Source organism: Quercus lobata, chromosome 5 (genome assembly GCF_001633185.2).
Source record: "Quercus lobata isolate SW786 chromosome 5, ValleyOak3.0 Primary Assembly, whole genome shotgun sequence".
Taxonomy (NCBI): domain Eukaryota; kingdom Viridiplantae; phylum Streptophyta; class Magnoliopsida; order Fagales; family Fagaceae; genus Quercus; species Quercus lobata.
The window spans coordinates 57,896,409-57,968,497 of NC_044908.1; the positions used below are offsets into that span (position 1 = coordinate 57,896,409).

The following is a 72,089-nucleotide window of genomic DNA, read 5'->3' on the forward strand; positions in this document are numbered from 1 at the left end:
CACATTGGTAACAGGTTTACCCGTCAAGGATTTCCTCAAGTCGTGATCAGCTGGGAGGCCGGCTTTGAAAGTAGTTATGGCCACAGCGTCATTCTTCCCTCCTATTTCGTTGAACATCTCCCAGTACCTATCCGAATAACTCTTGAGAGTCTCGCCCTCTCGCATAGACAAGGTCAACAAGGACCCCAGCGGCAAAGGAGTCCTGCTGCATGTAATAAAACGAGCACCAAAAGCCTGGGTCAGTGCTTTGAAAGATCCAATAGAGTTGGCCCTTAAGCCATTGAACCACCTCATCGCCGTCGGACCCAAGCTCGACGGAAAAATCTTGCACATCAGGGCATCATCCCTGGAATGAATAGCCATCTTCTGGCTGTAATAGCTTACATGTTCCACCGGATCCGAATGGCCATCATACAGAGAGAACGTAGGTTGATTGAATCGCCGAGGATGGGTAGCATCATCTATGCTTCTTGTAAAGGGTGACCTGGAAATTTGACTCAAGGCTTTGTTCATGGCATCGTTTCCCACGCCCCTACTGGTTGGACTTTTACGCCTACGCCTATGGCGACGCTCCTCTTCGTAGGAGAAAGTCTCACTTCGCGGAGTTCTCGATCTCCGCCTGTAACTAGTTCCATCCGACTCCCCGGATGATAGTTCGGAGCGAGGTGGGGAACGCTCCCGCCGTGCATGACGTAACTCTCTCTTCAAGTCCGCAATTTCTCGTTGCAGATCCCCATCATGCTTCACGTGAGAAACGTGACTCTTCCCGCGTGTACGGGTTCTCGTGGTGTGAGTAGTATGTATGCTCCCCTCTTGGACCTCCCTCCGTTCGGGACTTTTTCGAGGACCATCATGCTAAGAGCCCCTTGACTCCGCCTGATGCGGGCTGATATCACCCTGATGCAGCCCCGCTGCGGGGTGAGGCAATTCCACTCCTTCCATCGAAAACGTTGTGTCGAAGGTTGTACAAGCTAACACAAGCTCTTCCCACAGACGGCGCCAATTGTAAGGACACGATTTGGTGACGAACCTAAACAGTATTGGGTTCGTACGTAAAAGGCCCAGACAATATGATTTGTAGAGCGTGGGTGTAAAGAGCTAGATTAACGGTGGTATCTACCTCCAAAATTTTCTTTCAAGCCCATACCATGTTTTCCTTCTCTTTTGTTGGTATAATCAACGTCTTTTCTTAAATCCCTAGTGTTACTCTCTCTCCCTCTCTTCTTCCTTCTTTCTCTTCAGTTTTATGTGAGTTCTCCTTTTTTTCTCGATCCCCTTCTTCATGTTCCTCTTTTAGTTTATATACTCTCCTTCGCGATCCATCTTCACCGAACACGTGTAGATTGTGCCTGGGGGATTTCTTTCTATCCCATCTGGCGCCTCCTGGAACTTCCTATGGGCAGCTGTAAGGCTGCTTTCCTGCTGCTCAGGTATCACCTCCACATTAATGCGGCCAGAGAGTTGGTTGAGAGGTCATTAATGCGGAGGCAGCTATAGTTTCAGATATTTGTTGGCCTTATCTCTTTCATCTTTAGTCGGCTACTCTACCCCTTGAGATGACCTACTTCTGAGGTCTGATTGTGGTGATACCACGTCCTGATCGTCTTCGGACGCGATCGTCCTCGGACGCATACTGCCGAGGAGGATGGCGTCCTCAGACGGGTGCACGACCTCGGATGGGCCACTGGCCCAACAATCCTCAACCAATTCTGAATCCTATGGGCCTATCGACCGAATGATCCCCACAGCTAGTAAGGTATTATTTATGACGGCTGATGAAAAACTGTTGGATTTATTAACACTTGTGACGGTTTTGGTACATCGAAAATACAAAATATATATATATTTTTATGGTGTTAGTATTTGTAACAAACAATCTTCCATCGTAAATATATAAGAGGGTATTATTTATGACGACAAAAGAAACACTATCGGCAATATTAACACTTGTGATGGCCTTTGTGCATCGAAAATACAAAAAATATATTTTTTATAGTGTTATTATTTGTGACAAGCATGATTCCATTGTAAATAAAAAATAGGGTATTAGTGATAGAAATGATGCCATCGAAAATGGTAAAATATTTTGGAGGGAAAATTCCCCCCTTACTTTTCACATTTGTGACAACATTCATCCATCGCAATTTTTTTTTTTTTTTTTTTCTAATTGAGTTTGTATTTACGACAAACATGCTAACTGTCGTAAATAGTTAATTTGCTTTTAAAAGAAAGAATGTGTACTTTAAAAGTTTAAAATTTGGCAACAAAATTTTTCGTTCTTTACCGCCACCCCCTCCCTCCTACCCCAACCCCTCTCAAAATTTAAAATTTGGTAGCAAAAAATTTAAAATTCAAATCATCCAAAAAAAAAATTAATTTATACTTTAAAATTTTATAATTGACCCTTATAAATTTGTCGAAAAAAATTCAAAAAATAAAATAAAGTTGGTACAACAATGTGAACAAACCCATCTTCTCAAAAAAAATTAAAAAATTAAAAAACCCAAAAATATAGGAAATTCCTTTTAGGTAAACATATCCCTAATTACAAAACAAAACAAAACAAAACAAAAAAACATCCCAAATCTGTCTTCCTCAACAAATCCCTAGTTCCCAGTACAAAAACCAAAAAACAGAAAAATAAAAAAAATAAAAAACACAACATTGTCTTACAATTACTCTCTTGCGCCGTTAGTATCTTTACTTATCTCTACACCATCGTTCTCCATACTTGCCAGAATCCAATTGCCTTGCTAAGCCACTGGTATCATTTACTCTCTCTCACTCTCTTTGTCTGCACTTTAGTTTTTTGTACAGTTTTAAGTTATACTGCACGTTTTGGTTAAATGAATTCCCTCATGAATAGAGGTAAAGTGATAGTGGATGGTTGAGTGTTGAGCCAAAAAGCTAATGAATGAATGGCTGAAATTTTTTTTTTATTAAAAAAATATATTTGAATGAATGGTTGGTGTTTGTTGTGGATATATAATAATATAAATTGATTAGTGTACCGTTGAATATTTCTTTGTCTGTAAAACTACAAGGAGACTAGAATCTTATTGACTTTTCAATAATATAAGTATTTGTTGAAGCTGTGACAATAGTATAATAATAGTATTATAATAATAGTATTTGTCTTGTAGATATATATATATATATATATATATATATAAATAATATAAGTGTACTAAACACGAAATGCAAATCTGAGTAAGCCAAGAAAACCCAGCAGAAAGAAGGAGAAAAATGAAAGAAAAATGCAAAAGGTAACCGGTGAACACTCCGGTTTTTTAAACTTACAAAACAGGAAATTCCACTTTTGGGAGAGAGAAAGAGGTAGAGTGAATGAAAGGCCGAACCTGTAAAAGAGAGACTTTGTTGTTATAGATTTTTTGAGGAACTGGGGAAGACACAGGCATAGAAGTGGGGAGAGGAAGAGTCAAAAATTGTGAAGTGGGTTGGGAAGACAAAGTAAAGGACTAGAAAGTAGGTTATTAGATTGCTTGGAAACTGTATCAGATTGCTTGGAAACCGTAATTTTAGTGGGAAATGAGTTGGCTTCTTTCATTATTTATTTAAATTACCTTTAATTTAAAAAATCCAATGCTGAGACTTGAACTAGATGACGTGACAGTGAGTAGACATTTGATTGTAATGAGTTGAGAATTTTATATTTTTATTTTTGTTGATTCAAATTTTAGAGTAGATACTTTTCTATATAATTTCTTGAAGAGTATTCTCTATTTACTTTTTTTTCTCAAAAAAAAAAAAAAAACTCTCTTTATTTACTCTAAAGTATTATATAAAACATTAAACATACCTATAAAATAATCATTATAACTAAATGTTTATAAATAAATAAAAAATTTAAAAAAAAAAACATTATAACTGTGTATATTGTATAAAATTGTAAAAAATAGTGGTAAACCTGAAACGGTACATCGGTATTGACCGGTACTCGAAATATATTGTACTGCTGGTTAAACCGGTACAGCCTTTTTGAAGGGGTGTTTGGTATATGCACTTAAAAACATGTGTTTTGTTATTTGAAAACATGTGTAAAAATACGTGTGAGTGAAAAAGTGTATAAAAATACATATAATGTTGTTTAAAAACTGAAAATTATTGTTTAAAATAGTGTACCAAACACCCCCTAAATACTGAGCTGATAGGCCAAGAATGTATTGGCCCCATGTGATAAATTAACTAATTGATTTAGCCAAGTTAATTAATTAACTCAATTAACATGCGAGATGCATGGTAGCACAAACAAATCACCAATTAAACTAAATATGCAGCGGAAAATAAATTGACATGGTGATTTGTTTATGAATGGGGAAAACCTACACGGCAAAAACCCCACCGAATGATTTTAAGGTCACCACTCTTGAGAATCCACTATTATCAAATCAAGTAGTTACAAGTAAAGGAATCTCAGTACTTATATCAACCTACAGTTGAACGCTTACCCCAATACCCAATTGGACTTGTTCTGTAGTGACAATCTCTCATTTTTAATGCACGGCTCTCAATACATGATTAACCAATTGCATGGATCCAGTACACAACTTAATCACCAACTTGAGAAGGATGTTGGCTGCAAAGTTCTTTAATTCATTACATGATGAAGATCAAGAAACTTCTTGGTCACAAAACCCTACGGTGTACAAAACGCAGCAACTTCTTCAAGAAAAAGATGAACTAGGACTAATTCTGTCTCTGGTCATAATTTGCAAGAACAAGACTTTGCTACACACTTGTGCAATTGTGCAATCTTTGACGGCCCTTAAAATAATCCTTATATATATTTAGGATTGTGAGAAAAGAAAGCCTAAACACATACTCACGGATTGGATGGAAAACAATTCTGAAAAACTGAGTTTCATAAACCTCAATAAATAGCCATCTATCGAGCTAGCTGTCGAGCCACGGGTTTCAGCAGCTTTTAAATCTCGATAGATGCTAGCTATTGAACTTTAAAATCCTGTACTTTCTCACTTGATTCTTGGACAGACTTGCATGGTTTTAACACTTGAACTTGAAACCTTATTTCTTGAAACATTAAACACATCCTAGATCTACCCAATTACAAGTAAAGTGTGTTTTGTCAAATGATTAGCCAATTACATAAAATTTGACATATGTTCCTAACATTGAATCACATATGTCCTAACATTATCTTATGAATTGCTAATCAACTTCTTTTTCCTGTGGATTTGACTTCAGACTCACCGAGTTATTACTTCATGACAATCCTAAACTTGAAACCAATATTAAAGTTGCAGCAAAGCAACTAGGATAAAGTTGGATAATCTAAAAGTTCTACGAATATATTAATTAAGAATCATTATTTTTAATATAACACTTACACAAAAGCATATATCATAAACATAAACATAGACATAAATAAATTTTTTTATTTGAACCCATAAACATATGTATTTTTTAATTCAAATAGAAGTATAAGAAAATATGGAAATTTTGGTACCAACATTTGAATTTTTTAGGCTATTGTTACACTATTTTCTTCGTTTTTAATATAGAAATAAATTTTTTACTATTTATGTAAGAGAAACTTAGGTTTTAGATTTTCAAAACTCTAAATAAGGTTCAGGATTTAAAGAAAATATAACCTTGTTTTTGTGTGACATTTCTCATTTTACTAAATTCATTGAATATGATTTCAAAGTAATCGTATTTATTAAAATACTTTTCAGTTTTAGGTGCTAAACAAGAAGTTTTATTCTAAATTCTAACTATATGCTACTCAGTTGGCATGATAATTGGTCCCTACTATTCATATGTACCAACAACAATGAAGGGTAATGAGCCAAATCAGTCCAACCAGCCTCCACACTGTGCCATTTGGAAACCACCTCCCATGGCCGATCCTGAAGGTGAACTCTGTTGATGCGATTTTCAGGGAACAAAATTTTGTGGATGTTGTTTTGGATATGGGAGGTGGATTAGTGTTGTTTTGGAGATCAACTTTGATGTAATTGTGGAGGGTTCGGGCACAAATTATATCGATACAATGTTTCAAGAAGAAGATAGGGCAGGGATTGGAGTGATCATCCTAGAATGCCAAGGAAAAGGCTTGGCACACATGGTTGGAATCATCCCTCTCCCCCAAACTGTCATAAAGTTTGAAACTTTGGCTATATCAAAGGCTTTACAGTTTGATGCTTATCTGAGTTTGGAAGATGTCACCCTAGAGGGAGTTTCAGAGATTGCAATGAACGCTTTGGATGTAGATTCGCAGTCTTTGGAATTCTTTGGTTTACTTAGTCGTGATGTTAAATGTTTTGCAAGTTTATTTCATTGTATTAGGTTTTCACATGTTCGTAGAGAAGGATTGTTGTATTCTCACATTAAGAGAAATGACAATGGGGTTGCTTATAGTCTGGCTAAAAATGCATTATGTATACCAGATTTTTAAGTATGAATGGAAGATGTCCTATCTCATATTGGTTCGATTTTACAATTGGATGTAGTTGAATTTTATTAATAAAATCCATCAGTTTCTTTTTCAAAAAAAAAATAATAATAAAAATAAAACTTCTACATCAAGAAATCAACCTAACCTATTCATTATGTGTGATGAAACGTTATTTTTCTAACATTTAAAGTTTCTTTTATTATTTTATTTTTATTAATAGGTTGGTAAATTCAAATTTATTATTTATATGTCATATATATAATTAAAAATTTATTAAAGAGCTACAGATACTTCAAAATAATAATAATAATAATGTTTAGATAAAACACTTTTAACAAAAGCATAGTAAACATTAATATAAACACAAACATTAACATGATCATGCACGTTATTTTTTATTATTCAAATTTAAAAATTAAAATACATGAGAAATTTGTACTTCAATTATTGAATTCATAAGAGAGTTTACACCTCTTCCTCATTTATTTTTTAATATACAAATTATTGATGGCCACTTTTGAATACCCTACATATTAGAATTAGTGTTATAAACTCCAATTCTATGACTCCATCTTATTAATAAAATTGTATTTTTTCCCTGAAATTATATTTGTGTGAATATTTAGAAACAATGTTTTGTAGTCCATGAGATGCATTTTATACATGTTATTTAGGTATGAAAATGAGATTTACATATAGATGATCTACATTGAAAATTAATCCTTATAAAATCAAAATTTTAGTTTGTAGTATGTAATAAGATTGGACATCTTGTTTGATAAGATTATAATATATTAATTATGATTTGATCATGGAATTAGAGATTTCAAATTGATATGTTGGTGTATTTAGAATATATCAAATAGGACTGTTGTGAAATGTTCTACAAACTACTGTCACTTGAACAAACAATCTCAAAATTGCAATGTGCATCACTCTTTTCTATTCATCTGCCGGAAGAGATGGAAAAGAGTGGGTTAAATTTGTCTTTCTTTTTTACAATTTTGTTTTTGGTTTATCTCTCTTTCATTTTCGTTTTTGAATTTGTTTCAATCAAGTGGCACTCTCCCTGAATGCTAACTAAATAATTTTATCCTATTATCATCCAAAACTCAATCAATAAAAACTCAATTTAAGTGAATAATTTATAATAAAAAAAAAGAAGAAGAAAAGAAAAGAAAAAGAAAAGAAGAAGCTAAAGTTCATGATGCAACAAAAAGTGGTCATAGGGTTCAATCTGTAAATTTTTACAAAAGCAAGACCGAAGGCAGAAGTGACCTACGTCGTGGCACCCCAAAGCCCTTAAATTTCACATCTCTAAAACCAATAATCATTCGTGCTTTTCACTTCTTTCAATTAGCTTATCTTATCATATACATGTCCATTATCGCAAAGCGAGATTGGGCATTCTTTTTTGCCCATAGCCCTCTTACATTCGTAGAAGGTAGAAACATGTAATGGTTTCCAACATGGCTTACCCTTAAAAATGGGTTGTGACATTTTCTAACTCACCCAAGGCATGGAATCCATGGAAAGAAGATTGTTTTTGAGCAAAAACACACATGTGCTGCTGTTTGCTAAACCTTCATGCAATGCACGTCACATACTTTCCACTTTTTTTCTTCCATGATATACTTCTTTTTACACCAAATGTCTTTAACAAAAGCATGTCCTTTACAAATTACTTTAAGATATCTCTTGTATATACACCTAATAGAGAAGTCTCTTTTATTGGATGGGAAAAAAGGGAGGATATGCATTGACTAGCTAACAAGTCCTATGGTAGGTATGAGTACTTCTTTCCTTCGAGCAAAGAGATGTGTATGAGTTGGATTTTAAGACCAACAGAAATGAGATCTGCTATAGATCTTACCATTTTCCTTAGCGTTGATGACATTTAGAGATTGCTTTTTAATTTTTAAAGACATTTTGTAATGTAAGGCTAGCTTTCTTTTTATCTCTTTTACTAGAGAGATCACATGTATGACCCGGGTGATGCCACACAAGGCTAACTAAAGTTAAGCTTTGCTGCAACTTGTGTCTTGCAGATCAGAAGAAAGAAGGAAAAAGTACCAGCTTTAGTTAGGTCCACAACACCCTCTCCATTGATTCAATGCTTGTTACGTACTGCTCTTATCCGGAGATATGTCGGCATTGAGAAATAGACTTGGACCCGTAAAAGTGGAAAGAACTGAACGGCTTGTGGAAAATCAGTTTACTTATCAGACAATTTTCAATTTCAACAAACACAGGCGTGATTTGATACAATATCTTATACATTTATTTAGATATTTTTTAATGGTTTATTTGGAAAGAGGAAGAAAAGAGGTGGAGTTGAGAAAGTAGAGTAAAATTAATTAAAAATAAATTAATTTTATACTAAATTTACTTTACTATACTGGATGAATGTTTTTTCCTTATGTCACATAGATGTTTTTTTTTTTTTTTTTTTTTTTCATTTTGTTATGTAATTACCCCTCTCGAAGAAAAGTATTATTTTAATAAACCTCGAGAGAGATGAATGAATGTCTTTTTCTTATGTCACGTAGATAGTCTTTTTTTAATTCGTTACGAAAGTAACAGTTTCAAAAAAAAAGTATCATTTTAATAAACCTCGAGAAAAATTGATGTAATTTATCTCTCTTCTTTTATAATATTTTTTTAGTGGCCACCATAACTCTAGAGAGATGGATGTATTTAATTTGCCCTTTTTCTATTTTAAAATATTTTTGTAGTGGCCACTCACTGTAGGTCCATTTTCTGCATGTGTGATAAGAGTATACTACATTATATCACACAGATTGCAGAAACTAGAAAAGGTTGGACATGCATGGAAGTGGGCCTATTAGAATGACCTTCTTGTTTATACCAAAATTGTCAATGTTTCTAACATACTTGGGACTTTGGATTTATGATGGTTAAACATTCGACCAAAATTTGAGGAAACACAGAATCTAAAAAATAAAAGTCCATAAATTTTTTGGCCTAACAAAACAACAATATTCTGGCATGCAGAGAATGTTGTTATCAGACAGATGGAAGGAGATGAAAAATATGGATTAAGATAACGACATGCATCTCATCATTCCCACGTATTTCATTCTTACCGACCACTAAACTTTTTTCAATTGGGAATATATTTGGTCGAATTACGTAAGTTATTAGCTTTGAATTCTCCCACTAAATACCCGATGTTTCCACACCTGGTTTGTCTCCTTGTCAAAAGTGTTCTTACAACTTTATTCTACTTGACTAATATGACTTCTTTTTCTTCAATGTTCTTTTTTTATTATGGTCTTACATGTGACGCCTCCATTTCTGCTTAATCACATTCCTTTTTCTTTTTTCTTTTTTTTTCTTTTTTTGAGATGATGCTTAATCACAATTCCACCGTGCTTTTGCTTCCTTCTTAATTTTTTGTTTTATCTTATTTAATTCTCCACCCACCCCAAAAAAAGCATCTATATTATTTTATTCTCAACGTCTAAGCATACAGTTAGATTTTTTTTTTTTTTTAATTTATTGAAAACTTATTTATTAAAAGTTGATAAAAATAGAGTTATATTTTAGATTAATGTTTTTACGGAAAAACTTGTGTAGCTTATTCAGTGAGAGTCTGAAGCAACCCTTCAAATTATAGATTCCAATTAACTTAATTGATATATATATATATATATATATATATATATATATATATTTCTTTTGATCTAACATAAAATATGAATTAGAATACCCATATAAAAAAATTAATTAATTTCTTGACTTAATAATAAAAGGCAATTATCTTGAAGTGAACGTCATAAATAAAAATTTTATATTATTTTTAATTAAAAAAAAAAAAAATCCCTAAACTACACTCTTTAAACTTAAAGATCAGGCAATAAAAAAAATCAGTGGAATTGTATGAACCGCGGTTGGACTGTCCAACCTGTAGAACCGTTCACAACTAATTGACCTTTTTCCTTTTTCCTCAACTCCGACAATCATAAAATCAAATTAAATCTTGTAATGAGGCCATAAATCTTGTAGACATGTGACTATGAATGATTAAGAACAAAGAGAAATACAAGCCAAGAACAATAATTATTTAGTTGATTCGAGAAGTTAATTGGTTAGAGAAACAATCTTGAGCTTTTGTTGATATTTGCTCTGTAAAATCCTAGTATAACTGGGCTACCGTAAACATTTCTCATGAGTATAAACATTGATGCAAATTCCTCTACTTTCTCTATAGGCTCTCTTTTCCTAATCCACTTTCTTTTTTGTTAGAGGGTGACAACCTCAAACTAAGTTAGATTTCCTTAAATTGCCACACACTTTCCTTAACCAAAACCAACAATTCCCATTCCTGGCCTTAATACCCAAGCTAGTTCATTATAATTGGATAAGAATACTTAGGTCCAAGAGGTAAAAGGTACGAGATTCATTCAGCCAAAAAAAAAGGTACGAGATTCACATAATTGGATATGAAAGACAATGAGTAGATTCATCTAGAACCTTATTGTATACGGTTTTTCTATGTTGTAATACATATCATCATGGCCCAAATATAGGTTGCTCATGGTGGTGCTTGAAACTAGAGCAAGTCACACAAAATCCACTGCCTAAGAACCTTGCTAAAGAGAACCCAAAGAGCTTGATGTTGGAGATGAAGAGTTCCTTCATCCTTTTGCACTTGTTACATAAATGTATTACTTATACGGAGATTTAAAACATAAATTTTTCTATTGAAAATATCAAAAGATTTCAATTAATTAAATTACAAGGTTCTTGGTTGATATTTTGATTTCTTGATTAAGGACCATTTGACTTAATAAATTTTGGATCAAATTTTAAGGGGGGTCTGACCATGTCGATTTGTCATATTGATTTTACTATCCCATTACAGAATTTGTTCATTTGAATTTTCAAACCTATAATTTAAAATCAGAATCAATATTAAATGGAAAATTGATTCCTAATTTAAAAAATTCCAATCAAAACTCATTGAAAACGTTGAACATATCACACGTGAAGATAAAAATCTCAAAAGAAAAAAAAAATTGGTTATTTGAAATTGCATCTTATATTTATATATTAACATTCGTTCTTTCCAAATATACGTGTTCCGCTTGAGAAATGAAGTTTGCCTCCTTATTATAGAATTTAGTGTGTCCAGAAATGGGGTCAATGAGAAGACAATAAAAAGTAGGATGAATGCGAAAGAGAGAAAAGAAAAAAAAAAGGTGTTCGAGGTGGCCTAGCTATGTGTCAACTTGTAAAGCTCCTAACACTATGCCACTTTGAAGTAGACGTACACGGTACACCACTTGTTCAAACGAAATTCCAGAAAAGCTAAAGCATTCATCAGTAAGCAATTCAAAGATCACCAAAAAGAATGCACCTGACGTATGCCGTTGAATTCTAGGCCGGTGTCCAGACTTAACGTATGCCTATCGAGGTAGGCATATGCTAATATAAATTACTCCCTATTTTGCAACCTCAATTTAGCATCACAACAAGGATAAAGTAGCCATTTTGCAACACAAAGGGAAAAATCGTAATTTTGAATTCTTAATCTTTCAAGGCATCATTGAAAAGAAATCTAGGAGTTCTAACTATCAAAATGGTGTATTGTATGCTTCAAATATGGGACCATTGGATCAAGTGCTTCAAATATGGTGGGATTATTGGATCAAAAGTCATAGTTGGAAGAAGTTTTAATGGGTAACATAAACCGCAAATCACAATAATTAACTATGATTGTATTGTAAAAAGATTTTATACAAGATAGAAATTCTACTCTACCTTAATATAAGTGTATATGTGTATGAAGTTTTCTATTGGAGATTTAAGTCCCGACTCTTACCCTCCACATTCTACAAGCATTTATACTTGTGGAGTGACCATCACGCAAAGGATGTGTAGTGGTTTTGTAAAAAGATTGAAACTAATCAATTAGGTTTGGTTTCCATGACAATAATTGTAGAGATGTATGTATGCAATAAATTCCAAAATATTGAGCTAATAAGAAAGTGCATAGGTTTTAAATAATTGATTAATTATCTTAATTAATTAAGTGTTAAAAAGTGATGAATATTCTAAAAAATGAATATGGACTTCTAAGGGGATAAATTCATAATTTTAAGTTAAAAAAAAAAAATAAAAAAAAAAAAATAAATAAATAAAAAAAAACCCACAAGTTATAAAAAATGATCCAAAAGAGTCGCAAATCATCAAAACTCGAAATACGATATAAGGGATGGATTGGGTCCAAGTATCGAATTAGCACTTAGATGAGAGCCTTGAGTGCCAATCAGCATTAAAAGGCCTGGTTCAAGTGTCGATTGGCACTTGTGTTAAGTTCCCTCCAAAAGTCGCTTGATTATTTTATTTGTTTTCAACTCCAACTCCTAATTGAACAGTCTATCTGCGCATGTGCATGAAAATTAAGCCATGAAGAGTTTGAAACTCATCCAAATAAGGTTTTACTTCTTCTAAAAATAGAGAGGAGACCTCCTCATTTGCAATAGACAGTGAAATTCTTTGAAAGCTTTTAGGAAAGAGCCACTAAAGTGATTCCTGATCTTTTTCGTCAATCACAGCATTCTACCCTTAAACCATTTTCACTCCCAAATAAATGAAGACATATATAGTTATTTTGCCAAAAACTTCAGAGAACGGTAAAGAATACACCCACAAAAAAAAAATAATAATAATAAATTCTTAACAACACTTTGAATGAAGGAGATGCTGCCTGAATTGTCCCGACCCGATAAAGCCCTAAAAGTTGCATCTTTACTATATGCTTAAGTGTTGTATACAATGGAACCTAGTAAGTTATATATAGCCTATATGAGTTAGAGTTAGCAGTTAGGGTTAGGTCTACATGGATTTACAATATAATTGGACCGTTTTAAGTATGATGGATTAAAAAAATTAAAAGATAAAAAAAAATGTATTATATAATGAACGATAGAATATAATAAAAATGATTATTTCGCTTAAAGTGGAATCTCTTATCATTAGTGTTAAACAAAGTTTCTCCTCACCCCAAAATTTGGGATCCCCCATTTGCTTCGTCCTAATGGCTAATATTCAAACCAATTAGTGGGACTTCCCTTTGCTTTAGTAAGAAGAAAGTGGGGCTGGGGCAATATGGTCAGTTGGCGATGGGAAATAGAAAATCCATTTAAAAAGGCTTCTAAGGTGAAGAAGAAGGGAAACCAACAATTCATTTAAAACCATTTAAGAGGTAACAGCCAAAGCCAATTTTGCCAAGGCAAGCTAAAACTCTCAGACTCTCTAAAAGGACTTCAAACAAGAAAAGAAAGGAATTCATTGCACCACTATATCTCTCCCTCTCTCTCTCTCTTTCTTCCTCTCCCTCCCTCCCTCTCTCTCTCTCTCTCTCTCTCTCTCCAAATGGCAAATTTCAATAGCAGAATTTCCATCATCCATACTTTTCTTGTGTGTTCTCTCTATTTCTCAGGTAACCCTCTTTGTTTAGCGTTGTTCTGTTTTTGCCTTCTCGTTTTTTCACAATTAGTTCCTTAGTCTTGTTCTATGTATAAGGGCATGAACCCATTTTCATTTGACTTTTTTTTCTTTTTTTCTTTTTTTAACCTTTTGTGATCATTAATTATGAAGCACTCATTTTCCTCCCTAATAATGATTGCTTGTGTACTTCTACAGATTTTGGCTTTCTACAAGGAGTTACATCATTTGGAATCAACTATGGTCAACTGGGCAATAATTTGCCACCACCCGACGAGGTCCTCGAATTGTTAAGCTCTCTCAGGCTGACAAAAGCAAGAATTTACGACACCAATCCTCAAATTTTGTCAGCATTCGCCAACTCCAGCGTAGAGCTCATTGTCACAGTCGAAAATGAAGTGCTAGCTCAGCTAATGAACCCTCAACAAGCCCTTCAATGGGTAACCACCCACATCAAGCCCTACTTTCCAGCCACAAAAATCACAGGCATAGCCGTAGGAAATGAGATCTTTACTGATAATGATAAAACGCTAATGTCATATCTTGTTCCAGCCATGGTGAGCATTCACGGTGCTCTTGTTCAATTAGGCCTAGACTCACATATTCAAGTCTCGACCCCTACTTCTCTAGCGATTCTTGCTGAGTCGTATCCACCTTCGGCCGGTAGTTTCAAAAACGAGTACTATGGTACCATGTCACAAGTGTTACAGTTCTTGTCAAGCACCAAATCACCATTTTGGGTTAATGCCTATCCATATTTTGCTTATAATGGTGATCCAACTCGCATTTCTTTAGACTATGCGCTTTCCAATCCTAACGCAGGAATGATTGACCCTTATACCAAGCTACATTATGATAATATGCTCTATGCCCAAGTAGATGCAGCCATTTTTGCTGTTGCTAGAATGGGTTTCAATGGAATAGAGGTCAGGGTTTCAGAGACTGGGTGGCCATCAAAAGGGGACGCTAATGAAGTTGGTGCAACCCTAGAGAATGCTGCAGTTTATAATAGAAATTTGTTGAGAAGGCAATTGAAAAATGAAGGTACTCCATTGAGGCCTAACATGAGGTTGGAAGTTTATGTGTTCGCTTTGTTCAATGAGGATTTGAAGCCTGGACCAACTTCAGAAAGGAATTATGGTCTCTATCAACCTGATGGAACCATGTGTTACAATGTAGGCCTCTCTGCCTTATCAACTCCTTCCACAACTTCCTCAACTTCAACTGCTACCGTTTCTTTTACTTCTTCTTCCACTAAGGTAAAGCCATAGGTTCTTCTTCTTTTCTTTTCTTTTCTTTTTTTCTTTTTTTCCTTTTTTTTTTTAAATGAAAGTTCTTTAGCTTTAAAAAGAATCTATAAGGAAATAAGAAAGTGTACAGGAAAATAAGGAAAAGTGTATATCATTGCAACGAAGAGTTGTATATATTGTAATTATATATTTATGAAAAATTAATGCTATGGGAATGATTTATTGTTTATAAATTGTTTTATATATCGATGAAGTAATCTAATTCTTTTCTTTTCACCTTCTCTTTTTCCTCTTTAAATGTCATTTACTTTGAAACAGGCAGCAACAATGGAATATCAAAGCTTGGTGTACTGGATGTTTGTGTATTTGCTGACCATCCAAGTTTTTATGAGAAGATTATTTTAAGGAAATGGAAGTCATGTAAATATCACTTTTGGTAAGAAAAAAATGGGGTTTTTGTTCGGGTCTTCTTGCACTTCCCGTTGCAAAACATAGACCTCGTAAGTCTTAATGACTTTCGAGTACGAACATTAAACATGTTTTAAGTATTAAGCATGTCCCATTTTTCTCAAGTTAACACTACCAAAAACCCATTCCCAACAACATTGATGTGCATTTGAAAATGATATTTACATTATAAAAAAACGATTTCAACCTCAACGGGTCATATTAACTTTTATCAGATGGATATAACTTCCTTACGTCCTCGACCCCACAATGATTCGGATTGTACTACTAGAAGATGAGTTTATTATTTGTAATGGATATGGGGGCAAAACCATCATATCTTTGCTATTATTGCACAACTCTATCTAGAATTTTTATTTTTCAGCTTACTTTGTCATTTTATTATATTAGTAGTTTATGTAAAAATTTACGTTGTTAGAGAATTTCCATTTATCCAAAAGAGAATGGTTTGTTGTAACAATATTATTGTAGTGAGAATTACTTCATCTTATTGGTTGTAAGGGAATTCATAAAATCTCTCTCTCTCCCTCTCTCTCTCTCTCTCTCTCTAAATGTATAAATATATATATATATATATATATAAATAAATAAAATTCATGTAAGATAAATAAGAGATAATGAAAATCTAAAAAGTGCAAAAGGCTAGGCATTGTTTGGTTCTTTTTATTATCCTCAAGCGGACAATGGGGCGGCCCTAGCTAGCTTTATTCCCTGGCCAAATAACCGTCAGCATTTAGTCATTGCACCCCCTTTTTGCAAAGGAGCTTTTGAAGCTTTTGTTTTTTCTTTCTTTCTTTCTGTGTATCTGAGGTGGGCGGTGAGACATTGTAAGCTCAGCCTTAGTAGAACCTGATGCGGATTGGTCTACCAATTTGTCATCGATCAACCAACGTGGAGCACATGCAGCCCAACAATTTTATGGGACCCCACTAAGAAAAGAAAGCAATTCTTTGGAGGACCTTTTTCTTTGGCCAGTAATTTTAAGGGACCCCTCTGAAAAATTAAGGATATTTTAGCTTAGATTTATTATTTCTTTCTGAATCTATTAGGCTAATGACATGGCCTCGTGGACTGACTCATTTAGGTCCCGAAACATGTAAACTAGCTAGCATGTGCTTTTGTTTTATTCAATGCCCATGCATGCCATATAGGCCAATTTATCATTTGTGTTGATGACCATTTAAAGCATTACCTAAAAAATTCAAGAGGGTGAATTTAAACTAAATTTCTATAGTCAAGAAAGTTTCTTCATGATTCTTGAGTCTCCACTAATTGGTTAGCATGTGCTTTTGTTTTCTAAAAAAACATAGAAAAAATGTTTAAATTACTATCAATTATGAATTTGAATGATGTTACCACAACAATATATAAAATAAGTTTCTTAAGTGCTTTTATGTTTTGTAATAAAAAATTTGAAACATCAATTTGTAAGGTGATCTCTAATAAAATTTAATAACTAGAGCATTACTCAATTAGCTAGTTTTAAATTTGGAGTGGCGATTTGTGTTTATGAGTTGTGTTCATGTCATGTAAAGATAGGGGTATTCGAACAAATTACTTAATGATCCCTTTGGATTGAGGGAGAAGGAGGGGGAGTAGAGTAGACTTAGCACAAAATTAGCTTATTTTTAGTCAACTCTACTCTACTGTCCTCCACTCTTCTTCCTTCCCTCCTCCATACAAACTATAAATCTAACTTGACCCATTTGATAATTGTGTCAAACTCCTTCAATTCTAAAACAACCCATTAAGTGAGTTGATAAAATGTAATTCATTTCAATCTATTTAATACACAGTCTAAGAAAAATAAAGCTTAAAGAGTTTTTTTTTTTTTTTTTTTTTTTTAAGGGACTTTAGAGTTCTAACAAAGAATTTATCAATATATCTATTAAAATTCTTATAATTACTTAATTATATTTAGAATTCAAGTTATTTTAGAGAAAAAATAACATTTATTTATGTTAATTAGGTTATTTTGAGTTGATAGCAAGTCAAGCAGCTCAACGAGAAATTGATCTATTTATTAATCATATTAAGTCTGTCAACCTTTTTTTGACACTAACCCATTTACATTAAACAATAACTCACAAAAAACCACGTCGTGTTTGTGTTGCTTTACGGGTTGTGTAGAATATTGTCATCCTAGTTTTAAAGTTTTATTCCTTATTTTGTATAAATTAAATATTTTATTAAATTTTCTGTATATATTGGATTGGATGGATTTCATTTTTGCTGAGACCGACACCAGATTATTAACAAGTAAATAAAGCCTAATGTTTGACTGATCAACTAGACATGACTAGATAAAACAAATAAAATTCCATTCCCACGCCTAATGTCTTGGTTTCCTTTCGACGGGTGGGGCATTAGCGGATGGCTTTATGTAGCTTTCGTGAGCTTGATATCTAATGGGTTTTCTTTTCAATTCCTCAACATGCTATGGTGTGCGCGTTGCACTTGCATCATCTTATATCTTAAACTGTCCCTCATTTGCTGAAGAAATTGGGCCACACTCACCTCATGTATACGTGCAAATATGTGGAGAGAGAGTGACAGAAATTGGTACTCCAAAAGCTAATCCTATCTTCCATCCCTTCTTTTCTATCTCTTCTTTTTTCCTTTTGTCAATTAAGAGGCTAAAATCTTTCTGTTAGAGCATCACCATCGGTGGTGGAGCTATTTTACCACCTCAAATTCTAATTTAGCATGTAACATTGGTGGAGCCAAAGGGAAATATTTTTGCCTACAGTTCACTGTAGCAAAAAGGCATAAATATATATATATATATATATATATATATTTATTTATTATTTTATCACTTAGTTGGGTTTTGTGGTAAAGAGGGAGAGAAAGTGAGAAATAAATTAATAAAAAATGAATAGTATTTGACTGATAGTAAAAATAAGATCATTGATGTAGGATATGTTGTGAAATTGTGTATTAAAATAGATAAATTAACTTTTTGAGGTGTTAATTGCTAAAATTTTTAGCTCTACCGATGTGAATGCTTGAAAGAAAATTGATAAGTCAAAAATGTATTGACCCCTTTAGTAAATTAATCAATTAATTAGCCAAGTGAATTAATTAGATTCAATTACATGCAATAAGTATGGAAGTACAAACAAATCACCAATTAAACTAAATGCAATGGAAAATAAATTTAACATTGGTAATTTATTTACGAATGGGAAAAACCACTAAAGCAAAACCTTACCGGGTGAATTTAAGGTCACCACTCCCGAAAATTCATTATTATCAAAACAAGCAGTTACAAGTAAAAAGAATCCCAGTACCTAATACCAACCTACAGTTAAACCCTTACCCCAATACCCAATTGGACTTGTAATGTAGTGACAATCTCTCCTTTCAATGCACGGCTCCCAGTACGTGACTAACCAATCAATGCATGGATCCAAGTATGTGACTAACACACTAACTTGAGAAGTATGTTGGCTGCAAAGTTCTTCAATTCATCCAAACGATGAAGATTAAGAAACTCCTTGGTTACAAAACCCTTGGCGTAAAGACGCAGTAACTTCTACAATGAATATGATGAACTAGGGCAATTGTCTATGGTCACAATTTGCATGCACAATGATTTTGCATCAAGTTGCATAACCTTGCATTATCTTTGACGGTCCTTAAAATGATCTTTATATACATCTGGGGTTGTGAGAAAAGAAACCCTATGCAAATAACTTATATATGCATGAAAAACAGATCTGAAAATCTGAATTTCATAATTCTCGATAGATATTGTTTCTGTCAAGCAACTGTTGAGCACAAGCATTAAACCTCGATAGATATTATCTGTCGAGCTTTAATGAACATCACTTCTTCACTTGTCTCTTGGATAGATTTACATGGCTTTAATACTATACTTGAACTCTTATTCCTTGAAGTACTAAACTCATCCTAGATCTACCCAATTACAAGTAAAGTGCGTTTTGTCAAAAGATTAGCCAATTTACAATAACATATGTTCTAACAAATTTCACATATGTCTTAATAATCTTCTCCTTTGGCAACCCGTAACTAAATCACAATAAACAAATGAAGTACAAGAGAAGTCATAAATCACTAAACTCATAATCACTTGTTGAGTACAATAAAATCTAATCTTAACACAAACTCTTGAAAACTTTTTAAGAAGAGAGTTCATGGCATGATAGATTTTGACAACCTATCTTTCTGAAATACTTTAAACAAAACTCATCAAGGCATCTTAGTGTGAAATAGAAATAAAAGATTGCATACATAAAAAAACATGTGTATAAAGAGAGAAAAGAAACAACACATAGAGAGATAGGTGAATAACAACATACATCATCATATATATAAAAGAGAAGTACAATGTATGTTATCAAAAAAATGGTCACAAGACCGATGTACAAAAGGATACTATATCTAAGATAAAGAAAAGTACATAATTTTCATTGTATCCCTCAAAAACAAAAGACACTCCCCCTATCAAAAATGTCTTATGCTAACTCTCCTTTTAAATATATGACTACTCTCAACCTAAAATTACTTCCCCTTTTTGTCACGAATGACAAAGGGTAAGTCATTGAGAAGTCATCATTGCCTCATCATTGGAAGAGCTAGCATCATCATCCTTATCATCATCATCACCACCAAAACCATCATTAGCATCCTCGTCCTCAGAAGCCTCTAGAGAAGGAGAGGGAGATGGAAACGCGGTGAAGCCACCCATGCAAGGCTATCATTGTGCGATACGACTAACACGGGTGTTCACCTGATACAACTCAATAGAGAGTGTATCAAGGCGAGTATCCATGCGCTCAAGTTGCGCCATGACAGCCTCTAACATCACACCACCACTCAAAGAAGAGGGAGCAGAGGTGGATGGAATGGAAGGGGCTAGAGGAGTCATCATCTCAGTTCGTGGCCGCTTCGATCGACGCTTGCTTCGTCGAACAAATGCCGCACTAATGGCACCTATGACGGTGAAAAGATGAGAATCAGAGATAAAGATAGAAAAATGATGAATGATCTGTGTGATAGCCAAAGGGAAAATGAGCTTATCACGAGTCGTCGTATCTCTATAGACATTGATGAGAGAGAGAGAATGAAATGAGAAGAAAAGTTTATAGAGTGGTCCTTAATGAGGGATAGCAAAAAGCGAGCATGAGGTTTTGTAATGTAGTTATAGTGAGACAGTGGATGGAGAACGAATGTCTTCACCATGTTTAGGAATCTTGAACCTTTTGCAAAGCCAGCGCATGAGATGTTTTGGAGCTCACCCCATGAAGAAGGTGTCTCACAGAAGAAAGACAGAAGTTTGTCCTTGGACACAGCCCTCAAACGTGGACAAGCGGGGTAATCAGGATGTGATACCTGCGGAATGTGTAGTATCTCAGAAATAATCTCTGGAATAATTATGATACGTGTACCTCTAATATGCGTAGCAAACTGAGGTATAGAGGTATCGATACCATGCATGTTGAAGTAGAACTCTTGTATGATCACGGTAGGACATCTCACGAGTATCTTACATAAAGGTTCTCATCCCCGAATGTGAATGACAATGGGTAAAGCAATATCAGAAAAGTCCGATAGAATCATATGGCATTCCGAATGTATACCACATTTGGAGAAGTTCTCCAAGAAGTCCTGGTGGGCCTTCCCATCACAGAACTGAACAGAAATGTGGGTAGGATCAGAAGAAGATGTCCCGAAACGAAGAGGGTTCTGAGACGGAGTGGATTTGCGCTTAGGTGCCATGCGCAAACTATCCAAAAGAGAGAGACACAGACAGACAGACAGAGAGACAGAGACAGAGAGGAAGAGAAACAAAAAACATAACATCACAACCCAAAACAAGACAGATAGAAAAGAAAGGGCACGTATACATGAAAGATGCATGAACATGTGACGTGCTAAAAGAAATTGCATCATGGGTTCAACCCAATCCAAACCTAGCAACACACAATTTTCAACATTCAAACACACATCTAAATGCATGAAGCATTGTGAAAATGCAAATGGAATGCAATGCATGATCATATAGCAACAAATAAGCAACACCCAGCCCAAATATTTCACAAATATCTCAAAAGTTTTCAAAAAAACCAAAATTTCACAAAATCCCCAAAAAACTAGGTCTAATGCGTGAAATGCATGAAGAATGAGGGATTAAGAGATCATAAAAAATGCACAGACTAAGCCAAAATCCAAGTGAGGAAGATGAAAAGAGTGATAAAAGAGTGTTTGGAGAGAGAGAGAGAGAGAGAGCTTTTTTGTCAAGAGAGATGAAAAAGTGAGATCTAATTTTGCATTGAAGCTATTAAAAAAAATCGTAGCTCGATGGATTGAGGATCTGTTGAGCACTAAATCTCGACAGATATGAATCTGTCGAGGTGATGTCGAGAATCTGTTGACGGCAAAATCAGCTTAATGGATCGAGAAGTTATCGGCCAGATAGAAACTTTCTCGATGGATTAAGAATCTGTTGAGAATCTATCGAGACAAATTCCAGATAGCTTGATGAATCGAAGATGCGATAAGATTTGTCGAGAAAAGAAGTCCAAAGGTCTCGATAGATAGCCACTGTTGAGGATCTGTTGAGAAGCTATTGAGTTTGATAAAAAAAACAATTTTTCAAAGAGAGGAAAAACATATAGAAATGAATGCAATCAAGCAGGCTACTCAACCAAAGATCCAAACAATATGCTAAGCTCTTAAAAACATCTATCAACAAAAAAAAAAAAAAAAAACAAAGCATTCATGATCCAGGACACACACACACATACTAAACAAGTCTAACCAATTTTATACTTCAAAAACAAGTCAAGACAGTTTAGTGAGTACACATTAATACATGTATCGCTTGTGATGGCCAAATCACATTATACCTGTACATGTATCAAAAGTAGTAAAGAATTTGCATGTTGTGTGTGAAAATATAGCAAAGGTGCATACGTGTCTCATGCTATGACGATTTGAGATATGAGGAAATCAATTTAACTCACACACAATCATAACTGCTTAATAGGGATTATCATCTTCGAGGTACATCCTATAACTCCCACATCTCCTAAAAACATGCTTACAACCATATTTAAAAACATTTTGATTCTTTTTTCTTTTTTTTTTCTTTGCATATTTTCCTTTTTGAGCATATCATATATGGGCATATGAGAGAGAGAGAGAGAGAGAGAGAGAGAGAGAGAGAGAGAGAGAGAGAGAGAGAGAGAGAGAGAGAGAGAGAGAGAGAGAGAGAGAGAGAGAGAGAGAGAGAGAGAGAGAGAGAGAGAGACAAGAAATACCCAATTATGTTAAGTTTTAAACATCACAATTTTGTTATGCCAAAGCATACAGAAGTTATTCATGATTGGCAGGTTTTAGTGTTGAGATAGTTATTTATACTTTTCTCTTAGGATTTTTTAGTCCTTTCAGTCAAAAATAATGATATCAGTGTTAAATACAAGAGATTACTAAATCATACTCATCATAAACACGAGCCATAAAGTTCAATTGCTTAGTTGTGCATTGAGATGCTCATCTAAGTTACAAAAGATACAAAGTTTAAAAAACTTTTGTTTCAATGGCCATCCAAAGTACACAACTACCAATGTACACAAAACACACTATTTTTGTATTTCTCTTATTTTCCAATTTTTTTTTTTTATTTTTATGAAAAACAAAATAAAGTAAAATTGAAAACAAACAAACAAAAATATGTTAAACAAAACATAGCATAAAACTAGACTGACTCAAAAACAAATAAGCAAAACACACAAGTAATGCATAAACAAAAAGCGGGAGAGAGAGAAAAAGTGATTAAATCACTTTGAGCATTTTTCTTTCCACACCTTAGAAGAACATTTTCTTTGAGTGAACCTTTGATCTAGTGGTAAAGGAGAAGAGTTGAAACTGTTCAAGTTCGAAAAGAACATAAGGGCCTTAAAAAGATCTCCAAGAGAAGCAAAAGAGGATGGAAACTGATTCTAGTTTCCAGACGAGATCATATTATTGCTTTGTTGAGTGGCTAACTACTTGTAGCAATTTGGACGAGTATGCCCTAAAGCTCCACAGTGATGACAAAGATGCTGCTTCTTCTGTTTAGACTTTTGGTTACTACCCTTCTTAGTCCTAGGGTTTTTATTCTCTTTCTTTTCAAGTTTAGGGGGTGTACCTAAAATAGATTTGCCCTTGTCTGCATTCTCACTAGCTATATCAGTTTTTCATTCATTGTTTTTAGAATTAACATTATTAGCAGGTGAGACAAATACAGTAGTACTAGAAGAAGCAATATTAGACAAAAAGAAATCAGATCCCAAGCCAGTTCTATCAGAAGCAAATTTCTGAAAGCTAAGCACCTCATCAAGCTTTGCACAAGAAGTCCTCTCCAATTGAGCTCTAACTTGAACCAGCTCCACTTCAAGCTTCTTGGTTCTTTCAGCAAGAAAGTTTTTCTCGAACCGCAAAGCTCCAATGGTCTAATTTGTTTCATCAAACTTTGTGGAGAGCTCCTTTCGATCTAGTTCAGCATCACTCAATTTCTTGGTGGCCAGCCTATATAGTTTCTCATAGGCTGTATGAATATCATCTTGATCATCCATTTTCTCAAACTTAAAGTCCACCAAGTCCTCTTCATCATCTACTATTTCTAAAACCCCATCAGTAGGATCAATTGTAACAATGAAGGCATTCAAGATTTTCTCGTCATCATTGTCATCTGAATCATCCTCAGGTTTGGTGTTACTCAAGGTAGTAGCAAGGGCCTTACTTTTCCCAATAGTCTTGAGATATGTTGGAAATTCTTGTTTATTATGTCCAAAACCTTGACATTTGAAGCACTTTGGTCTGGAGGGAATAGTGTACTGACCGTCATCCTTAGCATCCTTCTTCCTTTTACCTTAGCTCTTGAATTATAAAGAACCAGATTGCTTTTGGTCCTTGTCGAATCCTTTTGCATTGACATTCTTCATAAACTTTTTGAACTGCCTCGTAATATGGGATTTCATCTTAGAATCTTCAGAAGACTCATCGGTATCATTGCTTTTAGCCTTCAATGCCATACTCTTGCTCTTACTCGATTTCCCAATCCTAGTCAAACCCAATTCATAGGTTTGCAAGTTGCCAACCAGCTCTGTCAAAGGAATTTTATCAATGTCCTTTGATCCCTCAATAGCGGTGATCTTGGCATGGAATCTCTTTGGTAGAGATCTGGGCACCTTTCTTACAACCTTGGATTTGGGAATGGTTTCCCCAAGATTAAAGGTGGAGTTGACTATGTCCTTGAGCTTGGCATAGAACTCATCAAACGACTCATCTTTCTTCGTCTTAATTTCTTCAAAACTCGTGGTAAGCCTTTGAAGCTACGAATTCTTGGTAGCCTTAGTCCCTTCATAGGTTGTCTAGAGGATAGTCCATGCTTCCTTAGCAGTTTCGATAGAGGATATCTTCATGAACTCCTCATTGGTGACCGCACTGAATAAAGCATTCAATGCTCTGCTGTTGAAGTTCACCGCTTTGATCTTGGCATCATCACAATCAGCCGTTGCTTCCTTTGGCTTGGTCCAGCCTATCTCCATAGCTTGCCACACCTTCTCATCTAAAGACTGCAAAAAAGCTCTCATGCGTACTTTCCAATATGCATAGTTAGTGCCATAAAGAAGGTATAATTAGAGATTGTCCTCTATTCATGACAAACAAGGGTTAATGGATCACACAACAAAGATTAATCCTAATCAGAGTGTACCACTTTAATACCACTTGATAAGCCAAGAATGTACTGACCCATTTGGTAAATTAATCAATTAATTAGCCAAGTGAATTAGTTAGATTCAATAACATGCAATAAGCATAGTAGTACAAACAAATCACCAAATAAACTAAATGTAACGAAAAATAAATTTGACACAGGTGATTTGTTTACGAATGGGGAAAACCACCGAGACAAAACCTCGCCGGATGAATTTAAAGTCACTACTCCCAAGAATCCACTATTATCAAAACAAGCTGTTACAAGTAAAAGGAATCCCAGTACCTAATAGCAACCTATAGTTGAACATTTACCCCAATACCCAATTGGACTTGTAATACAGTGACAATCTCTCATTTCAATGCACGACTCCCAGTACGTGACTAACCAATCGATGCACAGATCCAAGTACTTGACTAACACACCAACTTGAAAAGGATGTTGACTGTAAAGTTCTTCAGTTCATCCAAACGATGAAGATCAAGAAGCTCCTTGGTTACAAAATCCTTGGCGCAAAGACGCAATAGCTTCTACAATGAATATGATGAACTAGGGCAATTGTCTCTAGTCACAATTTGCATGCACACTGACTTTGCATCAAGTTGCATAATCTTGCATCATCTTTGACGGCCCTTAAAATAATCCTTATATATGTCTAGGGTTGTGAGAAAAGAAACCCTACACAAATAACTTGGATATGCGTGAAAAACAAATTTGGAAATCTAAATTTCGTAATTCTTGATAGATACTATTTTTGTTGAGCAATTGTCGAGCACAAGCATTAAACCTTGATAGATATTATCTGTCAAGATATCTGTCGAGCTTTAATGATCAGCAGTTCTTCACTTGTTTCTTGGACAGACTTGCATGACTTCAATACTAGACTTGAACCCTTGTTCCTTGAAGTACTAAACTCATCCTAAATCTACCCAATTACAAGTAAAGTGCATTTTGTCAAAGGATTGGCCAATTTACAGTAACATATGTCATAACAAGTTCCACATATGTCCTAACAAAAATAATGAAGAAAGTACTCAGAAATCCCTCAGGGTAGGAAGTTGCAAACAGTATTATTATTATTTTTTTCGTGTTAAAGTGTAGAACAACACAATTATGTTTAAGTTGCACGTAAGAATTAAAATAGTTTCAGTATTGTCCCATTAAAAGCAAAGCAACAAAAGACTAGGACAAAGTATCTTAAAGTAATTCCCTTTTGTTGTTGTTGATAATATCCTATATTAGCTAAAGCATTTGTGCAACGATTCACTTCCTACAGATAGATATGTCTAACTGTCACTGCCCATTGTCTAGTCCAGAAGACTCCTGCAATATCACACACAAGATCCAATGTTAGAGGAGGAGTGCTAAACTACTAATATCATTTTTTAACCAATAGGCAACAAAATGAATCGATTCCCACTTAAACATTTGATTAACCCTTTGTCCATGCATGCCAGGACTAAACTTAATGGATTTTCTAATGATAACCTAGGACTAATTAGAGTCACCACTGCACACCTTTGGTGTGGTGGTCACTCCATAAGTATAAATACTTGTAGGGTGCGGGATGGTAAAAACCGAGATTCAAGTTTCCAGAAGGGAGTTTCACGCGATATGTGAACTAACAAAAATATTTCAATAGTACAATTAAAATAGAATAATGATATATATCTATATATATATAGTACAAAATAAAATAACAAACACTATTTTAAGTTGCATGACAAACGTACATAGTGTAAGTAAGTTAAAATTTTAGCAAATCAAAAATCAAAGATGATCCCCTCCATGTCCACCACCCCCCCCCCCCCTCCTCTACATCAAGGGCACCTCCTCTATCATGAGCAAGTTGATCATTCTGTGTGAACTTGTTGTGGTAGCAACAACAGAGGAGGCTAACAACAAGAGTTATCCGTAAAAAACTAGGTACTATTGCAGCAAAACCCACAATTATTAGAATGTTATTCATTCTAAAAAGGAAGAAATATCAGAGGTATTGAATGAAGGAAAGCTAGAAGCCTAGGTTATAGGCTTTGGGGAAAAAAGAATGAAGGAAAGCTATGGCAAAAAATAAGCAAAAGTACCAGGTTTTTAGTACTTGGTTTGAGAGAGTAGATTTTGGTTCAGGTTTAAACCAAGGTTTTGAGAAGGAAGAGTAGATTTTGGTTCGGGTTTAAACTGAGGTTTTGAGAAGGAAGAACCACCAGTGTGATGGTGATGATTGGCGTACACCACGGAAGAGCAAGGAAGCTCCACCCGTTTAGATCGGAGAGAGAAACTCGAGGTTAAGAGAGGAGCGTTAGGCCGAGAGATTAGAGAGAGGGGTTTAATTAGAGGTTTCTGGAGTTGGCTTGTCGCTGAAGTGCCGAGAATGGCTGACCATTGTGGTCGGCGATGAGAGTTTTTGAGTTTGAGCTTCGGCCATGGAGAGATTCTAAGAGAAACGGCCAGGGTTTTTGGAAATGATATTCCTAGTAGAATTACACTTTCTTATTTTAAACTATGCATTAAATTACATTTTACACCTCAAACTATTTGAATACACACTTTATACTCTAAATTATCACACTTATTACATTTTGCACCCCAACATTAATTTCATTGTTAAAGTAGATGAAAAATAATACTCCATCCGTCCCACTTTTTTTGTCCTATTTGAAATGTCAAACTTTTTAAGGGAATATCATTTATTGTCTTGTCTACCTTTTAAAAATGTATAAATTTCCAAAACTACCCTTAAAAAAATTTATCAAAAAATTGAATTAGTAAATTAATAGGGGTATAATAGGAACATTAGTAAATTAATGATTTTTATTTTTAGAAACAGGACAATATTTTGGGACATCTCAAAATAGAATAGAGGATAAAAAAAAGTGAGATGGAGGGAGTAGCACATAACTTGCACTAGATTTTTTCTTAGATGTAACAAATCTATTACAACAAGTTTTGTGAAGTAATAGCCTATACTTACAAGATTTTCAAAATAGTAAATTGTTTATTGCAACAATATATATAAAAAAAATCATCGCATCAAAGTTATTATTAAAATATTTGGAGTTTATTGCAACAAAAAATTTTGTTGCATAAACTTATTACCTCAAATTTTATTGCAACATCTTGTATCAACTATTGCAATGACTCTAATGTTATTGCAATGGTTTTTTTCGTTGCAATAAACATTTTTTCTTGTAGTGTAATAATGGAATAATAGATTACAAAATAATTTAAAATAAATAATGAACCTCCTAAATTTAAAGGACAAAAGTTGACTACAAACTTGCAATTGTACCATAAGACTACAATTTTCTTTTTAAAAAAAAATTAATATTGTTACATATTTTGAAAATCTAACAGTTGTATTGCATATTCTTTACACTCTTATTCATTATGGACATATGCAATGTGCCTATTAGGTTTCTTTGGAACTTACATTTGTTTGGATTTTCATATACTTCTTCTCTCCTCTCTTCCCATCTAAACATAATTCATAAACTCTATGTATATGTGACATAACTATTACATATATATATATATATATATATATATCGCATACGTGGGCCAAAATGGGCAAATGCCCTTTTCGTGCAAAAAAATCAGCGTTTTGCCCCCTTTCTCAAACTAATTAGGGAAATGTCCCTGTTTTGAAACTTGATTTTCTCAAAATCGAGTTATAGCAAACTGAAAATTAAAAAAAAAAAATCTGGAACTCGAGTTTTTTTCTTAAGTCTAATCGCTCCATAGAGAGCCCTATAGTGGCGTTTTAACATACAAGTTTTTTTCTTAAGCCTGATCACTCCATAAGGAGCCCTAAAGTGGCGTTTTTTATGGAATTCGAGCTCTATGAACTCGAGTTCCATGCTTTTTTTTTTTTTTTTTTTTTTACCTATAGCTATGTTTCATGGAGGCCTATAGTGGCGTTTTTAATGAAACTCAAGTTTCATAAACTCGAGTTCCATTCAAATTTTTTTTTTTTTTTTTTTAATTTTTTAAGTTTGGTCGCCCCATACTCAATTTTCTACAAATTGAGTTTTGCATTGAAACTCGATTTTGAGAACATCGAGTTACAAAAAATGAGCATTTTCCTAATTAATTTGGAAAATAGGGCAAAACGATAATTTTTTTGCACGAAAAAGGCATTTGCCCATTTTCTCCCGCATACATGCGATCCAATCATTAGTCATCAAGGTGGTATATATTTCAATTATTTGCCCACTTTTGAATCTTTTTGTATAAGAACTATCACCCTTTTTTTTTTTTGTTACATCAAATTCAAAGACAATTTATATGATAATAAATTCATTTAAATTAATATCACATGAAAAACTGTCTAAAGTGCTCATTCTATGTGTTTTCTGAATAAAGTGATATAGAAAAGAAAACATTATAACGTTTATTTTTAATCTCAGTCTTTGGATCAATTTTTTTTTTCTTTTAATTTTTTACCTTTTCAACTTTTTCCCCTTACATTAGAAGTGTAATATACTTGTCAATATCCAAATTCGTCTCCAAGACTTCCTTCTCAAGTTTTGATAATTTTTGTTTCTAAAAAATAAAAAGTTTTGATGATAATTTTCGGTGGTTCAGATGTTGACAACTTGACATGATGGATGCCATAAGCTACCTAACAAAGACAAAAAGTTGGGCAACAGAAAATTTATACTGCTTTTCGGTCATTAATGCATAATTACCAGATGATTTACTTAGTGCACTGATTTGACATTGAGAATATTTGGCACTCTTTTGGGAACATTATCGTCCTTGGTGAACTATTGGATGAATCATGGGTTGCCGCATTAACATAATATTGAGAGTGCCACGGATGAATTATTCATGATGGCAAGAAATTTTGTGCTTGAAAATGGATTTAGAGTTCCTTCTAAGAAAAAGAGAAAAGGATTAGAGTTGAGCAAGTTCCATGCATGTGGGAGGTGGGAACCTTTCTTGTCATGATGTAATTTTTCTGATGAGTGTGTCTTGGTCTAAAACTACAAATATAATCGAACAAGAATTCACGTGATCTAGGGTTTGAGCTTTGAACCAAGCATATTGTGTTGTTTATGGCACTAATTGAATGTATTTGTGTTCCATCGACGGAATGTGAATGTTGTATACATGTTTCTACCATAAATATTGGAGAACATATTTTTCTTTTGCAAAATTAACGTATAAAATTACTACTTAATTGGTAAAAGATTTTGCTATCTAAACAATGATTTGCGTTGGAAGTTCAATTAATAATAATAAAAATCCAATAATAATTTATTAGTCTAATGATAAAAAATAATCATGAAGATCTACAAATTAAAACAAATCAATAAATAAACTGCTTTGCATGCAGGATAGGGATTATGAGAATGCATACTCATATATTTGATAATTATGATAATCTAGAGCCTAAATTTTTATCCGTGCCTATTCCGCATGCGCTTTTCTCTCCTCATATTCTTCATTGGATGGTTTGGATGGACTTCGCAGTTTTTTCCTGACTAATATTTGAGAAGCATATAACGATGGTGCAATCATGAGCCACATTTAACAAAAAATGGTGGGCTTCTATACATTTGTCTTGTATCCAAAGGCGATTCCTATATGATTAGTTGAAGCATCCTTCCTAAATCGTTCAAGATTTTATTCTTCTCTTATCCTATAGGCAACCAAATTAAAGTCATCAGACTGCCCAAAAAAAAAAATAATAATAAAAAACTAAAAAAATTTAAGTCAACTGTAATTCCAAACTCATGCATTTAGGTGAAACCAATTGAATCCTTTAGAGACTGGAGATAGGAAAAAAAAATTATGGAAGGTACTCGTATCACAAGTTTAGAATCAATTTCCACTTAGAATTTCCCTTTCACCTACTTGCCTTGTAAATTAATCAAAAAACAAAAAGTTATCAAAAAATATTATTCGAAAGCCGGCATTTGTTGAAGCCACGCAACTCTTCGATGTTATGAATGGTGATGGTAACTAATTGAATGCCTTTTCTGTGTAGAATAGAGCTAGCTAGAGAATCCTTTCTTTGATTCCCAAAAGGGCCAAAAGGCAACGGCCGGTACTGCATGTGGAATTTAATTTCTTGATAATTGTGATTTTAATAAGAGTATAAATGATCGGTTGATTTGCTTCTGGCCATGTTTAGGTGGGAATATGATTAGGCATTGTTTTAAAGCTACCTTTGATTTGCATAATTTGAGGAAGATGCTTTTTTTTAAAGTGATAAGAAAGTTATATTATACGGTTATAGCAAAGATTTCTTTAGACTTGGACCAAAGGGATTGATAACACTTTGAATATGGCCAGTTTAATTAACTAGAGCAAACCTGGAAATAAAATAATAAAAGGGATTTTTTCTGGAAAAAAAAATTATCAAAAGCCAAAACAATAATACGAAATCAGCCTAATTCTTATGAATTGTACATTGATTATGGGCTACCATACTTGTATCTCTTTTAATCCACTAGGAGTGTATAGATCCTATAGAATAAATTAGCAAAATTTTATTCATTATTAATAACAAAATGTCAAAAACTTACAATGAAGTTCTGTAGTGGCATAGGACCATAGGGGCTATGGCTTTTTGTCGGGTTACAAAGATTGAGGATGTAAAGCTAGCTATTATTGAAGGGGATGACAAGTTAGTACTAGATTGCACGTCAGATTCGATTAGTTGTTGAATTGAGAAGTCTTCCAATCGATTCATGATAAAGTGTAAATGCCAAAGGTTGCCAAAGGTAAAAAAGGTTGTCTGTCCTTCAGAATATGATCCGTACCTCTCTTTGCAATTAAAGTGCATTCCACCGCAGCAGCCTCAATGTAGGAGAGAATATTTAAAATCCTCACTCACCAACAGTGTAACAATTGGTACATAGCTAGGGTTGCAACACATGTAAGGCAACGGTATAAGTTAAACGTGGTAATTAACAGAAGAGTGGTCATTCTCAGGTTATGACTAAATGTTAACGATGTGCAAGGAAAAAATGCCACGTGAGGAGAAGAAACCGCCAATATGGCCTCAAATATAAATAGAGGACTCATTCCTCATATCAACACATAACTTTCATATCTCAAAAGCTACTCAACAAAGATTTCTATCTTGCAATTGTACTTTGTTTTAGTTCTTAGTATGTTGTAAGGCATTACTGCAAGTAAATATATTGATTCTCATCACTCTTTCAACTTTAAGATCTATTTGGATACCGCTTATTGTTGAAAACTGAAAACTAAAAATACTATAACAAAATAATTTTTAAATATATAAATAGTATCGTAGAATCCAAATTTATATTGAAATATGTGTTTGGATGATTTTTGTGGGTTCGTGAACAGTATTATGGGACCCACATTTTTTCAACAAAATGCACAAACGCAACGCTTCCCAAACACACACTTATAAAGCTTTCTTAGATTCAAAATAAGTTTTTTTTTTTTTTTTAATGAGAATATTCATAGCGAGTTCTTGGTGGTGAAGTTCATAGATCTTTAAAGTCTTTTATTGAATTGAAATTTATTGTTTCACATCAATGTCCTCTAGCAGCCTCATAATGTAGAAAACTAAAATCGACCACATGATTGACCGAGTTCAATGGAAAACCAGTTTGAGAACAAGTTTTTTAATTATGAGAAATAGAGGGTTTGCTAGAACCAATCATGGTTAATCAACGATGTGCTCTAGTATTCTTGTAATGTATTACTATTTGGAAAATCAGACTAAAATCAACTGGTTCACCCAAGTTAACTGGGAATTAGTTGGAGAGCCAATGTTTTAATTATGAGCCGTATGAACGGTGGCTGAACCGAACAATTTGCTAGAATCAGTTATGGTTTAATCTTAGTCCTAGCTAATTTTTTAATATGAAAAAACAATAAAACGAAGATTTTACATCTCAAATTAGAAAAGGAAGCAATTTTTTACTCACATTAATATTGACCACTAAGCCAAGGTTGCGTCATGATGCTCCAATTTGGTAAACTAAATATTTGAACCAATTCAAAAGAAAGCCATACCAACAAAATAAAAAGACTTTCATTAATATATTTGTAATTTTTATTATGTAATTTTATTTAATTAGCCATCTCAAAAGAAAATATAAATAAATAATTCTAGTATATTCATAATTTTTACTTAAAGAAATTGATTATAATTATATTGTTCATTTTTTATGCTTTATTGATTTGAGACGACAACGGCATGGTTTTGGCTTCAATGTCCAAGCAATTACCATAGTTATACTCGGCCTTGGAGGTGGTGGCAATGGCTGCTTCAACAGCACTATCGTTTGCATCACAGCTGGGTTTTCATCGTGCTATCTTGGAGTTTGATTCACTTACATTGGCCACGGCACTGAGAAATAAAAGCACCTTCCCTTCTCCATATGGTTTGCTAATGGAGGATATTAAATTTCATGCTAGTTTTTTTATTCAATTACTCTACTCTCATGTAAAGAAAAAGGGTAATAAAATTGCGCATAATTTAGCCAGACACACTCTTTGTATTTCAGATTTTTCGATGTGGATAGAGGATGTTCCACCACCCTTACTTCCTGTAGTCCTAGAGGACATTGTTGGATTTTCTTAATAAAGCTTAAAGTGTTTTCTCTCCAAAAAAAAAAAAATGAAAAAAAAAAAAAAAACTTTCTTATATAAGTAGTAAAATATGCTTGAAAACTATTTAATTATCCGAAATTTTTTTTTAATCAAGATTATTCATTTAAAAAAAATTCATTTATTTAATATTTTATTTCATTATTAAATATTTATCATGTTATCACAGTCCAACCTTCAGTAGAACCTCAATTAAATCTTAAGATCTTCAACCGTTTTATTTTTCAACTCTTTGAATGATTCAATTTTAAAAATTTTGGTATAACTTTGAATCATTTAACTTTCCTGTAAACTTGTAGTGTCATTGATCCCTTAACATAGCGTTTCACACACTTGCATTTTTAAAATATGATTTCAACGTAAGTGTATACTACATTACTTGTAATAATAATTCTCCTTTTTATTTTTTTGAGAAACATAATTCTCGTTTTTCTAATACAGCCAATAGACTTTGACCACGAGAATGAGCTCACATTGACTATTCCTCCTCAACCGTATGGATAGGCATATATATATACCTCAAAATTCAAAATCTCTCAGCCTCACTCACTCTCTCGTAGCAAATCGCAATGGCGCTTTCCTCTGCATTCCGCGAGCGCCTCGAGCAAATGGAACACACCAGATACCAACGTCTCTCTCTCCTCCAGGTCAGCTCCCCAATGCCAACCCTAATCTCTCTCCTCTGTTTGTTTCGTCTCCTATAAATTTTCTCGCCAACCAAACAGATCAGTAAATCCCTAATTTTGTCAACCTGTGTTCACCACGCCAAAAAAAAAAAAAAAATGATCGCAGGCAGAGAGAGAATTGCAAGCGAGCAAGTCTCAGGTCTTGGCGTCAAAGCACGCAAACATCAGGGCCATGGAACAAAGGTGCTTGATACTCGACCAAAAGATCGCGTCTCAGAATTTCAAGATCTCGGCCCTCAAGTCCCAAATTGAAAGCCTCGATGCGAAATACTGTTCAGAATTGCAAGATTTGAGGTGAGTGAATTTAATTTTGTTCACATTTTCCAGTGGTTGAATTATGTAATTGAAATAGACTTGGTTTTTTGGTTTTGGTTTTGGTTTTGGTTTTTAGGGTTTTGAAGAGTGAGGTGGAGGAGCTTGAGGAGTTGGAGAAGGAGAGGGATAGGTTTTACGAATTGAAGAGTTGCGAGATGAAGGAGTTTAAGGAAAACGTAGAGAAGTTCGTCGTGGAATGTCAAATGCGCGTTGAGGAATTGAGGAACACTGTAAAAGAGGTGATGAGTATGGCTGTCAAACTCCAATTGCATTGAATATTCTTTGGATGAATTGTAAATTACAGCATGCTTATCAGTTTACTGTATTTCGGCACATTCACATTTGCATGTATATTAGATAAAGAAAGTATCAGGATCAAACAATCTTTGTTTAAGTGATTGCTGAACATCTTTTGCTTGAGAATTCTTGATGCTTAGACAGCTTCTACACAAACCTTGAAATAGTTAAATTAATAGACAGAAGTTTCTTCCAACTTGGTTTGAGGAAATTTCCTCCAATTTTTCAACCTGCTACTTGGCGATTCAAATGACCATCCACAAGTGCTTTTAATTACATAACGTATTTGACAGTTAAACAACTTATCTAAATGACTTAATAGATCATCCATTTGAAATGCACGTGGATGTTCGTCCGAATCACCACTTAAAGAGTTGGGGGATTCTTCCAAATTTGTGTGGAGAAAACTTTGTGTTAAATGAATAGTCAAGATTATCCAACTTATCTGAAAAATTATTTTAAATAAAGTCATCCATGTGATTAAGGTTCATTTGAGCAATGTTTGGAGAAGGGGATGTGTAATTGCTTTATCATATCATTGAGTCAGTTTACTCTAAGGCGCTGAATAAAATGGCATGATAAGAGGGTATACCTCTATGTGCTGAGGAAGGCTTTGAAATGAGTACACGCTGGGTATGCCAAATTTATAAAGAGAAGTCCTCCTGAGTTCCTAGTATACCTTCCTCATTTGATTAATTAAATAGTGCGTCATTCATTCATTCTTTGGTTAGCAATACTAAAGAAGAAATGAGCACTATACAACAAGAAGAACGAATCAGATATTAAATTAAGACTTGTAGTAAGTAGAAAGCCAAGAGATCTCTTCTAAGGAATGGATTCAGTTGTTAAACAATGAGAGGGCAGCTGTACTCCGATTACTTTTGAAGCTAAGTTTCATAAACCTGTTAGGCAAGCTCATAGTGTGCTGAGTAGATTCTCAATTGGGTCAGCATAAACTTCAACCTTGCAAAGCTCTAAAGAGGATTCTTGATGTCTTCAACAACGGAAGGGGCCTGCTGTCTCTGTAAGTAATATTTTTGTAAGAAATCCCTGTTGTTTTTCATAGAATTAAAAAAAATAAAATTAAATAAAATTTTAAAAAAAAAATGAAATTAGACGGTGGTGGTTACAAACTTCAAATTTCTGACTTATTAAAAAAAATCATTGGAAGTAAGCTGTCTTAGAGCCCTGTTTGAAGTGGATGTGAGTGATAGAATTTGCTGACGTATCTATCTCTATGGATCCTAAACCTAATAAACCCCAATGGATTATGCCCAATAAGCCTATATTTTAGATGAGAACAATAAATAAGAAGGCAAGTTTTATTTCAAGTATGTATTTGGCATTTAAAGTTTCCTATGAGGCTTTAGTCCCCCCCTTTAGAATTTTGAATGACCAATCCCTATAAGAAAATATTCATATTTTAGCATTATGCATCATCTATTTTTCTTATCCTTAGGCTGTGTTTGGATAGGAGGGTTTAAATTTAAGGGATTTGAAGAACCTTTGTTAGTATTGCTTTTAATTTAACAACACATGATGATGTGAGCTTTGAAAATTTTGCTCAAACAAAAGCACTTGTGATATATTATAGAATGACATCTTATATCTAGTCATTTCAAATCCACATATTAATAAAGCTCAAATCGATCTATTAATTCAATAACAAAAAAACGTCATTTCATACTCTATTCAAGTACTTTGAACTAAAAATTCAAATTCAAATTTTTCTCTTTCAATAGCTTTTTCCAAACGGACCATTAGTGTATTTTGATTCTTGATTTGGAAAATTTTTATACTTGCTTCTGTTCAAACATTTAAGATGCTTTCATTTTCCAGTTGAATTTAATAATGGCTCATTTATAGAACCTGCTCATGAAAGATTGGGTTTTTATTCTTCTTTTTCTGTAGGTTTGTTGTTGTTGTTGTTGTTGTTGTTCTTCTTCTTCTTCTTCTTCTTCTTCTCCCCACCCCCCAGTCCCCCCCACCCCAATTTGCTTCTGCTTCTTCCAATAGATGGATAAATTCTTTAATTTAATGAAATTCCCTTCTCCTTGTAATTATTTTACTGGTAAAGTTCTGTCCCTTATGAAAAATCTTTGTGTGGTTTTGTTGATCCTCAATTGTCTTACATTGATGTTCAAAAGTCTTGCAAAGAATTGCTGGGGGTGGTAAATCACTCTTCTCAAAGTAGTCTCTATTTATAGAGCTCACAGTGGGTTAAAATTAACTTATTGCAGCCTTCAACTGACAGTTCTTCTGGGGGGCATGCATTGCCAGAGACAATTAGGGTAATTTTACAGGTCCATGGACTGTTTTATCTGCTTTTTCTATGAATTTAGCCAGGGGAGGCTCTAGCAGCATGACTAGCTCCTAAGATGATTCGATGTAGAGATTGAAAAGCTATGTGCCTACATACTTTGAAGGGGATTCTCATGCAGTGATTAATACTACATAGAAGCTAGATTCCTGCCCTCCTGAGAGATCTCTTTCTACTTGCAGTGGACTTATGATCTCTCATTGTAATTTAGAAATTTGTATGTTGTAAATACAGCAACTTATTTTAACTCAAGACTTCAGAGGTTGCACATCCTTAGACGTAACATTGTCGAAAGCTCAAACTAACTTGTTAATTAGAGCCTTGGCATTAACATTTTAATGATATTGGACAACAATTTGAAAAATTAATGAAACTTGGCTGAGATAACTGTTTTATGTTTTGTGGCTCACCAATTGACTGTGGTTGTGATCATTAGTGTTCATGTCATGCCAAACTACCATTTCCATTATGTTTTTAGAGAGTCAGCAGGCTTGCAAAATGGAGCAGTTCCTGAACATTTAAAAAAAAAAAATTTAGAATCTAACATGATACTTGCCAGAGAGAAACTGAAGTTACAATAGAACTACCAAAAGGAATTACAATGGGGCTGTTTTTCCAGTGTTAATAACTCTAGAAGTAAAAGGAATGAAAACAGAATTAGAGTGATAAAGATTTTTGATTCATGTGGATTTTTGAATGATGAACTAACAATATTTTTTGTTTGTTCTTGATGGGTAGTTGTACATATAATGCTCCCATGATAATTTTAAAAGATAAATCTCTGTTACACAAGTTATTTCTAAGTAATATGATCCAACTAAAACCACATCTTTGACATCACTTGATTTTTCTTGCAGCTCCAGTCAAGCATTACAAAACTCCAGGGCGACAGTGGATATTTTAATAATTCTGAGATATCTGCTGCTGAAATGAGAAACTCTGAACTTATAGACGTGAAGAAGAATTTGGATAGAAACTTGGCTTCTAATTACCAAAAAAGAGCACAGTTACACGAGCAGCTTCAGAAAATATTGTATTAATTGCAAGTTTGCTGATAAGAAGGTGCAGGCAACAAAAATGAAAGCCATATTGTACAGAAGAAAGAAGTTTGAAAAGCATAGCCTATGTAAAGGGCATGACTCCGCTGTCCTCAATTTTTTATTTTCTATTTTCACTTCCCCCTCTTTGCTTCAAGTGGGATATGGGCATTTAACTGTTATCATCTTCCATAATTGGCCTCATGCTGAAGATGGTATAGCAGTAGAAAAGATTTTCCTTGTCAAAATAGAATGAGGATTGGTGCCCATGACATTATAAAATTAGTTTGTGGATCATGGGTATGAAGTGGATCAAATCAATTGGTATGTTCAGCTATTCGATGATTTGGATGGCAGACCTGACTAACATCGCGCTAAGGAATAGAACAATTAGGTAAGGGATCATATGGAAAATGATTCTTTCCATTTGTTCATGAAATAGAGGATCTATTTCAAAGTGAAGATCCATTTCTCCCTTAAAAATTTCATAGTTCTCTAGGTGAATATTGTGTCACCTAGTTCAAAAATATAGCGCCGCCTAATTTAAAATCAACTGTCATTCCTTATTTGTTGGGATGAGATTTTAAATGATGTGGCATCTTGTGCACTTTTAAATGCATGAAAATTAAATCTCACTATGAATGGACACTCTTAACTCTATATTTCAAAGTAAATTAAGAGAATACACATACAAGGACTTGGACCATGTGTTGTGATAGAAAGGGCTAAACTCATTCATCCAAAATAAATATACAGATAACCATGTAGTCCTTGTTTGTCCAATTTGATTTCCTTAGATATAAATCTCAACTTTTAAAATATAGTGACATCATATTGAGGAATGTATAATATTGTCAATAACAGATCTAAACCATTAAATAATTATTAACTTCTTTATCTATTTTTCCTTAAGCCTTTAGGTCGAACTCGAACTCAAACCCATCCCTTTATAAAGGAGAGCAGACCAAAAGCCCTTTTGAATAATTATCAGTCTTTTTGATATCAATAATGTTGATCCATACAGGCAGTGAGAACTGAGAATTCTCAGCTGAACCAACCAAATTAATCATTTATTAGGGCTCACTATTGACAAATAGCTTTGGTCTAGTTAAATTTAAGTCCCTTTCCAGCTCAACATTTTACGGCCCGAGCCTAATGATACACAATACCCAAGCTTGTAAACTAGAAGGCAATCGGCCCTATGGCCCAAGTCCCTTTAGCTCTAAAAGGCCCACTCAGCCGTGTTCCACTTCCTCGTCCTCCAACTTTGCCAATTGGCCTTTTCTTTTTCTTTTTTCTTTTTTCTTTTTTTTCTTTTTTAAGATAAGTTACCACAGTATTATTCAGTAAGAATCAAGCAATTTTAGGATCATACTCCTTGGCACACCTTTTTTTTTTTTTTCCCTACTATCTTATTTGATAGATTATAATTAGTTGTCTACAATTTTTCACATGGACCCATCACAAAAATATGTGATCTTATGGTATTTTTTGAAAAAAAATATTTTGTGCAAATATTGTATATGTAGTAGTATTTTTTTTTTTAATAAGAATCAAAAAATTATTTTATCCAATTTTTATAGGAGCCAAAACCATTTCAGTATTAACTTACCAAGTTTTTATTAATTTTTCCTAAATTCCAATTTTTATTGGCGGTTCCATTTTGAAGCCTTCAGTTACATACGTTTAGACTACTGGGCCCCATTCCCGACCAAAAAGAAAAAAAATAAAATAACTTCACGTGTCACTTTCTGGTGAGTCCCAGACTGTTATAGGGAGTAACCCTCCAGAACCTTCTCTTTTTAATTTAAAAAGCCCTAATCGAAATTAACATAAATTCGTATTACCCATTCTAGCATTTTCCATTCCCATATAAAACGGTCTCTCTCTCTCTCTCTCTCTCTCTCTCTCTGTCTCTCTGTGTGTCTCTCTCGGTTGATACTTGATAGTGTAAAAATAATAATTTTGGTTTTGTTTAGCTGAAGAAGCAAAAGTGAAAATGGCGGACGAAGTGGCGCTAGACTTGGAGGAGCTCCGTCACGTCCAAAGCATTGCGAAGAGACCACGCGTCCTCTCTCTCATCTCCTCCCAGATTGATAACCTCGACAAGGTTCTCTCCTTTTCTCTCTCTCTTTTTTTTTTTTTTCTCTAAACGTGGTTGCCAAATTGTAATCTCTAACTAGCTAATTATTGCTTTTGAAATAACCACAAATGCTCATATTGCCTTTTTTTTTTTTTTTTTTTTTTTTTTTTTGCTGCAATACAAAACTAATTTGATTAGGATTAAAATATATATATATATATATATATATTAAATTTTGTTATTTACTTGAGATTATATTTTTTATCTTATCCATTAGATGCGATGTTAACCTTATTGTTTCATTTATTGATTTTTTTTTTTTTAAATTATAAAATAGTGAATTTCTTGTTACTACTTTTCCTGTAAACAAGTTTATACTTTTTTTTCTTTTTTCTTTTTTTGAGATTAGATTTTATTCTATAGCTTTTTAATATTTAGTTATTTACATAAAGGAAAATGCTTTACTTGCTAACAAAGGATACAAATATATGAGATTTTCATGTTTAGTTTACTTCTAGGAATCTAATAGGAATTATTTATTCTTCCTAGGATGTCTTTATGTGACTTCCTACAAATATATTATAAGAAAACTAAACATGGGCCATGAATTAAGTCAAATTTGCTAAAAATTATAGTATAACACATTTCGGAATGACATATATAAAACTAAACTAAAATAATTATTTGAACTGATTGTGTTTCATGAATTATATTTATATGTTTTTTTTCTTTCAAACACTACCTCCAAAGCCTAGTCCAAATGAGAAGAGCCTTGTAGTTTAACTGACACCTCCTCATGTACAAAGTGCTTGGGGGTTTAGAGTGGAAAAGGTTCAAATTGTCAGTTAGCAGCTTCCCCGATTGTAACTCTTTGTTACTGTTATACTGCTTAATAACACTTTATTAAATTAATATTTAGAAAATCACATTGTTGGATTTTTTATTCTTTTTTTTTTAAAAAAACACGCATGCCAAATATCGTATTAATCTAGAGTCCCTTGATATATTTGCAACCAAGTATGAGAATGCACCGGAATTCTAACAGATTATTTCAAACCAATTGACCAGTTAGGTATATGTGGATACTACTCGTGCAATTGAATGGATCTAAATCAATGAATTTGTGTGCTTTACTAACTAAGCATTGGTGACATTCCTAACACATGTTTGATGAGAAAATTTCTTTCTTCCTTTATATATATATATATATATATATAATTTGGGTAGTATAATAATATTTTTGGTGTGTGTGTGTGTGAATTGAGATCTAGAGTTGAACTATGGGATAACTTAGAGTTATTCCTGTGGAAGTTGTGTCAACTGTTTCTGAACTTGTTTTGTTAATATTGGTATTAATATCCTTTCAAAGCTCCCTCTTATCCTCAGCACCGAAATGTGACCCAAATAGAGCATTATTTTGTGATTTATGCCTTTCAGTGCAGTCTTACTATGATGTCTATCATGGCAGTCTGCCTAGGGAGCCTAGTGACTTTTTGCTCTTGCAGTAGTTTTAATCTCACTTCATATTATCAAAAGTCAGAACCCTTAAAAACAGAGTTTAAGTCTAATTTCCCTTTTATATTGACTTCTTAAACAATTACTTTCTTCAGCTTTTACGAAGTTAACATACTTCAAAGGAAATGGCTGTCTGATGTGATAAATGACCATCAATGCCAAGATAAATGGTTGGGTTTTTTTTTTTTTTTTTTTTTTTTTTCATGTTTTGGATTTGTACTTGTCAGACATAGCTTTTAAGGAGGTGATTGGTCAATATTGATTAGTATAATTTACCTATATTTTGTTGAGTAATAAATTGAGCTCGGATACCCACTTTGATGAAAGGCACCAAATGGTTTGCAAGCTTTGGTCATCTACCCAATGTTGAACCATAGACTTAATCTAAAAGAGTGGTGTATCGGTTGTGTATGGTATCATAGGATAGTATTTGTGGTACTGTGTTTTGCTTGTGAAAACTAAACTGATCTTGTGTCTCCATATGCAGATTTTAAAAGAGGCTACCTCCACACCTCCCTCGCAAATTCCAACTCCTATTTCAACTGCACCTAAGGCACCTCTGACCCCAGCATTAAATTATGTTACACTCGGATCATTCAGCTGGGATCAGGATGATGACAAAGTCAAGGTAAGAATGCATGTGATTACTGAAAAAGAGTCAGAAAAATTTATTGACTAAGGATAAACATGGATGATGTCCTCAGACAGTTATTAGGTTCTAATCATTTCTATGCAAAATGAAATCAAATTTTGTATTTGGTCTCCAAAAGGCACTGAACCAAGAGTATAATTCAAAAATACATTTGTTTGTGAATTTTTTGTTTTCAATTTCTCAACTCTCCATTGTATTTCTTGATGACTAACAGTTTTGGTTCTCATTATTGTTTAATTCTTATGGTATGTATTGGTATGTATGACCATTAGTTGCTCTAATCATTACTTATCAAAAAAATTAGTTGCTCTAATCATGATTCTGCCTACTGCAGATATATATATTCCTAGAGGGAGTTGAACAGGAAAAAATGGAAACTGAGTTTAAGCCAATTTCTCTCGATGTCAAATTCCATGATGTCCAAGGGAAGAACTACCGATGTGCCATACCCAAATTGAACAAGGAGATTGTTCCAGAGAAGTGTAAGGTGATAATTAAGCCAACAAGGGTCACTATCATATTATTCAAAGCTTCAAAGGGGAACTGGTTAGATTTGCAGTTTAAAGAGGACAAGGTAATTGTATAGTGTGAGAAGTATCACGGTTGGATTTTATATTTTTCCTTTTCAACATAATCAACTAATTGCACTATTTCTGTAATGTTTTTACCTAATAGCTAAAGCCAAATCTGGATAAAGATCGAGATCCCATGGCAGGAATCATGGATTTAATGAAGGTGAGTTTCTCCTTGATTTATCATTAGCAACTTATACTCTTGGATGTACATAACACACACACACACACACACAGTATAGGACGTACTTACAATGTAGGGAAGTAACCATGTCCGCCTACAAAATACAACCACCAGAGGCTACTTTTAGACAGCATCCTTTTTTTTCTCTCTTTTTATTTTATTTTAATTTATTTTAAGTGTATCTTGATGTTCATATTGCAGAACATGTACGATGAAGGGGACGAGGAAATGAAACGAACAATTGCAAAAGCATGGACTGACGCTAGGTCTGGCAAAACAGCTGACCCCTTAAAGGGGTATCGCTGAACTAATGGTTCTCATTAGATGTATTGGTGTTTACATGTTTTCGTGATACATTTGCTGGCCTATATTTTTGTCATGAAGAGTATCATGGGGGTGTCATTTTGTGTTAAATTTGTTGGAAGCGTGTGTCTGGATTATAGCTTTGTGTCATTGTTATGTTATGAAGCAAGCGTGAGTATGGATTATAGTTTTGCTTCATTGTTATGAAGTATTATTGCATATAGCTTCTTTGATGTTCTTTTAGTGGATTTTCTTTTCCTATTTTTCTTTGTTCATTTTTATTTTCATTTGATATCATATTCAAGTTTACATGCAGTACGATATGTGCCTTGTTTTGTTTAGTTTGGGTCTCCAATTGCATGATGTTAGCTGATCAAGAAACGACCTTCAATAATTTCATCAGTGGGGGCTCTAAATTAGCATCTCTGGCAGTGCATGATCGACAGAGTATTAGGAATATTCTCTGCTGAAAATGATATATACTGAAATGGAGCCAAATTGGCTTCGTAAAGGTGTGCTCAACCCTACAGAGATGGAGCATACCTTTCAATTCCCCTAATTTTGTAATAGGTTGCATGCTACACTTTTGAATACAACACTTTTAAACTTCAATTGGAATTAATATTCCAATTGTGTAAATTATAATTATTTATTGAATAATGGACTTAAGAATTTAAATGAAACCCCTTTTTTAGACTGAACAAAACGGCCTCAACCTGAAGGCCCAACTTGAGCTAGATTGAGTTGCTTTTAAAGATACCATGGGTTGATAGATTTCTTAAATCCAGGAAGTAGGGTTGGGCTGAAAAATACCTCAAACCCAATCCAACCCGATCAATTCTCTCACTCCTAGTCAAGTTTTTCCTCTCTATAATCTCTATTAAAATGTTGTCAAATTGATTTATGAACCATAGGTGTGAAATACAAAGTTTAATTCATTATTTCCACTCTTCTATGTTCCACAAAGGGAAATGATTTGATAAATTTGAGACTTTAATTAATAAAATTAAAAATTTTGGACCTAATCTGGAACAAGATATAAATACAGTTTTTTTAAATTTAATTTCCTCTATTCTTTTTTCTTTTCTTTTCTATTTGAGAATCAATTTCCTCTATTCTTTATTTTGCATGATGAGGGGGAATTTTATATTCTATGCGCAATGGGCTCCAAATTACTAAAGATAATTAATTAGTCAAAACAAATAAAAGAATACACTCTTTGAATAATATTTTTTCTCTCAAAACTTACACCCCATTTATAACAAAAAAAGATCCTCTGAAATAAAATATAGAGAAATGATACTATTCCCTTTACAACAGATAGCCAAGATCACGAACTTTCCCTTTCCAATCATGTGAGCCTTCCCTAGTTGCTTTTACTTATTAGTCTAAACTCATGACAAAATATTTATTATGAATTTTTTTGTTTTGTTTTTTATTTAAGAAAATGATGGATCTCCTTGAATATTGAACTATCCTTCCACAAACTTCATTGATCCATCCAATCGATTTAGCACTCTTACATCCTAAATGAGCAGTAATTATCTTTTGTGCTTGTTCCAAAAGATACAACCTCATAAGCTAGAGTCTAGTAAGCTTCAAGTGGTCATCATTATTTAGAAATGATGTTAGCTGCTCAAATCTAACTAAACCTCCATTTAAAAGACCATGGAGAATTCTTTTTTCTTGCCTCCTAGAATCCCTTTTTCCCCTCATTTATACCATATTTTAAATGTTTCTCAACCTGATTTTTTTGGTTAATTTCCTTTGACTTATGTTGATTTGGTTAAATAGGTAAACTTTAAGGTAAAAGTTTAACATCTATTTAGTTGTTTCTGGTCTTTATAATTAAAGTTCGTTGGCCTAACCATCTACACTCGCCAATCGCCATTACCCTTCCAACCTTGGCACCCTGCACACATTGCTTGCGAGATAAGAAAGAATTTTCATCTTTCCCTTTCCACTAACAAGATATTCCTTGTATCAAGACGTTGCTTCTACTTTATAAGTTATCCTTGATTATTGAGATTTCCTTGTTCTTTACTTTCTTATACATGTTTGTGATCTTGTTTCTACTTTATAGTTTATATTATACTTTAATTGCCTCATTAGCTACAATGTGATTCTATCCGAATTATTGAGATATCTATACTTTTTTGACTTCTTTCTTGGCTGTTTTGTGATGTTTAACACCGTTTCCAAAGTTATTTTGCTAAATAGCCATCACCCAAACTTATTTAGGGCGGTAGCCCTCATTTGGAACTCAACTTTTGTAAAATTGAGTTTCCGATACAGCTCAACTCCTTGAGAGTCAAGATTTAGGACACATTGACTGAGGTGGCAGAAATTGATGTGGCGATTTCCAAAAAGAATTTCCCCAATTAGAATTGGACTTTCTAAATGATGAGTTCAAATGGAAAATAAGAATCCGGCTTTGTGAAAGTCGAATTTCTAAAGAGAACTCAATTATATAAAAATTTGAGTTGTGTTTAAAATTTAGAGATTCGTGTCCAAAGCTAGTATAACTCAACAGAACCCCACATAACCTTCATTTCAATTTTCTACATACCATTTTTGAAGAGCTCTCTCACCCTTCCTCCTCTTCCTTTGCAATTTGTATCAATCAAAACCTTTAAATCTTCTTACTCCATTGTTTCATTTGATATATCAATTTACAAGTAAAAAACTATGGTGGGCCTTTCTGAGATTGTGGGCTTGGCTGCCTGTTACCACACTACTGCCCAATGATTCTAGGTAGGAAAGTTAGGACTAGTCCAATTACAACTCACCTCAGACCAGCTTGTGTACACTAAAGTCCCTTTGTTGAAACTTTGGTCACATGCCCATAGCAAATGAGACTGTTACACAAGAGTTATGGCAAAAAAAAAAAAAAACAATATGACAACAATAAAAGAAATATACTTGCTATTAGACAAAATAAGTAAAGGATTCTCAATTAAAATAAAGAAAGAGAACGGCACAACACCAAGAAATACATTACAAGTGAAATGGCAAAGGCAAAAGAGAAATAATACTGGTACTTAATCAATAAAAGCAAGGAAGGAATGGCTAGTATGTCGTGCTCAATTGCATTACGGGACTATGACCAAGGAGGGAACCACTCCCTCAATGTGAAAAACCTCTCAAGAAGATTCTACTATAGAAATTACCCACTTTGAGAGAACAGGCCTAAATGGCTTATGCCTAGAAAATCCTTAATCCTTAACAGAGGACAGGATTTTAGAGGGAGAGAAGGGATTAGCCTATTGGTGCATGCCTGCCATTCTATTCTCTCTCTGTTTTTTCTTCCCAACTTTCTTTTCCTTTTTTTTCTTTTTTCCCGTTTTGTTACTCTACTTTTCCCACTCTTTTCTTTCTAGCTCTTACTCGTGTGTTATAGTGGTGATTGTTGTTGTTGTTAGGAATCTCTTGTTATGATTGTTGCTGTGTTGATGATCCCACTGTGCACAGCAGAGGCTCCTTATATACTGCCTACCGTGACTAGTTTTTCACCATTTCACCCTTTAACCACTTTTATTTGGGTGTGGATGTCCTTCCAGATCACCCTCTGGTTTGTTAGCTGCCCAGCCACCACCACTTACCTTTGTTGGCCATGCTACTCTCCATTACTAGACAAAGAAAACTATTTTCTTTGCTTGTTCACCATGGCATTCCTATCCACAACAGTGTGGGTATTCTCTCTTACTATCCCTCATGGCATGCACTTAGTGGTTCCAACTCATCCCTCCCTCTTTTAGTTGGTATGTCATCCCAGCAGGACATTTCCCCTAAAAGATTTTGAGCGAGAACCCTAGAATAGGCTCCCCCCCTTCTCCCCACCGCCAAACCATACCCTCACTTACCTCTGACCCATGACCCACCACTCCTGCATTGGCTGGGTACAGGTTGGTAGTGCCTGGGCCTTGCGCATGCTCCACTTCTATGTATGTCCAAAGCTTGTCTGCTACTCATGCGTTTGTCATGGTCTGGAGGCTCATCTATGCATTCTGCTACTCATCCTTGACCTCTTTTGGCGTGAACTGTTTTCTGATCTTCCATTCTTTATGGCTTGGTTCCTTCAAGGGCTAGGCCTTGCTCGATTGTGGGCTTTTCTCTCTTTAGCCCACTCTTTGCTCCTTCCGTAAACTTGCTACCATAACTGTCATGCTACTCTGTTATTCCTGCTGTGGTGTTATTTGACCCATGCTTGATGGGCCTCTTTTAGGCCTACTACATGCTTTTCTTTTACTTGATTACAGTGACCCAGCATTGTCATTGGGTCTGCATTCATGCCACTTGGGTTTCCTTTACTCATTCCATTACTTACGGGCTTCCTTGGCCCATTTCTTCCTCCTTGGACATCCTCGGCCCACTTTCTTTCCTTAGGCATCCTTGGTCCATTCCAACTTTGCATTCCCATAGGCTTTTGCTAATTCTTTTAGGCTTCCCTGGCTTAATTACTATATCCTTTACCTTTAGGGTTCATGGGCTTTCCATCAACCCCTTACTCACTCACTTCATCACTTTGGGCTAGCCTCGGTCCATTCTTACTATCATACTGCCTATGGGTTTACTACTTCTTTCTCTATTATTCCTGCTATGTTATTCCTGTTATGGTACTTTGTTATTCCTACTGTGGTGTTATTTGATATGTGCTTGCTGGGCCTCTTTTGGGCCTGCTACATGCTTTTTCTTTAACTTGATTACAGTAACCCAGCATTGTCATTAGGTCTGCATTCATGCTACTTGGGTTTCATTGACCCATTCCATTGCTTACGGGCTTCCTTGGCCCATTTCTTCCTCCTTGGGCATCCTCGGCCCACTTTCTTTCCTTGGTCATCCTTGGCCCATTCCAACTCTGCATTCCTATGGGCTTTTGCTAACTCTTTTAGGTTTCCCTAACCCAATTACTATATCCTTTACCTTTGGGGTTAATGGACATTCGATCAACCCTTTACTCACTTACTTCATCACTTTGGGCCTGCCTCAGCCCATTCTTGCTTTCATATTTCCCATGGGTTTACTTCTTCTTTCTCTGTGCTCCTTTAGGCCCGCTTGCTTCCTTCGAGGCCTATATATCATTTTATGGGCCTTTTATCCATCATTCCTGTCATTCGGGTTTAATGGTTTTTCTCTCAATTTACTAACTTTTTTCTGCCCATATTGTTGGGTTTCTTCCTGCTATTGGGCTCTTCCAAAATGAGCATCAACATTTAGCCCCTTGAGCATATGAATTGCTCATGTGGTTCATATGCGAACAAAAGACTTTCTTATCCTTTCTATCTTTCCTTCTTCTTTTCCTTCGCGAGCTTTTTCAAACAGTAGGCCCCACCTCATTATTTTTTTTTCTTCTTGCCATGAACAGTGTTGTCTCTTCAAATTTCCCAATTTAGCAGTTATTCTGAAACACAGCTTTTGCTTCATTAATTCCATACCTTATCCAATGGCTGACCCATCACATTCTTTCGTGTCAGCGTTAATGACTTTAGTACTTAAGAGAGATCCCCTTCATATTCCTGACACAAACACTTTCTCCCTTTCCCTTTCTTCACTGTACCTTCTCCCTCAAACACTTTCATACATTTACTCCAATCAATCCTTTCATTATGACGCCGACGAAAGGTCAAGGTTCTTCCCGCCGTAAGGGGAAAGAAGTCGCCTCCGATGATCCTACCACGCGGGATGTAGGCGAAGAGGCCCTTCATTCTGAATCGAAGCGTTCCGACGAGGAAAAAGCACAGTGCAATCTCGATAGTGAGTGCACTCCTTTTATCGACCCATGGTACGACACTCATGCCCATTTTTCGAAAGTCCTAGGTGAGTATACGCCACACGCAGTCCGGCCGTGTGTGGCTTGCCCTTTGCCATGACAACACAGATATATATTGGGCTTTGTTGGCTTCTTCGATTCCAGATCTTGTTATCCGCCAAGGTACTTCACTCCCCGTCCCCATTTTCTTCGAATTTGGGTCGGGTACCGCTTTAGGTTGGAAGGAATGGGTGGACAACGAGTTTTCTAACAAGGGTTTCATGGCGGCGTTATAGTAGTCCGGTGTGTTGAGGGCCATCGTTTCATCGTATTGCTTGTCCAACTATAAGGACTTGTTTAATCTCCGCCATTTGGTCTGCCAGTGGTGCACCACTACTCACACCTTTTTTCTTTCCTGCGGTGAGATCACCGTGACCTTGGAAGCGTGGTAAACTAATTGCTTTTACCTATTCTTGGTGATGTTGACCCTGGCGCCTTAGAGTTTTCTCCGGAAGAAGAGGCCGTGGAGGCCAAGTTGAGGAAGGGGATGAGTGGCAACGCGAAGTTGTCACATTGGGTTGGGTCTTTCTCTAAGGCCTCCATCGCTGCCCGCTATGTGGCCTTTGTCACGTTTTGGCTCTATAAGTTCATATTTGGCTCTCACCCTCACTATGTTGTGAAGCCTCTGTATTTTCAATTAGCCATTAAGATATCTACTGGGGTGAGTTTGCCATTGGCACCCATGTTTCTGGGACACCTATATGTTCAGTTAGATATCCTACAGAGTGATGAGGATCAGGCAGGTTCCTACCATATAGTCACTTCCTCTGTTTATAGTACCATTTCACAGCATCTGTTGTATGAGCGTTGTGCCAGGCACTTGGCAAAGTGTAGACCTGTCCACTTTGCCAAGGAGAGATACCAGTCGTGTCCGAGAGTTATCACTGATTTTTGTGGTTGGTTTGAGTCTAATTTTCCATTGGCTTTTCCTTGGGTTGGTTTGAAGCCGATTGAGCATCCTACCGTTGAGTTCTTTGATAAAGGGGTTGGGTTTTCTTAGAAACCATATAGGAACTTGGGCACAGGTTATACATGTGCTGATTCTGCCATAGGTCCTTTTGTTGATACCGCTGGGACCACTACCCCGTTGACTGGCTTTGATGATAAGGGTATCACTTACTTGGCGGCCACTAATGCTGGATGGTTGCCCTATTTGGCAAATGAGGGTATTAGATTTGTGCATTATTCCGCTGATAGGGTGAGGAGGCAGTTTGGGCTGGATCAGGATATTGCTGATGAATTTTTTGCCATTATAAAGTCCCCTACTTCTGTTCGGCCATTCCTGTGGCACACTACCTTTGAGTTTTGGAGTAGGCGTTTCACTGCAGTCATTATTCCAAGCTCACAAAGGGAGGGTATTTGTACTGCTACCATGCATGGGTACTGGAAGGCCGTGATGACCTCATTTAAGTAGGAGTTGTTGGGCAGCCATGGGTTTTCTCTCATCCCTTTTGATGGCCTTAGTGTAGTCATTTCCGCCAACCTTCAGTTGCTCCTTCCCACCAAGTCTGTGGTGGCATATGCTTGGAAGTAGAGTCGGTCTACTATATTTGAGTGGGTTGAGAAGGAGAGAGGGTGGTTCGGCTATGCTGGTGACTATCCCGCGGGCTGGGAGAAGAAAGTGAAGGTTACAAACATCTTTGTGCTCGTGAAGAAAAGTCATGCACTTCGGTCCGCCAAGCCTAAGTCTGCCAAGAAGGGGATGACTCCTCTAAGACCTGTACAGCCATTATGCCTTTTGAGGGTGACCTTCCTCCCGTATGTAACATAGTTTTAGAAAGCTCTCCTCCTCCTTTTGCTCATATCCGTTCCAGCAGACGCCTTACTGCAGGCAAGTCTAGGCCTCCTGCTCCGCGGCCATCTGCTGATGCTCCTCCTTCTAGCAGGACCTGAGGCAGCAAAAGGAAGACATCCCCTCCTCCTGCATTCACCACTACTGAGAGGAAAGTATGTTATCTCTAATTTTACTTCATCTTCATTATTTTTGTATAGGGCTTTTCTGCGACTAACCCCATATACTTGTTGACTCATTCCCTTCTTCTTGTCTTTTCTTTTCTTTTGCAGTCTAAGCACAAGAAGGACACATCTATCATCCACCCTATATTGCTTGATGAGTCCGAGTTTGAGGTATGTCTCCCTCTTTTCCTCTCTTCCTTTCTTGCATGTGTTCCCATTGCCATGCGTCATTGATTGCCCCATTTCTCTCTCTCCTCTTCTTTTTGCATCATCAATTATTATGCATTTTTCTCCCTTTTATTTATTTTTTTTGCTTCACATTCTTCAGGCTGAGCTCGAGCCTATCTCCATATATCACCCCACGACTGAGGTGGTTTATGTCGCCGTGGGCACACCTATAGAGGGTTACTTTGATGAGGCTGATGTGGTGGCTGAGGCTATGGCTCCTGCTGCTCCTGCTACCACACAAGGAGTTCCTGTCAAGACACCTATCCCTTCCACTAAGCCAGGACTTGTAAAGGGAGGTGCCCAGACCGAGGGGGTCAATGAGCTGCTTCCATTCCTGTCGAGACTCCTTCTCCCCAGAAGAGAGCTACTCCTCCGGTTGCTTCCTAGATTGAGATTGCCTCTCCTACCACATCTCTTGTCATCTCTATCAGCAATCCTTTTGCGGCTTTATCTCAGGCCATGAAGGACGACTCCTCTTTGATGGTTACCCCTTCTTCCATCCCTAGCTCTACCACACGTGAGCCTGATGCAAACTTGTCCTCTGAGGTATCTGAGGAGATTCTTGAGGATTCCGATGACGAATCCACCGTGAAAAAGTGGATCTCTGATTCTGATGAGGAGGAAGGTGATGAGCATGAGGCCGAGGCCATAGGTACGTATTCTTTCATATTTGTTAAATTTTCTTTTCACCTTTTATCATTGCCTTCTTCTTTCTTCTCCCTTTTATATGCATCTGTATAACCTCCTGATGCAATCTCCATTCATTTTGTATGTCTATTCTTCTGATCACAGATACTTTTGAGGAGCCAGAAGTTGCAGCAGACACAGCAATGCCTACAACCACTTCTCCTTCCGCACCTACAGCACTTGTTTTTGCCATACCTTCAGCACTAGTTTTTGCCGTTCCTACAGTACCAATTTCTGCCATTCTTATAGCACTAGTTCCTGCCGTTCCTACAGTACCAATTTCTGCCATCCCCACAGCCCCCATCCTCGCAGGTCCTAGTATGTCTTCTTCCTCTCATCCTCCTCCTTGTTTCTTCATTATGAATTCACCCTTCTTACTTTATGGTTTCTCACACCGCGTTTCATGTTGCCCATTAGGTCTGATTCTCACTGCCCTTTCTCAGTTTGAGGTGGGCAGCAATTCTACCATAGTTCCAGACCCTATAAGTGAGGTCGCGGCCTTCTTCACTCATTTCGATTAGCCCAAGGTTAATGACCTCGATCCCATGGACTTTTGGGGTTCTGGGCCTCCCTATATTGACTTCCATGCTTTCAGAGTCCCTGGGGATTATGTTTCTCACTTGGAGGCAGTTTACAGTAACCACGGGGACTTCATGCAAGGATTCCGTCTTGGCCGTTCCACTAGAGAGTACTTTTTGAAGTTGTTGGGGAGTGTGATGAACGACATTGAGCACAACTTCATTGTTACCATTTCGGCCGAGAGGATCCTGCAATAAAGGGCTACGGTGCAGGAGCTTGTTAGTGTAGGCTTTGCTGTAGAGTTCATCTTGAACCATCTTCGTGAGATTGCCCAAGCCTTCTTCATGAAAAAGTTTTAGCTTGCTATTAATGCCATTAACACACGCATTAAGGCTCTGAGGAAGGAGGTGGCGGACTTGGAGGGACATCATGAGCGCCTTGTTTCTAGTGTTGGTGGTCCAGTCGCTTAGGAGATCAGAATATTATTTCCGAACTTCGTTGATTATGTAGTTTCCCTTTTGTTCCCTTTCCCTTATTCCCTTTTGTTCCCTTTCCCTTATTCCCTTTTCTAGTACACTTTATGTTTTCTACAGTACTTATTTGGCAAGTCTTACATGACTGCTATAGTTTGGGTTTATAAATTGTGATACTACACTTGCTACTGCTTTTGCTATTACTATAACTATGATGCCATATGCTTTCTAATACTTCATAGCTTTGCATTACATTTTGATAAAAGCATGTTACAATATTGCCTGTCACATAGTCACTTGAAGGAAAGGAAACATAGAACTCATTAACAAAAGGGATAACTACATGACTTTCTTTTAAGCATAATAATTTTTTAGCCACTTGCCATTGATGGGATCCATCAGATCTTTTCCATCCATCTAGGCTAAATGATAATACCCACTTGCATGTGCTTCTCTTATCACAAGGGATCCCTCCCATTTTGGTGAAAACTTAAATGGTCCTACCATATCTCGTCTGACGTGGTCTGTTGCCTTTAGCACAAGTTGTCCCTCTGCAAACACTCTTTCTTTATGTCATCTTGCTATAGGCTTCGGTCATCTTTTGTCTATATCTGCAGTTGCATTCTTACGCCTCTTCCCTTTTTTCGTCAAGCGCCTCTAAGTCTTCACACCTTCCTACTGTAAAGACTCCATTTTCTTTTCCTTCTTCCGCATCTACATGACTCTTAAAGAAGGAGTCATTACTTCTGTTGGGCTCATTACCTCTATTTCGTAGACTAAGAAAAAGGGTGAAAACCTTGTAGCTAACTTTGGTGATTTTCTGTAAGCCCAAAGAGCGTTTGGCAGATGTGTCATCCATCCTCCCATATATTCTTGGCTCATTTTGCTGATGATCTTTATGAGAGTCTTGTTTGTCGCCTCTGCATGCCTATTCCCTTGAGAGTAATAGGGTGATGACCGATAGTGCTTGACTTGGTAGAACTCCAGCATTTTCCTTACATCGCTGTTGACAAAGGGTGTGTCATTGTCACTGATGATCCTATGGGGTACCTCAAACCTGACAATTATGTTCTTCTTGATGAAGTTTGCTACTGCTCCTCTCGTGGCTTTATAGAGTGGTACCGCTTCTACCTATTTGGTGAAATACTCTGTAGCCACTAGGATCCATATGTGTCCGCATGATGGCGGATTGACTAGTCCCACCAAATCAAGCCCCCAAGTGTGGAAGGGCCAAGGGATGACCATGCTGTGTAAGTTCTGCAGATGAGTATGAATCAAGTTGGCTTGTACTTGGCAACTGTGGCATTTTTTCACAAATTTTGTTGTGTCTCTCTTCATAGTGGGCCAATAGTAACCCATTTGTAGAAGGAATCCGTACAAATTTTTCTTCCCCTGGTGCTGCCCACACTCTCCTGTGTGTACTTCTTTTATCATCTCACTTGCTTCCTCGAGACCCAAACATTGTAATGGGTCCCTATCATACCCTTTCTTGAAAAGGACTTTGTCATACAAAAAGTAACGTATTGCCAATCTCTTAAGCTTATATCTTTCACTGTGCCTTTGTGGCAAGATACCTTCTGTTCAGTGCTGCACGAATGGACTCCTCCAGTCTTCGCTGACGAATACAGCGTAACTTTCCTCTCTGTTTGTTGTAAGTTGGTAGGCCTCGCATTGGATTTGGACTTGGTCTGCGTCCTTGCCCATGCTTGGCCAATAGAAACCTGCCCTTTGAAATCTACGGTAAAGATTAACCTCCCCACAAAATCCACAGGTCTTATCATGCACTTCCTTCAACTTTCTTTGAGCTTCCTCCTACCCCACGTGTCACGCCCCAAACCCGATACTCGAATTTGTGACCATGACCGGCATGCTAATATCAAGCCTAAACCTGATATTAACAAGAACCACTTAACTTTTTGAAAACTCATACAAAAGCTTTCCTCATTCTTTTCATTTTTGTTTAATTACTTAAATGATATAACCTTTGACTTGACATTCAGAGCATCTACATTGTACTCCAAAGAATAACATAATCCACCAATCATTTAATTTCCACACTTTTACATAATACATCGCTTGATACTTTAAGGTATACACAACTTTCATTTGATCCTAAAATACACAATAACTATAAAGCTAAACGTTAGAATGCTAATTTAGGATCTATACATATAAAACTAAAACCAACTCCTTCCAAACTCGACTAAGGCTCCTTCTGCTCCAAAATAAAACATGTTAACTGAAAGAGTGAAAAGGGTGAGCTACACAGCTCAGTAAAGGTAAGATATATGAGAATTCAATAAGGATGCATGTAAATCATTTCATTTTATGATTATTTCAGATAGGAGAACATCTTTTCATGCATAGCATTTTATACTATTTATGATAATAGTTTATACGCTCTTCATAGGAAAATAATTGTTCTCCTTTTTCTTATCAGATTAATATTACCAAAACCTTTCGGATTAAACTTCTATCATTTTCTACAAAGTCACCACATATATTCTCATTACAAAATAATCATTTTAACGTAAATCAATTAATCGGCAACTTTGTATTAAACTAGAAACATCATGACCCAATAAGAAAACCTTTCTTTATAAACCTCTTTCCAAAAAATATTATAACTTTCATAGTCATAAAACTTAACATTTCATAAAGAACAAGTATCTGATAACTTTTAAACATAACTTGTATTTTCATCAGAAGCTTTACCTTTATAACATAATAGAACTTCATAAACTTTTATCTTTAATGAACAGCTTTTCTTTTCATTAGAAACTTCTTCTTGCCATGAGAGTTTTCACTTTTCACAATACTTTTAAACAAAATAATTCTCTCATGATTAATAACATAACATAGCTGTTTATAACATATTGGTTAGTCCATGTCTGATAAGCTGTACAGAGAAGGCCTCATCACATTTGGGTGCCCCTGTGTGTATGATATTGTCCCCTTTGGGAGGCCTGATGGCACATCCCCTCCAGGTTTTGTTCCTCCCCGCCGTCCGTACACATTGGGGAGAAGGCCTTAGTCAGATTAGAGTTACGGGCAACTCCATTTCCTCTACTTTAAATGGCCTAGAGTTACGGGCAGCCTCATTTCCTCTACTTTAAATGGCCAAACAGATAGCATTTTTCCATGGAAAGCCAATAATTAACCCCTACTGGCTGAGTTCAAATTATCAGAGGACATAACCCGAAAACATTTCATACTTTACATCATACTGAAATTTCTTATTTTGCATAACATTTCATAATAATAGCATTTCCATTCTTTTCATTAAACATCATGTTCGTGGAATCAATAATAGCATCAATATGTTTAAATCATATACATAAGTTTTTCGAAAGCTCACGAACATATCTTTGTCAGAATAATGATTACATGCCATATCTCTAATCAAAAACATTTTAATGCATAATATACTTTAAAATAACCTCATGACTTACCAAATGCTCATATAACTTATCCCTTACCTGAAAGCAGAGGAACCGAGAGCCTAAAGTCAAAGGAGCTTAAACCTGGGAAACTGGTGACACCTAAACCAAATATCAAAGCTTATTACTATCCATAATTCCTTATCATAAACTTCACATTCATCTCAAAACCTATCTCTTAGAATCAAGGAAGTCCTAATCCCACCTCAAAGAGGTTCCCACAAACACAAAATGCATTCATCAGAAAACATGATGTAATTAATCATAGAGAAACCAATTTATAAAATTTATATATGATTCTAACATACCAAAGGATGAGCATATTAAATTATAGCTCAAAACATTCACCTTAACTTTAGAATTAAATCCTCAAAGTTAGGCATGTCCCTTACTGTTCACTGTTTTATTCCAGCAGCGTATGCCTCATTTGTAAAATACAAATGGGCTGTCCAAACACCTCCAATTGTCATGAAATTTTACATAACTACTCCCCTGTATGTCCAGTATATACCATAAAAATTTCGGAGTCAAAGCGTGAAACAATAATTTACTAAAAATCACACAATACAGTATACTCAAATCTGTCCTGATAGAATTTCTTGTAACTTACAAATTAAACCATTATTTTTATATTCATCCAAATGCTGTGAGACCACTTCTATAAAAACCATGTGTGCCTTAGAATTCATGAAAACTACCCCTTGCATCCTAATTCACAAAATACGATTTAATACAGAATTTTCTTGTAGTAAACATCAAATCTGTCACAGAGACAGCTTCAGTACATAATCTTACAAAATCATCAACAAATAGCAATAGGTCTTAATTTAATTTGGGTTTTTTTTATACCTATAGTATACATATTAAAATACCCTAATAAGCATTCAATAGACCACAATATCATCAATATTTCAAGTAACTAAACCAGAATCACCAATTCAGCTTCTAAAATCAGAGTAGAGAACAAAGAGGGAAAGTAAGCAAACAATTATACCATCCAAATACACCAAATCAGATGAGGTTTAATTACTTACCCACACACTTTGAAGATGAAACCTTAAGGCTAATTGTTTAATTTCTTCTCTAAAGAAACTAGAATTTTTGGTGAGAAAGGGAGAGAGAGATGTTGCCATGTAAGAAGGGAAGAGGAAAGAAGAACAAAGAAAGGGGAAAAAGGAGTAGAGAAAGAGGAAAGCGAGCTGCTGGACTTCAGATGCAGCAAAATAAAGATAGGCCAAATTGACTTTAGGGGTGGGGTACGTGGGATGCTAGGGAAGAAAATATCCCACCCCATTTCAACTTCCTTTTTTTTTTTCTTTGCATTCACACTTTTATTTATATATATATATATATATATATATAAACTTTGCATTCACACTTATCTACAAGAATTATCTTATCTTACACACACACACACACACACACACACACACACACACATATATATATATATATATCCTTACCTTTATACACTTAATTAAACACCAACAATTATATATCTAATAACTTAAACCACTTAATATGATTTTGTACGTACTTAGTATATATTTAAAATACCGATAGCAATTCAGTTATGTATAATCTTTACAATTCTCATTTAATGGCATTATAAAATAATATGCTTATTAAATACTCTTCTATTATTTTTTGTAAGTAAGTGGCTTAAAATATTAATCATACTTAACCACTTAAACACATAGTTTAATTATAAAAATTGGGTCGGGGTGTTATACCACGCATCTTGGCAGGACCCCACCTGACATCCTACAATACAATTCTCCTCTTACTAAGGCGTAGTCTTTTAGCGCCTTCAATTCTGCCATGTCTTCTTCTCTCGTCAAAACTTCCTTTATAGGAATCCTCCAATCTTCTTCACATTGTTCCTCCTGGAACCTTTCCTTCAACATCTCGACAATAGACTCATTCCTTTTGCTAACTTCTATCCTGGTGTTGTCTCCTTCAAAAACTATTTGCGAGCCTAACGCAGCCAGCGCATCCACATATCAATTCTTGTTCCTTGGAGCATGCTCTATCTCAAATGTTGAAAATTTTTCCTCCATCCTTTAGGCCATCGTTTTGTATGGGGCTAAGCTGGGTTCCTTCAAGGAGAAGCTCCCTTTGGTTTGGGAGACCACTAGGTTTGAATCACCTGTCACTTTTAGATGCTTGACCCCCATTTCAAGAGCCATAGCTAGCCCGGTGAGATAAGCCTCACATTCTGTGGTATTATTCGAGCAAGGGAATTCTAATTTGAATGAGAGCGCCACAGCCTCATCCTCTTTATGATATAGGACTATTCCCACGCCTCCTGAGTGGGTGGTCGAGGATCCATCAAACTTCATTACCCACTACTCTCTAATTTCTTCTGCCATGGCCACCTCCCCTAGGACCTTATCGTCCAGTGGGAATTCCTCTTCTCTTGGAAATTATGCCAACAAGTCTGCTATAGTCTGGCTCTTCACTGCTTTGGGCATTCCCGCTTTCAAATCATATTGTGACAACTGAAGAAACCACTGGGATATCCTTTTCGAAAGAATTGGCTGTCGCAATAAAGCCTTGATTGCATGAGACTTAGTCATTAGCCATACCTCGTAGGCTAGGAAATAATGGCGTAGCCTTTGTGAAGCATATACTATGGCCAAGCATGCTCTTTCCGCTCTTGGGTAGTGAGTTTCTGCATCTTTCAAGGCACAACTGATGTAGTAAACCGATTGCTCAACACCACCTCCATCCTTTTGGACAATTAATGCGCCTATGGTATACGAGTTGGTGGCTAAGTAGAGCATCAATGGCTTCTTGCGGGTTGGGGCTTGCACCGTAGGAAGGTTCATCATAATCTGTTGTAACCTCCTAAAGGCTGTTTGCTGTGTTTCTCCCCACTCAAAGCTTTGCCCCTTCTTGAGTAATTGGCAAAGGTCGAAGTAATTGATGCTAAACCAGGAATGAATCTCCAAATGTATGAGACTTTCCCTAAGAAACTCTTCAATTCTTTCACCGTGGTAGGTGGCTTCATGGTCGCTATGGCTGTGGCCTTGGCCAAGTCTATATCTACCCTCTGCTTTGAACAAAGAAACCTAGAAATTTCCTAGAAGATACCTCAAATGCACACTTGAGGGAATTCATCCTCAATTTGAAAGCCCTACATCTTTCAAATACTCTTCTTAATATTTGGACATGCTCTTCTCGCCTTTTTGACTTCACAACTATATCATCTATATAGTCCTCCAATTCACAGTGCATCATGTCATGGAATATGGCCGTCATGGTATGTTGGTAAGTTGCACCTACGTTTTTCAACCCAAAAAGGTATTACAGTATAGTAGAAATTGCCTATGGGTGTTCTGAAGGCAGTTTTCTTTGCATCCTTTGGCACCATTCTGATCTGATTGTACCCGCTGAATCCGTCCATGAATGAAAACATGGTGTTCTCTGCTACAGAATCTATCAGCAAGTCCATGTTTGGTAGCGGGAATTCATCCTTCGAGCAAATTCTGTTGAGATTTCTGAAGTCTACACAACACCTTATCTACCCATTTTTCTCATTTACTAGTACGATGTTCGATAACCAACGTGGATACTAAATGGGTTTGATGAAACCTGCAGCTAGCAACTTTTGCACTTCCTTTACTATTTGCTCCTCCATTTCGGTGTGGAATATCCTGGCAGGCTGGGCCACTGGCTTGGCCTCAAGGTCCACGTTTAATGTGTGCACCACTAACCCAGGATCTAATCCGGGCATTTCGCTATAATCCCATGCAAAAACATCTTTAAATTCTTTCAACAACAATATCAATTTTGATTTCTCTTCCTCTGATAGTCTTGAACTAATTGAGATGAGTTTTTGTTCCTATGGGTTAGACCTTAGGTCGATTTCCTCCAACTTCTCTTCTGCCATAACCTGTACATCCTTCTCTGCTGCAATTTCCTTCTCTTTCTCTTCATTACTTTCTTCCTTCGAACCTTCTTGAGCCAAGCTGCACACCAAACTTTTGTGCTACCACTCTTGTCTGGGGCCCACTTGCATATCACATGTGGGCCTCACGCACCTTCATAATTTGTAGACAATCCTGCCATTAAAGCCACGAACCCTGACACATTGCGGTGTGTCATCTGACTCCAAAGTGGGCGCTTCTTTCCTCCTCATCTTCTACGATAGCAGCTATCTCAAATCGGGCTCTAGGTCATTTTGGATATCCTCCTATCTAGCCACAAAGGTACCTCATGGTTTCGATATTGAACTTTCCCCGGACGGTGCCCATTGGTCATAGAACATAGTCTCTACTAAATGAGCATTTGCTTGCTCAAATGGTGATGGATTTGTCACTATGCGTATCATTCTACCATTCAACTTTCCTTATTGATGATAAGTGGATGGGACTAATCGGTACTTATGCAACCATGGTCTTCCCAAAAGCACATGGTATGAGACTTCCGTTCTCATCACATGGAAGCGAGCTAGAGAGGCTATTGGACCCACCTTCAACCATAGTTGAATATGGCCTGCGGTGTATTCGCCTCTTCCCTCAAACCCTGTCACTTCCATTGGGCATCCCTGAATCTTCCTTTCTGAAATTCCTACTGCTTGTAAAGTGCTTAGTGGGAGTTTACAGAAACACCCGTATCCAACAAGGCTTTCTTGATAGGGATTTGATTTATAGATGCTGCCAAGTAAAGGGGCCTCTTGTAATCTGAGTACCCCACTTCCATATCCTCATCACTAAAAGTGATCTCACTTGACTCCTGCAAGAGGACTATGTCATCCACGACTTCCGTTGTTAAACACTCTATTCCTGCCTCGGAGGTAATGCTCACCAGGGCCTCGATAGCTATCCTTTGCTCCTTTACCGTGAGTCCTAACTAACCAAACAAATTCTTAAACTTGGAGCTTTTCTATAGAGTGATGATTGTTGCGGCAGGCAAGACTGGACTTTCTTCTTCGTCCTCCCCTAGATCAGCACAAATCATAACTACTGCTACACCTTTCCCTTTATGGTTTGGGAGTGGGTTTCTTTGAACTTCAGGTTGGGACAGCTCTAGAGTCCCTTCCTTGATTCTGCGGTGCACTAGTCTGTGGAGTGCGTAACATTCCACAGTAAGATGTTGCACATAGTTGTGCAAGTGGCAGAAGCGTGGGTCCCTCCGCTCTTCTTTTGTGGGCTCTCTTGAAACTTAATTAGGCTTAAAGACTCCGTCTGCTATCCACTTGTTTAGGAGCACATCTAGCTCATTTGGGGTACATGGTAATGGTGGAAGGGTATTGTATTCCCTTCCGTCAGCTTTCCTCTTTCTTTTGCTAGTGGATATTGCCATAGCCTGTGGGGCATTCCTTTTGTCGGAACTTGGCCTCATTGACTAAGTAGTCTTCCTGGCTTTCTACAACAACTTTGCAAACTGGGAGATTTCCAAATTTTCCAAGACAGCTCTTTACTCCTTGATCATGTTTGTCATACACATTTCCACTAATGTCTTTTCTTCACAATGATCATAGTAATCAAGTGCTATGTCCCTAAACCTTTTAATGTATTCCATAAAATTTTCGCCACTTTTTTTCTTAGTTGCTTGCAAGGTTGTGAGCGTTACTATTTCTTCTCCATGAAAGTATTTAGTGCAAAATACATCCACCATGTCATCCCACGTTGGGATTGATCCCAGTTTGAGACCGATGTACCTAGTGTACGCACGGTCACATAGTGTTTTAGAAAATTCTCAAAGACATATGTCCTCATCTACTGCATAGGGGCCAAGAGTATCAATAAACTTGCTTATGTGCTCGACAGCACTTCCCTTCCTGCCATCGTACTTCACAAAGACTCGTGGTTCATACTTCTTGGGGTATGACTTGCTGAGTATTCTTAATGGGTAAGGAGGTCTTCGTGCATAGAATCCCTCTCTAGGTGCTCTGGCCCTCTCCTATTCCAAGAGAGCTACTACTTTAGCCATTATGATGAAACATTGCTCCGCATTCTGTGGAGCACCTCTAACTGGTGTCTCCTCCTTGTCTGCCGCACGCTCTAGGTCATGCTGGCTCCCTTTCTCCTTCGTCTTATCCGTTTTCAGCTGACGAACTTCTTCCATCATCTGCTGCTGTAAGTGTTGCAGCGATTGCAACACCTCAATGAAAACGTTAGCATTGTCAGTGGGGATTCTTGGCTGTAGTTAGGGTTTAGCCCCTACTCTGTTGATACCTTCTACCTAATTAGGCTACTATTGGTCAGGCGTTGTTGGCCTCAACTCTGCCTGCGAGGGCACGACACTCATGTTTCTTGTTGTTCTGGATTTTGGGGGCATGGCTTACGAGGGCTTCTGTCTTTTATCCTTGTCTGTTTCCCAACTCTCTAGTGGAGTCGCCAATTTAAATATGGTGGGCCTTTCTAAGATTGTGGGCTAGGCTGCCTCTTGCCACGCTACGGCCCAAAGGTTCTGGATGGAAGAGTCAGCATTGGTACAATTTCAACTCACCTCAGACCAGCTTGTGCGCAAGCTAAACACCCTTTGTTGAAGCTTTGGTCACATGCCCATGGCAGATGATACTGTTACACGAGTTATGGCAGGCAAATACAATATGACAACAATAAATGAAATATACTTGCTGTTAGATAGAATAAGTAAAGGATTCTCAATTAAAATAAAGAAAACAACACAACACCAAAAAATACATTACAAGTGAAATGGCAAAGGCAAATAATAATGGTACTTAATCAATAAAAGCAAGGAAGAAATGGCTAGTATGCCATGCACAGTTGCATTACAAAACTATGACCAAGGAGGGAACCACTCCCTCAATGTGAATAACCTCTTAGGAAAATCCTGCTATAAAAATTACCCGCTTTGAGAGAACGGGCTTGGCTTATGCCCAGAAAATCTTTAATCCTTAATCCTTAACAGAGGATAGGCTTTTAGAGGGAGAGAAAGGGTTAGTCTATTAGTGTCTACCTGCCATTCTATTTTCTCTCTATTTTTTCTTTCCAACTTTCTCGTCTTCTTCTTCTTCTTCTTCTTCTTCTTCTTCTTCTTTTTTTTTTTTTTTTTTTTTTTTTTGTGGCTTTTCCCACTCTTTTCTTTCTAGCTCTTACTCATGTGTTATACTGGTGATTGTTGTTGTTATTGTGAATCTCTCATTATGATTGTTGCTGTGTTGATGATCCCACTGTGTACGGCGGAGGCTCCTTATATACTGCCTATTGTGACTGGTTTTTTACCATTTCACCCTTTAACCACTTTTGTCTGGGTGTGGATGTCCTTCTAGATCACCTACTGGTTTGTCAGTAGCCTAACCACCACCGCTTACCTATGCTGACCGTGCCACTCCCCATTACTAGACAAAGAAAACTATTTTGTTTGTTTGTTCACCATGGCATTCCTATCTGCAACAGTATGAGTATTCTCTCTTACTATCCCTCATGGCATGCATCTAATGGTTCCAACTCATCCTTCCCTCTTTTGGGTGATATGTCATCCCAGCAAGACATCTCCCCCAAAAAAGTTTGAGCAGGAACCCCAGAATAGGCTCCCCCCTTCTCCCCACCACCAAACCATACCCTTACTTACCTCTGACCCATGACCCACTACTCTTGTATTAGCTAGGTACAAGTTGGTGGTGCCTGGGTCTTACATGTGCTCCACTTCCATGTATGTCCAAAGTTTGTCTGCTGCTCATGCATTTGCCATGGTCTAAAGGCTCATCTGTGCATTCTACCGCTCATTCTTAACCTCTTGTGACGTGAACTGTTTTTTGATCTTCCATTCTTTATGGCTTGCTTCCTTCAAAGGCTGGGCCTTACTTGATTGTGGGCTTCTCTCTCTTTAGCCCACTCTTTGTTCCTTTCGTAAACTTGTTACGATTCCTGCCATGCTACTCTATTATTCTTGTTGTGGTATTATTTGACTCATGCTTACTAGGCCTCTTTTGGGCCTGCTACATGCTTTTCTTTCACTTGATTACAGTGACCCAGCATTGTCATTGGATCTGCATTCATGCTATTTGGGTTTCCTTGACCCATTCCATTGCTTACGGGCTTCCTTGGCCCATTTCTTACTTCTTAGGCATCTTCGGCCCACTTTCTTTTCTTGGGCATCCTTGACCCATTCCGACTCTGCATTCCCATGGTTTTTTGCTAACTCTTTTGGGCTTCCCTTACCCAATTACCATATCCTTTACCTTTGGGGTTCATGGGCTTTCCATCAACTCCTTACTCACTTGCTTCATTACTTTGAGCCTACTTCAGCCCATTCTTGCTTTCATACTGCCCATAAGTTTACTATTTCTTTCTATAGGCTCCTTTAGGCTCGTTTGCTTCCTTCGAGACTCATTTATCATTTTATGGGCCTTTGATCCATCATTCCTGCCATTCGGGCTTAATGATTTTTCTCTCAATTTACTAACTCTTTTCTGCCAATATTGTTGGGCTTCTTCCTGCTATTGGGCTCTTCCAAAATGAGCATCAACAAAAACCTAGATTTTTAGTCTATAAATTTTCTTAGATCTAGTTGATATAAATTTTCTTTTCTTAGTTGTTGAATTTTTAGTGTTTATATGATATTGAATAACTGTATTAGGTTGTAGTCTTGTATATGAATATGAGTTTTCAATGGGTTTGTTACATTTTCTAGAACAAATGAAAAGCACAAACAATTATAAGCAGTTTTATGCCGCATTATATCCCCGATCAAAACTCCAACCTTTTACACCTATGAAGGTTAGTCCATCCATTAATTTATAAACTAATTTGTATGATATGACAACATTACGGATTAAACTATGATAAATTTTGTATTATAAAATGTGCAATATGCTCATTGTACTACTTGATAATTAGGAATGGAGGCTTTTAACCCCTGAATGTATCAGTTAAAGAAACTATGAGGTGTTAGTCAAATTACAAGGCTCTCAATCAAAAAAAAAAAAAAAAAGTCTCACCGCCCTGGATCTGAACCTTGGATGCTCAATATATTACTCTAAATGTTTTAAGTGGGTAGTTAAAATTTACTCTATTTGTTCACTTCAAAAATTAAATATATAATGCGACATAAGCTAGTGGCATCAACAATGTCTCAGCAAAATATTAGTGGGTTTACATGAAATGATTAAATTGAAAAAAAGTAAAAATTAGAAGACAAATTTCTAACAATTAAAAAAATAGGGACCAAATATACATATTTATAATCAACTAATTCGATATAGCACAAGAGATATTTGAAAGGTTTTCTTTAAAGTACTATCAAATAACTTGATTTCGTAGACCTGCTTCCTGACACTGCTGCTAGAAAGGGTATTGAAGTGAGCGAGTATAAGGAAACAAGCTAGTTGAAAAAAACAAGCCAACGGGTGCAAACAGAAAATTATTCTTTTTTCTTTCAGATCCAGTCAAACCAGCTCACTGAAATATAAATACTGCTAAAGAGAAGACAAATAATTGAGCTATTTGCAAAGTCGAAGCACTTGAAACAGCTGATAATTAGGCATTCTACTTTGTTCTCAATAAATACGCTGCTTGAAAATTATGGTAGTTAAAGAAATGCTAACAACCTGATAAACCAATTAAACTTGGACAGGTACATTTCACAATTTGTGTGCCTTCATTGGAGAATTTGACTACCATAATCGGTATTGAACTTTTCGTAACGGTGAGCATGCAAATGAGCAGATGGTCGAGTGTTCTTTAGAGCTATCTCTATATCTTCATGTCTGATTGGCCCGACCTTTGGTAAATCTGCAAGTCAAAAATTGATCATTCAGCTCAAGATTATGTTCAAAAAATATTTATAGACACCAAAGTTGCAGGTAGAACAAAACCAATGATAAAAATGTTCCATTTTTTTAAAAGGCGAACCACATTTTAAATCTTATAGTTTTAAGGGCGGTTTTAAATTGAATCTCAAAGCGTAAAATGTTCCATTTACAATTTTAGAGTTTATCAGCCGTTTCAAAAACCCATTTCCATCTATTTTTTACTTAATGTCACGTGCCTAAAGTGACCATGTTTTACAAAGCCTCATAACACAATAAAATTTGACCCTCATAACTTGAAACAACATGTTTGTGATGCCTAATAAAAATAAATAAATAGCCAAACTATCCAACTCAACTCCCAAACTGTCACCATCTGCCACCCAAAATCCCAAAATTGCCGGAAGAACTTCAACCCACCACAACTGGTCAGTTGATATCTAAAAGACTAAAACTCAGTTTGCCTCCATCCAAAAGCCATCTCCATCTTCAAAAATTGTCCAAACCGGCCACACACCATCATTAACTCCAGCAAGACGACACAAATCTAGGCCCAATCATGACCTAGAGCCTTCCAACCACACAACCTCACAATCATAAACACCACCGCCTCCAGAAGCAACACAAACTCAAGATGGTCATAGCCATACACATGATTGCCAATTCTTCAAATCATTATTATCTTTGTTAACAACTAAATCAACCTGTTCATACCTGGTATCTACATGGAACAGGACTGCCTGCTGACGAAGATGGCCCACAAAAACAGCAATTACAGCACATAACAACCAACGTTCCTCACTATCGCACAAATAAGCCTAGCACCTCCACATAACTCAATGTGTCGATCAGTAGAGAAAGCATCCAATTCAGACCCATTCTCGATCAAAATCTCCATTAATACACACTACAATTCAGCAACTAAGTTGCCATTCCACAAGATCATACTCACACCCCATCAACTTTTCAATAGATCTCTGCCATATCAATTGCAACTACAATACTCCAATTATATGGCATTTCATGTCCCTGTCTATTTAATCGAACTTCTAATTTCTTCAAACTCATGTCAATAATGCTCCAGATTTCAATCTCTCCACTGTTTAGCAACAAATAAATGGACTAAACATCAGTAACAGCCTAACCCTAAAAGATGCAAAAATACACACTGCCCAACTGCTCCAGCCACCAGAACTTAGCAGGCCTTGGGTGCCTGTGGAAAATTCCAACAGAAGGCCAAGTGATGCATTTATATAAAGAATATAAATTATAATTTTCTAATATTATAGCAAATCATAACTTACTCTTATAATTTTTAATAATAATTCGTAAGATAATTTATCATCTTCATAAACCTTAATGAGTATACACAAGTTTCCTCATTTGCCATAGATATGTGCCAAAAAAATCACACTGAATATATTGTAACATTAAATCTCCCATGTTCAGCTATTTCTTTAAGAAATCTTAATGAATTTAACATTTTGAGCCCCAATCAAGTATTTAAAAATAACTGGAAACTTAAAACAAAAGTCTTAGTTCCAAAATAAAATAAAATATATATGTATACTATTCCATATATTATACACCTATATGTCCAACTTATATTCATAAGTCAAAGCAAATAAAAGAAAATTCTAATGGCCCCAGTCAAGTCCTCAAGCCACAAATGATTTAAAGTTAAAATGAGCAAAGAGGAAATTGTTTATATTAAAAACTCTTTTTTTAAGCAAAACTCACCAAGCCACTGGACAAGATAAGAAAAGATAAAAAGGAAGAACACTACTATAGCATTACTTCTTTTTTTCTCCTTGTCAGAAACGAGGAAAGTTTGTTTTTGTTAAAAACTGTTTTTAGAACCACTGGCTAGCCAGTCTCCCCTCCAACCCCCCCCCCCCCTTCTTTTTAGGGGGGGCAGCACTTTTCTCTTTTTTTTATTTTTTTTTTGGGGGGGGGGGGGGGGGGGGGTGGTGGTGTTGTTGTGTGATAGCCCTCCCAGAGCCAAATGTGGCTCTGCTAATGGGCTGAGCAACAAGTTTTGGGCAGCAGCAGGCTGTGATGCCCCCTTGTGTATGCTTGGAATTAGTGTTCTTTCTAGTGGATCTCAATGTTTGTAGTTTCCCAAGTACACTTCTTGCATACATGGGGAGGATTTCCCTCTTTTTATCTTTTTCTTTTTAGAACATGGATGGAAGGGGATTTTTGTAACAGTCCAGGCTCAATTGAAATCACTACTAAACTATAGGGTTTAAAAGGAATGACAGTTACTAGCAAATTTGAGTTTTAAAATCACAGAAGTAATGGTTTGAAACTTCTACACGTTTGGAATTGATAACTTAAAGAAATAATAGATTTAATCAATTATAACAACACAATGGACAAGAAAGCGTTGAACAATTTTTGGTGTTGAATTAACGGTTATCATACACAAATAGGAGGGACAGTAAAATACTACTGCACAAATAGGAGGGAATAAAAGGAAATACGTAAAAGAAAGTTTAAAAAAACAATATCATAAGAAATTTATGTAACTCATCCTCAACTCCTTATATCAGGCATTTTTGTAAATTTATAAACTGCATAAATTATTGGAGGCACATACCATCCTCAGGCACCACTTCCTGTCTCTCTTCAAGGAGCGCCATTACACGTCTAAGAGGTTGCATGGCAGCCTCTTTGCACAGTAACCGAATATCTGAACCTGAAAAACCTTCTGTCCTTTCAACCAAGAGATCATAAGGAAGCTTCTCCTCATCAGGCTGTGATGGCAGGAGCTCCTCAAGGATGGATCTTCTTGCTTCTGGCTCTGGAAGAGGCACTAGTATCTTATTTATCATTGTCAAAGGAGACTCATTTGATTAATAAAAGATATCCTGGACTTTAGTTGCTAGCTCTGTTCATTTATCACCTATAATATAACCATTAGACTGAAAATATTAAATATATAGTTTGTTCTCATAGGAAACTACACCAATGATCTCCATCTCCACTCCATATTTGGTTGAAGATGTCATTTGGTCCAAGCACCATTGCCTAAACAACAATTAGAATAAGAGTCAAGAAGAAATGGGTACTGTAGACCAAGTCCAGCACACTTTATACCATAATTGAGTTAAGCATAATTATAATCAACGCTGGAAGTAGGAGCCAATGATTAAAATAACTTGGTGTGGCAATGTAAAACCATATAGTTTTTTTTTTTTTTTTTTTTTTTTTTTTTTTTTTTTTTTTTCATAGCAACACTAAATCTCAAATTATATTAATCAGCAGTCAATTAATTCCCAACTCATCTTAGATCCAGAATCCAATGTTTTTAAGTTGGTAAACAGCTTAAGTATTTTGTAATGCAACTCTCTGCTAATAGTTGCCACGTATATTTAGAGTGACCACCAATACTATGATAATATGCACCAATCAAGGCTCTTCTATAATAAAATTAGCTCAATGCAATAACCAAAATTACCTAGATAGCCACTAGCAAACCATAACCTTTTAGCCTAATCCTTTTTTATCATTGCATATAACTGGACAGACTTATCAAAAGGATACTCGCTTCTCAAGACGCCGGAGCATGGCTGCATCAAGTTCCCAAGGGAGATTTGTTGCCGCCAAAACAAAAACCAGTTCATCTGTCCGTGTTAAACCATCCATCTGAAATCTAATCAAAATGATCAATTTTGAGAAAGTAAAGCTAAAATCATTTAAGATTGCAACTCTGTACTCTAGTGTACTATTGTAGATTATAACTGAATCAACAATATGATTTATTTGATGCATGGAATTTCATAAATGGCAGCTGACAATGCCAATCATGAAGAGAGATGAACACAGTGACATGGATGTTGATACAAGACAGAACTACCTCCAAACAAATAAGACCAAAGTGGGGCTGCTGCTGCTTGTATCAGACATGCATACTAGTACTTTGACACTACAATAATGCTAGTATTCAATTGTAATAATTGAGTTACTAGGATAAAGTTGGCTAAAAAAAATCGTTTTTTGATAAAATAATGCTCTTTAACAGAAATGCAATGAACAAATGAAGAGGGTGCTGTTGGACACAAGAAGATAAATCATCCAACATCCTTCTGAAAGTTGTATAAACTGTCTTACTCTTTAATGTTTAATAGTCAAAAATATATGTATGAATGTACGTGTCCACACTCCACAGTTACACGTAAGGCCATGCACCTCTAAGAAACAAACATCACCTGTATGAGTAGCTCAGTTTTCAAACGCCTACTTGCTTCATGCTCGCTACGTCCTTCGCCACCACGTTCACTAATGATAGCATCAATCTCATCAAGAAATATGGTTGATGGGGCATGGTGCCTAGCAAGCTCAAATAACACCTTAACTAACTTCTCTGAGTCACCTGTAATGTCATATAAGCAAATCTCCATTCAACCGCTACATGACTTAAGTTTTCATAAAGAAAAATGCACATCAAATACTATAAGTTTGTCCTTTTTTCCCCTTTTTTTATAAGCCCTTTTTCCCCTTCTCCTAAAATCAGTAGAGTAAGAAAAAAAAATTAAGAATGGGAGAAATCAACAATGAAGGGCACCACATCTTTATGATGAGGTTGCACCACTTTAATACACAATAAGTGGGGCAATTTTAGACTACAACCATTTTTAATTGAGGACACCTTACTTGAAAGTTGATATAAAGCGAGAAAAAAGAGAGAATTTTTGCAACATAACATAATTAGTATGAATTAATAAGCTTAATAATATACCATCACACAAAGAAAAGGACTGTATATTTTATTTGGATTTTACCAGTGCAAATAAAATATACAATTATAAACAATATTTTACCAGTGCAAATGCACCATAGTAGCAGTTCTCCAGCCCTCTAGAGAAATATATTTTTAATTCTCAGTTGGATCAGGACCCTATTCAGTTCATGTATGACCATGCACTGCCCCCTACTCCACCTTGACAACTGATCCTGCCTTAATATGCCAGCTTCCCTACTCTACATCAGTATCCATCAACTATACATGCCACCATGACAATTGATCAGGACCCTATTCAGTGCATGTGTGACATTGCTACCTTCTCCAGGAAACAACAACAAAGCCATATTCCCAAAACTTTGGAATATGCTACAAATCATCAAGAATTGGCCACATGTATTCTTTTCTGCTATTCTATCCTAATCCTCTCAAACAGCTTCCTCTATAACATTCTGACTTTTGAACAAAATGCTATGTTTGAAAACCATATAAAATGCTATATTTGAACATTGTATCATTCATTGATCACTTGATTGCCATATTATCAATTAATAATTGTTTTCAAATCTACTACA

At 35.9% G+C, this 72,089-nt stretch overlaps 4 protein-coding genes and 1 long non-coding RNA gene across 8 annotated transcripts in view; 3 read left to right on the forward strand and 2 right to left on the reverse strand.

Moving 5' to 3' along the window:
* Positions 1–13,658: 13,658 nt before the first annotated feature.
* On the forward strand, positions 13,659–15,597 carry LOC115992277 (glucan endo-1,3-beta-glucosidase 11). Its single transcript, XM_031116428.1, has 3 exons — positions 13,659–13,910; positions 14,114–15,174; positions 15,484–15,597. The coding sequence occupies exons 1-3, from the start codon at positions 13,844–13,846 to the stop codon at positions 15,568–15,570; spliced, it is 1,215 nt and encodes a 404-aa protein (XP_030972288.1). The 5' UTR covers positions 13,659–13,843; the 3' UTR covers positions 15,571–15,597.
* Positions 15,598–34,505: 18,908 nt separating this feature from the next.
* Positions 34,506–38,916, forward strand: LOC115989480. 2 transcript variants are annotated; one of them, XM_031113170.1, is made up of 5 exons: positions 34,506–34,611; positions 34,757–34,944; positions 35,042–35,204; positions 37,503–37,553; positions 38,440–38,916. In XM_031113170.1, exons 1-5 carry the CDS (start codon positions 34,534–34,536, stop codon positions 38,620–38,622), a joined length of 663 nt encoding a protein of 220 aa, XP_030969030.1. In that variant the 5' UTR covers positions 34,506–34,533; the 3' UTR covers positions 38,623–38,916. The 2 variants fall into 2 exon arrangements, with proteins under 2 accessions (XP_030969030.1, XP_030969029.1); XM_031113169.1 differs by lacking the exon at positions 37,503–37,553.
* Positions 38,917–40,414: 1,498 nt separating this feature from the next.
* On the forward strand, positions 40,415–44,189 carry LOC115988838 (calcyclin-binding protein). Of its 2 annotated transcripts, XM_031112458.1 has the most exons (6): positions 40,415–40,499; positions 40,599–40,729; positions 42,705–42,845; positions 43,204–43,443; positions 43,545–43,604; positions 43,827–44,189. In XM_031112458.1, exons 2-6 carry the CDS (start codon positions 40,619–40,621, stop codon positions 43,929–43,931), a joined length of 657 nt encoding a protein of 218 aa, XP_030968318.1. In that variant the 5' UTR covers positions 40,415–40,499; positions 40,599–40,618; the 3' UTR covers positions 43,932–44,189. The 2 variants fall into 2 exon arrangements, with proteins under 2 accessions (XP_030968318.1, XP_030968317.1); XM_031112457.1 differs by lacking the exon at positions 40,415–40,499 and having other exon boundaries at positions 40,517–40,729.
* An 11,855-nt stretch (positions 44,190–56,044) lies between these two features.
* On the reverse strand, positions 56,045–58,341 carry LOC115989159. Its single transcript, XR_004091826.1, has 2 exons — positions 58,075–58,341; positions 56,045–57,142 (listed from the first exon to the last, which is right to left on the reverse strand). It is a non-coding gene; the product is annotated as an uncharacterized LOC115989159 (long non-coding RNA).
* Positions 58,342–66,364: 8,023 nt separating this feature from the next.
* Positions 66,365–72,089, reverse strand: part of LOC115991782 (katanin p60 ATPase-containing subunit A-like 2) — a 10,107-nt gene continuing 4,382 nt past the window's right edge. For both annotated transcript variants that reach the window (XM_031115699.1, XM_031115698.1), the window contains exons 8-11: positions 70,982–71,145; positions 70,317–70,418; positions 69,370–69,592; positions 66,365–66,750 (exon numbers count right to left, since the gene is read on the reverse strand). In XM_031115699.1, the coding sequence (XP_030971559.1) occupies positions 66,617–66,750; positions 69,370–69,592; positions 70,317–70,418; positions 70,982–71,145 (623 nt within the window). In that variant the 3' untranslated portion in view covers positions 66,365–66,616. The remainder of the gene's footprint in view (positions 66,751–69,369; positions 69,593–70,316; positions 70,419–70,981; positions 71,146–72,089) is intronic.

What these genes read in the sequence shown, in the direction of transcription:
- LOC115989480 (XM_031113170.1), top strand. Translation starts at nt 34,534, where the DNA reads ATGGCGCTTTCCTCTGCATTCCGCGAGCGCCTCGAGCAAATGGAACAC. An exon ending in TGAGGAACACTGTAAAAGAG is followed by an intron (nt 35,205 to 37,502) that starts GTGATGAGTATG and finishes AACTTATTGCAG; the next exon opens with CCTTCAACTGACAGTTCTTC. An exon ending in CATTGCCAGAGACAATTAGG is followed by an intron (nt 37,554 to 38,439) that starts GTAATTTTACAG and finishes TTTTTCTTGCAG; the next exon opens with CTCCAGTCAAGCATTACAAA.
- LOC115992277 (XM_031116428.1), top strand. Translation starts at nt 13,844, where the DNA reads ATGGCAAATTTCAATAGCAGAATTTCCATCATCCATACTTTTCTTGTG. An exon ending in GTGTTCTCTCTATTTCTCAG is followed by an intron (nt 13,911 to 14,113) that starts GTAACCCTCTTT and finishes GTACTTCTACAG; the next exon opens with ATTTTGGCTTTCTACAAGGA. An exon ending in TTACTTCTTCTTCCACTAAG is followed by an intron (nt 15,175 to 15,483) that starts GTAAAGCCATAG and finishes ACTTTGAAACAG; the next exon opens with GCAGCAACAATGGAATATCA.
- LOC115988838 (XM_031112458.1), top strand. Translation starts at nt 40,619, where the DNA reads ATGGCGGACGAAGTGGCGCTAGACTTGGAGGAGCTCCGTCACGTCCAA. An exon ending in AGGATGATGACAAAGTCAAG is followed by an intron (nt 42,846 to 43,203) that starts GTAAGAATGCAT and finishes TGCCTACTGCAG; the next exon opens with ATATATATATTCCTAGAGGG. An exon ending in GAATCATGGATTTAATGAAG is followed by an intron (nt 43,605 to 43,826) that starts GTGAGTTTCTCC and finishes TTCATATTGCAG; the next exon opens with AACATGTACGATGAAGGGGA.